The following is a 72,089-nucleotide window of genomic DNA, read 5'->3' as shown; positions in this document are numbered from 1 at the left end:
AATGGTCTGTTATGACTAAAATTACAATGGATCTGCGATAGCTTTGAGTATCTTCCTTTCCTTTTTATGTTTATGACGTCAGAAAGCCCTGTTGTTCACCATCGTCTCCTGGGCATGGTTGAATGACGGTACCCTTCCTAACCTTCATATATTGTTGATTGGTTGATAATTAGTTTAATTCTGTTGTTTACTTTGTCTCCTGGGTGTGGTTTGGTGATGAAATCTATTCTAATTCATATACCTTTCATCTCTTGAAAATTATACCAAAGGAAGTTCAGTATTGATTTCCATGATTACACTCTTCAACTGGATGAAGATGGGACTCTAAGTCCAGTTGAGTTCTTGAAGCAGGCATATGATCTCCCTGATCTCTACAAGTGGATCCTCTGAATCCCTAGTTTCCTTTCCCTGAATTCTTTAAGTTTTAGAAAATTATTTCATCATTATTCCTCAAATTACAGTCGATTTAGATTTCATCTTAGTGTAGTTCTAGTTCTACTTAGTTTCAGATAACGTACAGGTATCAGTCCCTTGAGATTCGACCTCGGTCTCACCGAGTTTATTACTACATCACAACCCTATACTTGGGGAGTGAACAATAGCAGCAACGGTTTTACAGGTATTTTATCGAACACCTTCTAGGCAACATAAAAATCAAAGAAAAAAAAGGGTGTTGGTTTCATATACATACCTTCCTTGCCACCAGCCACACTTCTTTGAGTCATTTCATCAAACACTTGGTGAGCAACATCAATATCAAAGTAACCGAATCACCGAACTGGTTCGATTCGAGCTGGGTTCTATCCAAGTCGAGTCAAGTTGGGGCTAGCTCGAACTTGGCTCGAACTCATTTTCGAGCTCAAAAAAATCAGCTTGACTCGGCTTGAACTCAGCTTCGAACTGAGTCGAATCGAGCTTTTTCGAGTCATGTCAAGCGAGCTAACTGAGCTAGCTTGGTTCGTGTACACCCCTAACAGTATGTCCTCTTTCTTTTCTTTCTTTTTTTTCCCCCACGCACACAGACCCACACCACCCTAGTGGGATTTCACCACCTATGGGTACTAGAACCCTTGACCGGGTGTTGAACCCTTGATCGGGTGTTGAAACTCTTGCGAGTCTACCACTGGGGCAAGAGTAATTACCCTATACAATATGTCCTCACTATAACACTTTCTCTCAAGTGGGAGTATAAATACCAGTAACGCCCATCCTAAAATTATGTAAATAAAGTTGTGCATATGATAAAGTCTTAGTGGGGATATCTACAACTTGTAATTTAGAATGGATATAAGTTGTGGTAATCTCCTTGTAAGTGGGTCTCTACTCATGGGTCAAGGTAGACTCACAAGAGTTTTAACACAGATGTCATGAGTTTGAGTACCCATTGTGGTGTGTGTGGGTGTGAGTGTAAAAAAAAAAAAAAAAAAAAAACCACAACTTGGAAGCAATCTTTTCATGAATAAAATGACAATCAACTTCTATGTACTAAGTTTTCTCATGCAAGACTGGATGATTTGCAATGTGAGTAATTGCTTGATTATTGTCATAAAGAATTATAAGATCACCTATAAATAAATGAAGCTTTCGTAATGAGAACTTTAGCTATAACAGTTTGCAAACGGCATAGCTCATGGCTTTGTATTCGGCATCTACATTAGAACATATAATTACATTTGCCTCTTACTTTTCCAGATCAGTAAGTTTTCTTAACAAAAGTACAATATTATGAAGTAGACAGCCCATTTGTAATGGAACTTACCCATTAAACATCAACAAATGCATCTACTTGACAATTACTATTTACCTGATATAAGATCCTTTGGCTAGATGCTTTATTGAGACATATGAATATGGGAACTACCTCTCAATGTGGAATTCTTAGCTAGTGTATGGATATACTCACAATGCGGACAACAAGTGCAATATATGACTGAGTGACTATAAAATTTATCATTTTTTCAACCATCCTCCTGTATCTACCTTGGTTATCAAACAACTCTTCCCATCATTCATAACTTCCCTCTAGCCTCATAAACATATGAGTTAGTCTACACCCAAGCATTTTAGTCTCATATAGTAAGTCAAGAACATATTTCCTCTAAGAAATATTAATCTCAGACTTTGATTTAGTGACATCGATCCCCAAAAGGGAGTGAAGCAGCTCCATCCTTAATTTGAAAATGCTTATGGAGATACTTCTGGAGCTCTAAGATGTCAAATATATCATTCCTTATAATGATAATACCATAAACATATACAACCAATGCTATCATACTCTTTTCACTATTTCATAAAGATTAAGTGATCAACCTTAAATCCATATAAGCTATATGTAAGCAATACTTTATTGAATTTGTCAAACCATGCCCTTAGAGACTACTTAAGGTCGCAAATAATTTTTTGATGTCTACATACTCTCATAGTCTCTTCCTGAGCAAACATTTGGGAGGTTACTACATATATATTAACTTTCTCAACTAAATCCATATAAAGAATAACATTCTTAACACCTAGTTGAAAAATTAGCCAATCCTTAGTAAAAATAAACACTCGAACAAGTTTTAGTTTGACCATAAGAGAAAAAAGTATCCTCATAATCAAGTCCCTAATTTGGGTGTACCCCTTAGCTAACAATTGGGCTTTCGGTCACTCAATGGAACAATGTAGGCAGATTTAATTGTGTAAATTAACCTACCGACACTCTATTGCCATTTTTCTGGTAGGCAGATCAACTAACTCTCACGTATAGTTTGGTACATAATAGCCGCCTCATCTTCTATGGCTTTACGCCAATTAGAATATGTAAGTGCATCATGGTAAGTTGTGGGAATAGATACATGTGACAAAGACATAGTATAGGCATATAAATTAGGACTCAATTGATGATAAAAATAAAATAAAATAAAATAAAATAAAGTGAAATATAGGATGTAAGGTGCAAGGTTGAATACATTTTTTAATGCAATTGGTAATTCCAAATCAATAGGTTTTGATGGTGGACCTACAAGCGAATGAGAAGGTGGAGGGATGCTTGAATCAGGAGAACCAACCTCGTCCCCAACAGGCACCAGTGGTGGTATGTCCAAAGTAATAGGTCAGTACTTCAAAAATTATCAACTACTATATGAGGAACCACAAGTAAAACGACCATGGAATATAATTTTCCTCACTAAAGTAGGGGGTGAAGTAAGAAGCATCCTCAAAAGAACATAACATCGGTAGTCTCATATAAACGATGAATAATGTGGTCATAACATTTGTACTCTTTTTAGGTATGAGAATATCCAAGAAGCACACTCGATTACTTAAGCATTTAGTTTGTTACTTTTAGTTTTAAATTTTGGGGGGTCGCGGACAGTTTCATGGCCAAGATGGATCAGAAAAGGCCCGGTCGACAACAAAAGTGATCCGGACGGTCGGACCTTAGATCGGGCGTATCTCGCAAACCGGAATGAGTTATTTGAAGTAAAATATATGATTTTGAAGTAGAACGAGCTACTTTAGCCAACCAACCCTGCTAAGCCGGGTTGCGCAGCCTGGAATTATGAAAAACCCCTGGAACGACGGTCGTTTCCCTATTTTAATTTTGTTTTTACAATAAATAGTAAATTTTAGTTTGATTATAACTCTTCATCCGTCGGGCTTTAGGAGTTGCGCCCAACGTGAAAAGAGCTTAGAATAATTAGGAGAACGGTTTGGTGAAGCTAAATAGGACACTAACTATTTTTGGCCGAAAACCTTACGCACTAGTAGACATCACGACCGTCTATAAATAGTAAGTTTACTATTTATAGTAAGTCGCGAATTCTAGGAGTTTTAGTTGTAGTTTGATTCTGATTTCTTTCCCATTGCTTGGTACCCCTATTTAAAGGGTTATGAACTCATTTTTATTCATCAATTAATCAATTTTGAATTTATTAGAATTTATTTTTATTTTCTGCTTTCTTTCCTCGTGGATTCGAGAAGTCTCTGTGAGGAGTCCAAAGAAGCTCCGTGGATTCGGAGTAGTTATCCTCATCACGTTCATCCCTGCGTCAATTGGTATCAAAACGAGGATTGCCATCGGGCCGATGGCAAATAATGAAGGTATGAATCAAAATCCTGTGGACGGTGATCCAGGGATTCATTATCTTTCGGAAAGAATGGAAGCTTTCCATCAGGAGAGTCAGTTGACCATGCAAGGGGCTGCAGGAAACTCTCGACCATCTTGCGGATGCGCTACTTCCACCCCGAACCCTAGGTGGTGCTCCACCACCCATGGTTATTGTACGACGCAATCCCGATTTTCGTAGAGCACTACCAGTGGCAAACCGTAGGTGTCACGCCCCAAACCCAGAAATCGGATTCGCAGGAATCCCGATCACCGAATCCGGTGCCGACAGCCTCCGTAGTACCCCATTCTCGGGTCCTAGCGTCCATACGCCAGATTCCGATCCTGGGATCCTACAAGGAGGATTATTTTTTTTTTAAAATTTTTTTTTTCTTTGTACATTTAACTCATAATAAGCATAACCACAAGATTACCCAATTGACAAAGGTAACATCATCATCACATATCCACTAATATAATCATTTGAGTACAATGCTGAAAGGGAAAATACATATATCGAAATCAAAGCTCCAGAATACAACTGCACGCTTCAAGCTCAACGCTGCTGCAACCTAATAACACCTGCACGCATCTATCGTGCATAAGCTTATAGAAAGCTTAGGGGGTGGTGTAAGTGTGTGCACAAGGTAAGTGCCAAGTGTTCAATACAATGCCATTATCATACAAACTGAAAGTATTGGTAATCCATAAATCGTACAATATCGGAATAAGTAAAGATACTAGCAAGATCATGAATTATCTGAGTAAGCAGAAATACTGACAAGAGCAGGAATTATCAGAGTAAACAGAAATACTCACAAGATCATAGATCATACGATAACAGAGTAAGCGGAAATACGAGCAAGTCCATGAGCCAATCAATATCAGAATACGCAATATATAACAGCTACGCAAACGAGGAGTCATAAAGAACCAAATATCAAATGCCGAGAATGCAATGGGGTATATAATTCCTTATGTGTTCACAAATATGTCAGCCATATCTAGACCATATAAATGCAGAAGCACAGTAACCCAAGATGTCGTATGCCGCGGATGTAATGCAATATGCGGTGCGAATGGAATGACCATGCTGGAGTGTGAAGTCGGGATGGTAGTATGTAGTATCGCAGGCTATGGGGTCCATCACAAGGGACTTCTATCCAAACCAGTCCCATACCTAAATTTGGATAGTCAGACTCAATGTGGTAAACTCCTGATCTCAGGTTAGTCGCGCGCCCCAACCGAAATCTTGGCCATTGCGAAGGCACACGTAAGAACTAGTTGCATACCACCAACCCGAGTAGATAGTGAATGAATGAATGCATGAATGAGTATGCAACTCCTGCTCACTAAATCCACATATCAGTACGGTTCATCTCTGGGATCATCACCGGGGTTTAGTACACTCCAAATGGCACTGCCGCTCTCTCAGCCGCAACCCAAGTGAGCATAAGAAACCTCACTATCCGCCGTGCCTAGAGTCTGTCAATACCTATCCGGCACTTCTTTAGCGGACGCATTAACGAGATGTTCATACTCAGCCTAGTATTGCCCGCTACACTCGGGCGGGTAAGGCCACACCCCCTACCAACCGACCACGACACAGTGGGAGACGCGGCCTCCTGGTATTCGTCACTCGGGCGCTCATGTATCCACTCGGTCTCGACGTTGGGGCGTCTCCTTTCCTCGGAGGTTTAAGGATTTTCACCCAGGGCTATCTATGGTAGCCCGATGCTAATAACAGATTTTTAGGTATCCCTTCTGGCCATCCATGATATGAATGTGGAGGCTACGGCCCTGATGTTGTTAGGACGTACAATAATCATAATGCGAGATGCATGAGTCATACAATCCAGTCATGCATCAGTCCTGCACATACCGCGTGCTCATGTGAGATAACCTCCACCTATCAGGGAGTCTCATGACAACATGCTCAATGACATATGCAATGATCAACCACCTCTCATAACAAACATGCAGATGATGCGTATGGGCATGTATCATGATGCTATGCTGTCACTTACTCATAACTGGTATCCACAACCAGCATCGATAATCGACCCCGACCATGTGGACATTTAACCAACATTGCCCCCAAGGAATGGCCTACATAGAGTCAAACATATAATGGGCCCACGGCCTCACACAAGGGCCTAATATACAACACAATGGGTCTTACTCAAGGCCACATATACACAACAGGTGGACCCTGCTCATGGGCCTAATACATATCACAATGAGCCTCAACTACGGGTCACATATACATCATATAGGTCTCGACAATCGGCCTTGGCAATCGAATTCGATACTCAGAATCGGCCTCGACAAATCGACACCGATAATCTACATCGATAATTGGCACCGACAATCAGCATCGATAATCAATACCGACGACCGGTCACATAGACACGACTGGGTTCATAGATGAACATCTGATCAACCATAGTATAAAGATCAGCCCTCGGCCGTGATTATATCAAATCTGGTAGCATTGATCCATCCGTCCATGGTAAATGGGGTCCATTTATTTAGGTTAACCCACTAAGAGAATGATGAGAATGGGCCTAATAAGGCCTAAGGAAGGGTCACAATGTGGACATCTAACCATCACTGCCCAGCAATGTGGACATTTAACCAACATTGCTCCCAAGGAGTGGTCCATATAGAGTCAACCATAAGGTGGGCCCAAATATCCAACAAGTGGGCCTCAAACAGTCATCACAGGTGGGCCTTACACACACAGCATGAGGGCCTACACATCACGGTGGGTCGATACATAGGGCCTTACCATTGGGCCTAATATACACATCACGGTGGGTCGCATCATTGGGCCGCACCAATGGGCCTCATGCAATTCAAGTCGGGCCTCAATAAATGGGTCGGAAACATATCACAATAGGCCACGACATACGGGCCAGAAATACATCGCAATGGGCCTCACTAATACATCAATGTGGGCCTCTTTATATGCGCCGCACCAAAAATCATTTCAATAGTTGTAGGTTTAACATGTGTATCACTACACCCATGACCCACGTATGATGATCAGCACTGGTACAAACATATCCATGTAAATTGGCACCAACCGAACATTGTCCAGCACAATCCCAACATTATGGACGGGGTGGATACCAAATACGAACATCTAGGCGGGCCGCACAAGTGGACGGTGTGGGTGAAGTACACACAGCATGGTGGACAGTGAAGGCAGGCCTAGCACATGCAGCAAGCGGCCCTGCGCCATCAAGACGGGTAGATGGTGCAGATATACAATACATTTATCATGGCGGAATCACACATTGAAAAGGGCCTTATATACATCATATTGGGCCTCGACCCATGAGCCCCAAATACATCTAATGGGCCGCATCACAGGGACCTCATATATAACAAGGTGGGCCTTAAATATGGTAAGTGGGCCACACCACATAGCCACGTGTATATCAAATGAGCCACACTCAAATATAGATGGTGATAATGATTTCCACTACTAAAATTTCCAAGGCCCGCCATAACATTTATTTCTCATCCAATTTAATCATAAGATCTCAAAGATTACAAAGATAGCCGTTCAATCCTCACCATGCACTATGGTCTACTTGATAAATACATCTGTCTTATTTTCGTCCCAAACCTAAAAATCATTTTCCAAAAATGGTTGGACGGTTGGATGAAACACGTGCATTATGGTGGGTCCCATAGGGATGGAAGGTATAGATAGGTCACATATTCCGTGATGGAGGTCCACAATTGTGGACACAACACATACATAAATGGGTCTTAGGTAAGACCCACCAAAATGTTTACTTTCCACCAACCTAGGGCCCAACATACTGTCCATCCAAACTAGGGCCAACATGATGTTTATTTTTTTTATTTTTTATTTTTATCCAAACTGGTCATAGGGTCACATGGGCCTAGGGCCCACTGCAATATTTATTTGCATCCAACCTGTTGATAAGGTCATATATACCTGGGGCCCACCATAATGTTTATTTCCATTCAAACCTGTTGATAAGGTCATACAGACATGGGGCCCACTACAGCATTTATTTTTCTCCCAACCTGATGATAGGGTCACACGATCATGGGACCCACTGAAATGTTTACTTGCATCCAATCTATTGATAAAGTCGTATGGGCCAGGGGCCCACTGCAATATTTATTTACCATATAACGAGTTTATAAGGTCACGTGGGCCTTTGGCCCACTGTAATATTTATTTGTCCACCAAACTTTTGGTATGGTTATGTGGTCCTGGGGTCCACCGTGATGTAGTTCACAAATCCAACCCATTCATTGTGTGTGTCCCACCAATTTAAGGGTCCAAACCGAGTTTCAGGTGGATCCAAGCTGCATGTGGACCCCAGCAGTTGACTCCAGGTGGATTGGCACACCACTGCATGAAAGGTGATGGTGTGGGCCATCCTAAAACTTTTTATGACTGATTTTTTTGGAACCAACGCATCAAAAAAGGAGACCTATTAAATGAACGGCATAGATGTAGATTATACATCATAGTAGTGTCCACAATTGAGGCCAAGGGGGCCCTCCCCATTTCACGTTGGATGTCCGAACTCCTCTGGACGTCAATGCATATACATGCATACTTATTGTCATTTTTTTATTTTATTTTATTTTTTTATTTTTATTTTTTTTTTTTTTTTTTAAAAAAACCAAATTCCCGTGGTTTTTCACAGGTGGGGCCCACATTAGGTGGATCCACTCCACCCATTAGATTTCATAGCTCAACACAAGTCAAAAGAGTCCAATATCCAATATATTTATGCATGTAGAAAAATTAAAGTGAATTTAAACGGTGAAAATTACTGTTTCCACTGGTATGGCCCGTCTGATAAGCGGATTATCTTCATTTTTCGGCTCAACGCCTAAAATGAGATAGGGAAAGGAATGGATGGCTTGGATTAAAATCATACACCAAGGTGGGGCCTGTAAGAGTGGCACATCCCAAACCTTAATATATATATATATATATATATATATATATGAAAATTACCGCTAGCACGCCACTGTCTTCACGGTGAAACAACGTCCAGCGTCCCTGGACGCTGGACGGACGGCCTGGGTATATGTATCATCAAGGTGGGTCCCACGAGTGGGGACCATGGCTGGTGGGTCCTATGTGGACGTGGTCCACTTGATTTGAATCAATCTAATAAATACGTTTTCCCATCATCCAGGGGGGTAGGGCCCACATGGCTTGGATGGTTTGAATAAAATATTCATCAAGATGGGGTTCATTCGAGTGGGCCACACAGCCACATCATCACACCAAAATATCGAAAGAGAAAGGGGAGAGAGAGAAGGAAGCACCCATTATGATCCAAAGGTCAAGATCTACACAAAAGAAAAACCCACCTCAAGATTTCTTCTTCCTTCTTCCATCAACGCGTTCTATAGCTCCAAAGAACGTTATCCATCGGTTGAGATGACGCTTTGATGGTAGAGATGAGAGGTATGAAGGTGGGCCACACATGGCATTCTCTCATGGAGGTGGACGTGAGTTGCTTGGGAGGAAAATGAGAGAGAGAGAATGGAAGAGAGAGAGAGAGAGAGTGATGGGATGAGTGATGGGGGTGTGTAAGAGATGAGATGGGAAAGTTGACTTTGGGGATGGTGTTGTGTACTTGGGGATGGGATGGGTACTTGATTTGATGAGTTGTGTACTTTGATTGATTGATGGGATTGATTTGACATTTGGTAGAGATTCTCTCGAAGTTCGCAACGCGCGGTGTTTTTTCTCGAATTGAACGCAGGCCGACATTTTTTAGCCTGGGTATCGGGTCGGTGCATGAGTCGCGGCGTCGAAACCGTGGCGACGGCGCGGTCACACTGGTACAAGTCTCGGGTCGAGCCGACTCTGGAATAGAAAATACGAATCGGGGTTGCGCGCAACTGCCGATAAAAGATCGCGGGTCGCCGTTATTCGACCGGAAAGACCGCGGAAGCCTACGGAACGGTACGAGCTAGGACACGGGTCTTACAGTAGGGCTACACCAAATGATTCAAGTGCTAGCGATGAGGACCTTAATGAGGGTTTTGCCCGACGACCAATCCATGGAGGTGATCATCTAGATCGTGTTGAAAGAGACTATCAAGGTAATGCTGAACTTCCTAATTTTAACGGTTTATTACGTATAGAAGATTTTCTCGATTAGCTAGCCGAAGTAGAGAGATATTTTGATTATATGGACGTGTGCCAGATCATAAAAGGGTAAAATTGGTAGCGTTTAAATTAAAATCTGGTGCTTCTATATGGTGGGAACAATTATAACTCCCATAAGCCCACTAGAACAAGGCGCCCATCTCATCATGGCCACGGATGAAACGTCTTCTTCGATCACGATTTCTCGCCAATGATTATGAGTAGATATTATTCTAGTAATATCAAAATTGCAGATAAGGAAATCGAAACCGTCACAGATTACACTGAAGAATTTCAACGGTTGGTTACACGAAACTATCTGTCAGAATCTGAGTCACAGAAGGTGGCACGATTTATAGGGGGTTGTGACCGATAATTCAGGACCGAGTTCAAATGTACCCAGTCGGAACCATGGATAAAGCAGTTCAATTGGTGGGTAGGGACAAAAACACAAATTGCAAGAGCTTTTGCTCATCCATATCCTTCAACTCGACCTTCCATGAAGGGTCCCATGCAGGATCCAGTGCTGGCACAAAGAAAAGACCCAGTACCTCAACTTTCTATAACCGCAAACCGTGATACGGGGAGCGGCTCATCCAAACATTAACGTGTAGCACCCACAACAGTGGGTCTGAGTAGGATTCTAAATTCTTATGCTCGGCCAAGATCGAACAATTGTTACCGATGTGGCTAACCAGGCTACTTATCAACACTTGTCCTCAACGTCCAGCAGCACACTTGACTACAAACGAAGGGGGCACTGAAGATGAGGCCGCAGAAGAAGACCATGGCTTTAATGAATATGAACAAACCATTAAAGAAATAGCAGGTGACGATGAAGTGACAGGCGAGGATCGTGGCGAATTTCTAATTGTGAGGCGATTACTATATACCCCACGAAATGAATTACATCTATAGAGACACAATATATTTCGTACTCGGTGCACTGCCAACGGAAAGGTCTGTGATGTGATCATAGACAGTGGCAATAGCAAGAACATCGTCTCAAGAGTGATGGTGGACAAGTTGCAGCTACCAACGACTAAGCATCATTCCCCGTACTCAATTGGCTGGATTAAAAAAGTGAATGAGACCAAGGTAACTAAACAATGCACTATCTTATTTTCAATTGGTAAAAATTATAAGGATCAAATACTTTGTGATGTGGTCGACATGGAAGCTTATCATATGCTACTCGGTCAACCCTGGCAGGCGGACCGTGATGCGACCCATCGGGGATAAGATAATGTCTACATATTCGTCAAGGATAGTTGAAAAATAATCCTTGCCTCTATGGCACCAGAGAACCACCCTGAAACTTCTAAAGTGGAGGGAAGTTCTCTCTTGACCATTCGGCATTGCATGGAGGAATCTAAGAAAACCGGCGAGGTATACGACGTAGTGGTGAAGAGCGAGGAAGGGGAACCCTTAAACATCCCTCCAAGTTTAAGATTATTGCTAAACGAATTCAAAGAAGTCTGGCCTGAGGATCTATCTGATGAATTGCCCCCCATGAGGGATATCCAACATCATATAGATCTCGTCCCTGGGGCTAGCCTGCCCAACCGCCCTCATTATCGGATGAGTCCAAAGGAGTGTGAGATACTTCAGGGGCAAGTAGAGAAATTGATCCGTAAGGGTCTCTTGAGAGAGAGCATAAGCCCATGTGTCATACCAGCATTATTAACGCCAAAAAAGATGGAAGCTGGCGCATGTGTGTCGACAGCCCGACAATCAACAAAATTACCATTAAGTATCGGTTCCCAATACCACATTTGGACGACATGCTCGATATGCTAGAAGGGGCCAAGGTGTTCTCTAAACTAGATATAAGGAGCGGGTACCATCATATTCGTATCTGACCCTGTGATGAGTGGAAAACAGTATTCAAGACTAAGGAAGGGTTGTATGAGTGGCTCGTCATGCCCTTCGGCCTATCGAACGCACCAAGTACTTTTATGCGTTTAATGAATCAAGTTCTAAAACCGTTCACTGGCCGATTTGTGGTAGTATATTTTAATGACATATTGATATATAGCCAGGATGAGAAGGAGCACAGGAAACATCTCAGGCAGGTGTTGTAGGTCCTACAAATTAATAAGTTGTACCTCAACTTAAAGAAGTATAGTTTTTTAACTGACAGCCTGTTGTTTATAGGATTTGTTGTAACATCCATAGGCATTCGTGTGGACGATGAAAAGGTACGAGCTATTAGGAAATGGCCGATCCCGACAAACATTCGCGAGGTGAGGAGTTTTCACGGGTTAGTGACTTTCTATCGTCAATTTGTGAGAGATTTTAGTACCATAGTCGCGCCTATAACAGATTGCATGAAAAAAGGACTGTTCCAGTAAACCAATAAAGCTGACGAGAGTTTTCATGAGATCAAGCATTATTTGTCTACAACACCGGTCTTGGTGCTTCATAATTTCGACAAATTATTTGAGGTTGAGTGTGACGCTTCATACGTCAGAATTGGAGAAATGTTATCACAAAAAGGTAGGCCGGTAGCCTTCTACAGTGAGAAGCTCAGTGAAGCCCAAAAGAAGTGGTCAACTTATGAACTTGAGTTGTACGCAGTTGTTCAGGCGCTGCGACATTGGCGACATTATCTGATTCAAAGAGAGTTTGTTTTGTACACTGACCATCAAGCATTAAAGTTTATTAATAGTCAGACTAACGTGAATCGTGTGCATGCTAGATGGGTTGCATTTTTACAGGAATCCACGTTCGTTCTAAAGCACAAGTCAGGGCAACGGAACAAGGTGGTTGATGCACTTAGCCATTGTGCATCACTACTTGTTATGATGAGCAACGAGGTGGTCGACTTCGACTGTCTCAAGGAGCTGTATGTCGTAGATAAGGATTTTAAATATTCTTGGATGAAATGCCAAGAAGGTCACCCCAGTGAGCTTCATATACAGGATGATTTTCTCTTCAAAGGGAATCGATTGTGCATCCCCCAAAGTTCTCTGAGGAAGCAGATTATTCAGGAGCTACATAGAAGTCGCCTCGGTGGACACCTATGGCGAGACAAGACGCGAGGTCTTGTGGAAGAGCGGTATTACTGGCCGCAATTAGTACGTGATGTGGGAAAAGCGGTACAATGTTGTCATGTTTGTCAGACCTCTAAGGGACAATCTCAGAATACGGGCCTTTACACCCCGTTAACTGTGCCTATCAGTCCTTTGAAGGATTTATTAATGGACTTCGTGCTTGGTCTCCCACGAACACAACGTGGCATGAATTCGATGTTCGTGGTGGTAGATCGTTTCTCCAAGATGGCACACTTTATCCCATGCAAGACGACCCTCGATGCAACACGCGTTGAGAATCTATTTTTCAAGGAGGTCGTACGGCTACACGGGGTCCTCAAGACCATTACTTCCGATCATGACACGAAGTTCATTAGCTACTTTTGGCGGACTTTATGGAATCGATTCGATACACAACTTCAATTCAGCAGTGCTTACCACCCACAGACTGATGGGCAGACCGAAGTTGTGAATCGCACGTTAGGAAACCTCCTTCGCTGTATTTCAAGAGAAAAACTGAAGCACTGGGATTTGGCCTTATCTCAAGTAGAGTTTACATTCAACAACATGGTGAACCGCTCGACAGGGAGATCACCATTCCAGATTATCTATGGACGAGTGTCTCGCCACACACTTGACTTGGTCCCTCTACCCAAGCACCCAAGCACGAGCATTGCAGCAGAGCATATGGCAGACAAGATCATGGGCATCCATGCAAAAATGCAGACCAAGCTACATGCCTCGAACGAGAATACAAGGAACAAGCAGACAAGCATCGGCGACAAAAAGTGTTCGAGGTGGGTGACAGCGTTATGGTCCATCTGCGCAAAGAGAGATTTCCGACCGGGACATACAACAAGTTAAAAAATAAGAAGATTGGACCCATCCCAATCATTCGAAAGATTAATGACAATGCTTATGTTGTTGATCTTCTAGATGACATGGCGATCTCAAGGACTTTCAACGTCACGGACCTGACCGAGTATCATGAACTAGAGCAGGATGAGAACTCGAGAACGAGTTCTTTTGAAGTGGAGGGGACTGATGTAGAGCGGGTCATGGATAGTTTCATGGCCAAGATGGATCAGAAAAGGCCCGGTCGATGACAGAAGTAATCCGGACCGTCGGACCTTAGATCGGGCATATCTCGCAATCCGGAATGAGTTATCTGATGTAAAATATATGATTTTGGGGTAAAACGAGCTACTTTAGCCAACCAACCCTGCTATGCCGGGTTGCGTAGCCTGGAATTGTAAAAAACCCCTGGATCGACGGTCGTTTCCTTGTTTTAATTTCATTTTTACTATAAATAGTAAGTTTTAGTTTGATTATAACTCTTTATCCGTCGGGCTTTAGGAGTTGCACCTAACATGAAAAGAGCTTAGAATAATTAGGAGAACGATTTGGTGAAGCCAACTAGGACACTTACTATGTTTGCCCGAAAACCTTGTGCATAGTAGACATCACGACTGTCTATAAATAGTAAGTTTACTATTTATAGTAAGTCGCGAATTCTAGGAGTTTTAGTTGTAGTTTGATTCTAATTTCTTTCCCATTGCTTGGTACCCCTATTTAAAGGGTTGTAAACTCGTTTTTATTCATCAATTAATCAATTTCAAATTTATTAGAATTTATTTCTATTTTCTATTTTCTTTCCTCGTGGATTCGAGAAGTCTCTGTGAGGAGTCCAGAGAAGCTCCGTGGATTCGGAGTGGTCATCCTCATCACGTTCATCCCTGCGTCAAATTTATAGATTCATAATGTCATCCAAACATACGAGTAAGTAACCAAAAAAAAAAAAAAAAAGGTGTCAACGTCACATCGTAAAATCCAGGTACCCAAGTAGGGCTATTCAAGACCCGAATCTTAATATCATGATTTTTTTTCACATTTATGACATCATAGACATTCATTAAATATTCAAATATCATTACAATAATCCAAAGTCTAATTTATTATTTCATAATTTTTTTTACAATAAATTCAATATGAAAAAGAAAAATAAATCTAAACCAATGGCTAGAACTTTGCTCCACTTCATTCCCTGACTTGACTATGTATTCTAAAATATTTCCCAAAACAAGGTGAACTTACACACTCAGTGGAATCATATACAACCTAGTTTTGAAAATTTTAAATTATATCAAAATTTCATAAACCAAAAAATAATAATTGAATTTAAATACATATAATAAATTAAAGTAATGCCATGAATACAATATTTTTCGTAAATTCTTATAATAATAAATTAAATATCCATCATCTTTTATAATACTATAATCAAGTGAATGAAGGGATAGCTCATGATAAGGGATCCATTCATACGTTAGTTAGTTAGTTAGAATACTTCTTTAGTTGTACTTCTGATGTACATTCATGCACGCACTTGTACTCAAACGACATATAAAAAGGAGATTCCAAAAGATCTAATGAGTTCTAGGATCTTTCACTAATGAGGACGATCGTTCTACTTAATTATACTTTTTGTTTCATTTCTTTTTACCATAATTTAAAAATATTTAAAGATGCATGGATGTCATGAAGATTCAATAATATTTAAGATAAGTAAATTAGCAGTGAAATCATTCATAAATGAATTCTTAGATTTTATAAAATAATAATATAAAAATTCGGTGCTGTCAGAATTTAATCCCTAAACTTTTTCTAAGAGTGAGTTGTTTTCTGTAGTTGTTAAAAAATTTACACAATTCCTTGGACATTGCTGAAATTTTTGTTTATATTCAAAAAACAGATTTTCAAATTAATATAATTATATCTTGATTGAGAATGATTGATTAACAATAATTTTAATTTCTATTTATTAATTATAGAAAATGTGTATATACTTATTTTTAAATTTTTTTTCTGGACAATGTAATTGAATTATTAAATTTAAAAATTCAATCTAACTAAAGAATTGAATATGATAAAAATTATTGAGTTTTAAACTTAATAATGTATTTAATTAAATTCTACTCTAATTAATTTAAGTTACCTTTTAAATGAATTTTATTTTGATCAATAAATTCCAATTTTATTTATTGACAACTTAAAACTCGTGAAAAAACATATATTAATATTGATCAAATTTAGGTAAATTGTCACTTAATTTTAATAATATTAAATTAAATCAATATTTTTTAAAAATTCAAAAATTAACCTATAACTAAATCGAATTGATTTATATTAACTTTTTCTTAAAATTTTGAATTTAATTTGGATTACAGCCTAACTTAACAAATTACCATTTAATTCCATAAATCCAAAATTTTGTTAGTTTAATTAAAGGGATTTTTAGCGAAAAATTCCTCATAGATATTAATTTTACCGTAAATTTCCTTTGAAGTTTAAATTTATCAAATCATGCTTCTTATTTTATATATGAGGTAAAAGGATGTTTTTACCATCTACTCTTATCCACCCTCTCATGTGGAGACTAGTTGCAAATGTGCCGAGTATGTAATCAGCCCTAAAAAAAAATCCTAAAATCATGTATCCTGTTAATCTCTCGTCTCTCTTAAAAAGGGTAGCATTGCATGGGATGGGACCAATCTAATCACTAGTTACAAGACTTTATTTTAGGTGTAGGGGTTAAAAAACCAGCCCATCTACGATTCAAGTAGATTGTACAATTGGAAAAAGCGTAAACTATGATTCCCACCCTCTAAATTGTTTCCCTCCGTGTAACCACCTTAGTCATGGATTGTTCTAATTTTTGAGCTCTAGACCTAATTGCTTTTGTGAAATCTAATGGTTGGAGTTAATTTCTTATAACCCTTGCGATGCGCCCCATAACAAATCAACATATTGGACATCTCTCTCAACCGTTTCCTTTGGTGTGGCCCATCTAAATCATAGGTGCCCCATTTTTTGGCCTTAGGCCTAATGTTGGAATAGGCAACTTATGGTCAGAGTGGATTCCTCATACACATTTTGTTGGGAATTATGGTGGGCTTCATTGTGGCTCCCATTACTTTTCTTCGTTTTTTAAAATACAGAAGCAAAGTCTCTTCAACAAGGAAAGGGAAAGCGGATTGCGTGGTGGTGTGCGAAACACCACCGACCTTGGTGGTTTGTTAATGCCACCAAGTTCTATGGCCCCACCATGGTGTATGTATTATATCTATATGGTCCATATATTTTCGAGATCATTTTAGGGCATGGGCCTAAAAATAAGGTAGATCCAAAGCTCAGGTGGACCACACCACAGAAAGCAATGGGGACAGTGACACCCACCTCACTGTTGAAACCTTCCTAAGCCCACTATGATGTGTATGTGAAATCTACTCTAATCATTAATTGTGTAATTTGACATTAGGCCATGGCATAAAAAAAAATAATAATAAAATAAAAAAATCCTCAAGCTAACTCGTGATTCAGACAGGCCACATCAAAGGAAATAATTAGGAGAGATGTCTAACGTTGATTTTTTACGAGGCCCATGTGAGGATTATAAGAAATCCACTCCAACCATTAGATTCAAAAAAAAAAATTGCCTAGGACCTAAGGATTGAGACAATCCATGATTCAGGTGGGTCACACGAAGGGAAACAGTTTGGAAGGTGGCATCACCATCTACATTATTTCCATTTCCATGGTCCTCCTAAATCACGGATGAGGATCATGTTTTATATCTATTCCTAAAATTAGGTCATATAACTAGTGATAGGATTGGATTTTCAAGAACACAATAAGTTTAGGCCAACATAGCTTTTGGTTTTTCAAAGGGTAAATTCCTTCTACGCCAGGGAAGGGTGGGCTTCCAGTTCTAGATAAATTTCTATGCTGCAGTAATTTTGACTATTGATCCTTCATCTATTTGGGTTGAAAGTCAGGTGGGTTGAGTCGGGTTGGTGCTCAACCCTAGCCTAACCTAAGGTTCTTGTACCTCAACCCTAACCCAACCTAACCTCGGATTAGGAATTCTCAACCCAAGCCCAACCTAAGCAAGCTCGGTTGGGTTGATGGGGTTGGTCGGGTTGATACATACTAATATTTTCGTCATTACATTAGTCAATTATATTTTCAATACACATCTTATTTTTTATACCTATGATTTTATTAATTATATATGTAGTTATTTATTATGAAGAACATCATTTTTTTCTAAACAAACAAGTTAAAATATAGGACAACTACTCTTTTAAAAGTCGTATTGTGTAGCACGCAATCTATTTGGGAGAGAAATCTGGCGTATCTTGTTAGCTTGAGTCATTGGAAATAATATAGACCAATGACACCCGATAAGACTGGAATTTCTTGTACCTTCAACACAGACTATCCACACTTAATTATAATTTATAAGTGACTTATATATAGATCGGGTTCGGGTTGGGTCGGGCAACCCAATACCTCAACTCGAGCCTGACCTAAGTTCTATCGAGTTGGTATTTGTATAGCCCAAGCTCGAGACCAAACCCGATACTTCATGCCCAAGCCCAACCCAATGTCGGGTCAGTCACGGGTCGGTTGGGTTGAACCCATTTGAATTTCAGCCGTACCATCCATACAATCAAAGGATTGTTTTGATAAATATGGAGAATTAAAATTGTGTTATGAGATTTGTTATTAATTATATGTATGTTAGTCCACTTCATAAAGTAATACTCAGGTTCTCGAAAATGAGCGATCATCCTCGAGTTATAAGAACCAGGGTGTTACAGTAAATTTTAGGTTAGAGGTGAGATTAGATAGATCTAATCAATATTTTTCTAGGTTTTGAGCAAATTGTTTTAAAATTTTTGAATTTTCTGTTTCAAAACTCCTTTAGAAAGCAAAATTTTGTGTTATTTGAATACCTGCTAGTTAATTAGTAACTTTTGATTAAGTTTTCTTAATTAGTTGATTAATAGAAAATTTTAAAACATCAATTGAGTCTAGCTCACACTTTACATCTAATTTATATCCTATGAAATTGTTTACTTTTTAAGTGATAACATGCGAATTACTTAAAAGTTATTATGAACCAAATTTGGAGATTATTATCTACCTAAAAGGGATTAAAAGAATAAAAACAAACCAGCTAGAAAACAGTAAGATCATGGCCACCTACGGGATGTGTTTTAAATGAAAAAATCATAAAAAGAATGAAAAAAATGTGAAAGCCATTGATATAAAATCAAAAGCTATAAAATAAGTGAAATACGAGATATCATCGAAATCAATATTTGTGTTGAACTGTCCACTTTAAGGTAATGAACATGGCTAACATTATAAAAGGTATAACAAATTCATGAAATTTTAAGTTAAAACTCACTAAATACACTAAAAACTTGATGTTTGAACTTTTTCTATTTGTTAAGTGATGAACGAAGACTTACTTCATTTTATTACTAAGGACATTAGGATCTAGATTTCTCATGTTTTATTTTCATGCCTTTGAATATCACTCACATGTATAGGCCTGTGCAGAAAATTGTTATCTAAGGGAGGGTCGGAATTTGAAATTTTTGAGAAGTTATGTTTGCATTTTTTCTCGAGACTAGCAAAATGCTGGTTGAGGAGTGTGTTGAGTGTAAAATATTACATATTTCTCATATTTATACCTTGATTTTATAAACATGATAATGTTTAATTGATCTAATTATAGATATTTGTGCGAGTTGATTTCGAGAGCTTAAGGTGAAATTAATACTAAAAGGGAAATTTAGAGCTCAAAGAATAAAATAAAGAATTGAAGATTTGAAAGTCATTAATGAAGAATTCGCATGCCAAAGATCCAAGGAAACTAAATGAGGAATGAAGAGAATTGAAGATTTGAAGTGAAGAAAATGAATCCTGAAAATTGGCCAGAAAAATGATATTCTAAAACTTCAGGTTTAAAAAGAGAAAGTTTGAAAATAATTTCTAAAATACAATTCGATGACATCGACAATTTCAGGAATTTCGAGCTACACTCGTTGGACAGTTCTGGACAATTTTCGATGACATCGAATGTGTCATTAAAGGTGTCATCGAATGTGTCATTGAAACCACACAGAGTGTGTAAATTTGAGGCGGTTTACAAACTTTTCCAAGGCGATGCGAAAGTTTGAGTTGTAAAATTATTTAAAGGAGTCCATGGGCTATTCCAAATCATCTTCTAGGGTTTGGAAAGACAGAAAAATCCTAGGTGAAGTGTCGACAACATTCTTCCACTTCGATTTCTTTATGAATTCTATTATATCTTTTAGTTTTTTCTTTTGTTTTTGAGTTAGCAATAACTAGCTAATCTCTTAGCTAGGACTAAGAGGTAAAGTTGTAGTTTATTTTGATGCTTCATTTGCTTTAATTCAAGTATATGTTAAATTCTTATTGATTTATAGTTTAATTACAGGAATATTTTCAATTTTCTATGATTTATTATGACTCAAATTACAATAAATGTTGTGATAACTTTGAATATCTTTTTAATTTGTTTTGAAAAGTGTGTGATCTATAAAATTCATGTTTCATCATAGTATATGGCATGATGGATGGTTGGGTTCCTTAAGATTATCACATGAATGCTTCATGAGAGAACTATGTTGATGGAAAATTCAGATTTTTGAGTTTTTACTGCTCTATCATCTAACTGAATAGGATAGGACTAATTCCAATTGTAGCTCTTTAAATTGAGTAAGGTAACATCTTAATAGCTACATGTGGATCCTTGGCGCTCTAGTTTCCCTTTTATTATTGATTGTTAAATCATTGATCTCTCAATTCTTCAGATTATTACTTAAATCTAGTTCTAGTTTATTTCATAAAGACACACATACAAGTCCCTGTGGATTCGACCTCGATCTCACCAAGTTATTACTACATCGTGACCCTATACTTGGGGTTGTGAACACAAGTAACATCCACCTAAGTCAAAATGGACAGTGATGGTGGTGAATCCATTGTATACTGACCGATGATTTCTAATGATCGTTGTCATCGGTTGAGCAGAAGTTGGGAATGATGGGAGATTAGGTTTAAATGGTGTAGGATATTTGTCATCGAAAAGAAGATTTTGGTTATTCAATCCCTCCCTATCTTATCACCATCTAGTCCAGCATTGATTATAATGAGTGTCTTTATGACATTTGAAGCCTTCCCCAATTTTCGTGGCATAACCTTCAATGGAGGGCCCTGGCCGGTACTTATTTTTGAAATATTTTTCAAAAGAAGATGCAACATCGGTCAAAGAACTACCTAATTTTGGAAACGTCACTCGCCAGCGTGTTACGGTTGATGTTGGATGACTCGTTGATGTCGGACTTGTGGTTAGGTTAGCGCGAACAATGACTAGAGTATGAGGTCTGGGAGCCGGACCTAAAGGAGATTTCAAGTTAGTAATTCTTGTGGGAGCAGATGGAGAAGATTGGGATGGAGTTTTTTCGAAAAATGAGTCCCTTCATCATGACTTTTTGGCATTTAGGAGTAGTCTCGGCCACTTGAGCTACTGTTGTGGTTGTAGTGTCAACCAATACATTCTTCAACCTAGTTGTCCTTCAGCTCGAAATCGCGATCGATTAGGATGCAACTTTCTTCGTTCCTCATAAATCTATCAACGAGTAGAGTAAGTAGTGATGAGCTCAACGAGTTTAGCGATTAGTAGTTTGTAATAGTCCCCCCACCATTCAGAAAAGGTTTCCATCAATTGGGGGCAACATCTAGAATTATTGGACTCATGGGGGCGACGTCCACGATATAATCATGATCCCATATGGTACGATGCTTATACACGCGTCGCCACGAGAATAACTCTCTATTCAAAAAAGAAAAAAATTTACTGCCATTCCGAATTTTCTCGATCAGGCGTGGTAAAGAAGCGTCGCCACATGGCCTAGAGGATGGCCGTATTTATGAGGGGTCACGCATCACTTTCACCTTTTACCTAAAGGCGAAGTGGTGTGGGGGGCAATGTTCTACCTTATTTCTACCCATTCCTATGAGAGCCAATAAAAAAGGAGCACGTGTAATCTTACGAGAGTCGCTTGGTGTATGTGAGATTTGCGGAGATACCCGAAGAGAATTTTACGGTAATATAACTAGTGTTTATCGAGCGGTGCCACGTTATCCACAAAGCAAGAGTGGCCGAGCAAAACATGGTCGAGTTAATGAGGAAGCCTGGAGCGGTTACAAGATAGGTGACAAGCTTAGAAAGAAGCTTCAAAAGATTAGTAGTACTGAGTAGTTATAATAATCGTCAAAATGTGGGAAGCCTCCAGATGATAAATTTAAAGTTATAAATATCAAGGGAATTCAGTAGAAGAAGCGTATCATACGAACCAAATCAAATCAAATATATTTTTCAATTACTTTATGATTCATAGCGTTATCAGTCGTTCACATTCTTTAGTGTAATCGGTGGCAGTAATTAAGTAATTGTGCTTTAGTTGAAATACGGGTTTATGCTCAGATGTTGTATTCAGTTTGAATATCAACCCATTTCTCTATTTAGAAAGGTGCTTTGTAATTGTTCTTTATGGCCTATTATAATAATTTTCTTTTTGTAAAAGATTTTTTCTTGTTTTATCTTTATTAAAAAAGTTCTTTCATACTAAAGATAAATGTACAACTCATCTTTAGAAGATAGAATCTATAGATGAACCCCAAACTCTGATAATCGTCCAATAATCTTAAACATTATTGTTCAAGTGATTGAATAGGTAACGAATATTATTCCATGGGATTTTGACCGTACTGACCTCGACGTTTGGGAAATTTACCTAGAAAGCTACGACGTTCCATATATCCCAAGGTGGCCTTCTGCAAACTTTTGGATATTGTTTCGGACGAAAATGCCCCTATCCTTGGTTAAGAAGTAGTACGGTCCTAGAGTGAATAAGAAGTTACCTTCTTTTTCAAAACCCGAGAAAGTGACGAATTGGCTACTCCCCCTACCACCTGCCAATGGGGGGTGCTCGGTGGTATGTGGGCCCCACCACCATGTATGTGTTTCATCTATGTTGCCCATCCTTCTTGCCATGTCATTTTAGGGCTAGGGCCCAAGTATCAGCCTAATTCAGTGCGCATGTGGGCCACATAATAGAATATAATGGTGAGTGTTGAAACTTTTCAGGCTCACTGTGATGTTTTTTTTGAAATGGCACTGCCCAAGTCAGGACTTTTTGGGCCCACGACGAGCTGGCCGACAAGGTGGATGGAACAGATCACCCCATCGTGGGCCTTAAGTTATGGTACCAATGGTTTGGTAGAAGAGGAAGTGAACACGTGAATACCACGATTCATGCAACATGACAACCACGACCCATATAACATGACAACTATGACCCATGCAAACAACGACTCATATGGGCCCACATTGATGTATGTGTATAATCCAGAGCTCGTGTGCTAACTTTTTGGGCCCATGACGAGCTGGCCAACAAGGTGGACAGAACAGATCACCCCATTATGGGCTTTAGGCTATTATAACAATGGCTATCATTTACCACATTACAACCACGGCCCATTTAACATGAGAACCACGACCCATATAACATAAGAACCATGACCCATTTAACACGACAACCACGACCCATATAATATGAGAACCACGACGTGGTTGTCAATGATGATCCAATATGGATGACAATCACGATCATGTTAAAAGGGTCGTGATTGTCAGATGTCATAGGCCGTGGTTGTCATTTTATATGGGTCATGGTTCACAGTTGTACTGGATCGCGATTGTCATCCATATTGGATCGCCATTGACAACCACGACCCTATGTGAAACCATGACCCATATAACATGACAACCACAACCCATATAGCCTGCATTTCCTGCTCTTGCAATCTATAAATAGTCATCTCTACGTTATGGTCCATTTAAGATTTATATTTGAATGAAATTTAATATCCACGGTGTAAATAGATCGTTTCATCTAATGGATGGTAAAGAACTTATGTATGTTTATCCCATGTAGTCTCCAAGTTAATGTAAGTCACACCATAGTCGTGCAAACGATATCTGTATAGTGGCATAGGTCGCATCATTTTAGATGGGTCGTAGTCTTCATTTTATAGGCCTTGGCCCTAAAATGAGAACCACAACCTATATAACATGACAACCTTTACCATGAGGTAAGGGTCGTGGTTGTCATGTTATATGGGTCATGATTGTCATGTAATATGAGTCTTCATTTTATAGGCCTTGGCCCTAACATGACAACCACGACCCATATAACATGACAACCGCGACCCATATAACATTACAACTACGATCTATGACAACTACAACCCATATAACATGAAAACCATGACCTTTGCCTCATGACAACCACGACCCATATATCCTGCATTTCCTGCTCCTGTAGTCTATTAATAGTCATCTCATATTCAAAAAATGTCAGGCTAGCTTTGGTAAGGGTCGTGGTTGTAAGATCATTACTGTCCATTCCATTTTCCCCCGATCCACGATCCAACGATAGATGACAACCACGATGGATCGTGGTTTTAATCCACGTTAGATCGTGGTTGTCATCCAATGTTGAAGAGAACCCTTTTTTGCGTGTGGGCAAAGACCAAACTCATGGGTCGTGGTTGTCATAGGTCGTAGTCATCATATTATATAAGTCGTGGTGAACATGCAACAACCGCGACCCATATAACATGACAACCATGACCCATGCAAGAGATTTTGATGGTTTTTTAGTACTATCACATAACTCTGCAAGTTTCTTCCGCTTAAGTTTGCAAATGGGGATATTATTATCATCATCCTCCTCACTCTCTTTAACGGATACCTAGTGAGCTGAAAAACTCTGTTGAGAAGATCCATATAACATGGGTCGTGGTTCTCATGTTATATGGGTCGTAGTTCTCATGTTGCACCGGTCATGGTTGTCAATCTGTTTTCCCCCAATCCACGATCCAACGTGGATAAAAACCACGATCCAATATGCATATTAACTACGATCACACGACCCATTGTTCGTCATATCCACAACTTTTCCCTTCGGAATCAGCGCAACATTCTTTTTCAGAAAATTGCATTAATGTCACTACTTTCCCATAATTCCTTCGGAATCAGCGTAACCCTTTGGAATCAACGCCTTAACCATTGGTTAACCAGCCTATAAAAGTGGTACTTGGTTTCAAATTACTTTCACAAGTTAATCCAAACCAGAATCCTTCCCTTTCCTCAGGGATGTTGACGATCTTTCTGAAGATCAACGGCCTCCACGGAGAATTTTGAAGACAATTTTCAAACTCCGCCCTCCACAAGAAATTCTGAAGACAATTTTCGACCCATGTTATATGGACCTTCTCAATAGAGTTTTTTAGCTCGTTGGGTGCCCGTTGAAGAGAACTGTTCTTCATATTGTATTGGGTCATGGTTGTTAGTCCTAAAATGATCTGTAAAATACAGATGAACGGTATTCTAACCAGAGAAGTGAAAATGCAGCTTTAGCTTCTCTTCTGGCTAAAACATGCAACAACCACGACCCATATAATATGATAACTACGGCCATAATTACAATACAATATGAAGAACAGTTCTCTTCAACAGACACCCAACGAACTGAAAAACTCTGTTGAGAATGTCTTGTTAAAGCCTGACCTTCTCAACAGAGTTTTTAGTCAAGCTAAAACAAGACATTCTCAACAGAGTTTTTCAGCTCTCTAGGTGCCCGTTGAAGAGAACTGTTCTTCATATTATATTATAATTACGGTCGTAGTTGTCGTGTTATATGGGTCGTGGTTGTTACGTTATATGTGTTGTGGTTTTCTATAGAGTCGTGGTTGTTATGTTATATGGGTCGTAGTTTTCATGGGTCGTGGTTGTCATGGATCGTAGTTATTAACATGGGTCATGGTTCTCATGTGAAATGGGTCATGGTTGTCATGTTATATGGGTCGTAGTTGTTACGTTATATGTGTCATGGTTTTCCATGGAGTTATAGTTATTATGTTATGTAGGTCGTAGCTTTCATAGGTCGTAGTTGTCATGTTATATGGGTCGTAGCGCAAAAAAAAGATTCCATAGACATCACTTTTTTGGCATTAAATACGACATAAATTCTTATTCCTTAAAAAACCGTACAACTATTAGAATAAGGACAAGGGCATTTTGGTTCAAGTAATTTTCAAAAGCTTGTCAAAATGTCAATCTTAGGATATATGGAACCTAGTAGCTTTCTAGGTAATTTGCCCAAACGTTGAGGTCAGTACGATCAAAATCCCTTTTTCCATTTGGGTCACGTAATCTCTGTCGGGACATATCTGCCTGTATTGACTATTCCGTTCTTAGTTGCGTGGTTTGAATTGAGCGGCACGTTCAAATCCGTGGCGCCTGCACAAACTACGTGGCCAAATTTGAAAGCGAGGGGAAACACTCTTACGGAGGAAATTTTTGGGGCGAGGTTTATCCGAGGTCCCATCCAATCAACGGTTCGGATTACTCACGATGTACCCTGCTCGTCCCGGCATGGTGCATATCCTCCACGAGAAAATAAGGAAAAGCCACATGCACGTACAGGATCTCGGCCAATCAACGGGAGCAGCCGAACATAGTTATAAATTTCGTCCTACCTAATTTCTCGGCCAGGAAATTTCTCCTGAGTTTTTCAGATTTTGAGTTTTCTCTGGATATAATTCCAAAAATCTCACTAAAAATTATATATGTGTGTGTGTGTTACAAAAATTAATAAATAATTGATATTTAATATATTCATATAGGGAATTTTTATAAGGTTTTACGCATTTTTGGGTAAAATCGAAATATTTAAATCATGCCAATATTTTGAAAATCACGCGAGTTATAGCGAAAATATAGCTTCCGATATTTTAGCATAAGTTTCTCGATATTTTCAAAATCTCGGCAATATCTGTCCCACTGCACCTGCACCGATTCCACACGTATGTTGTGGCACACCTGATGAACAGGCAACCCTAAACGGTACATGGCATGCTCGGGATTGGTGGGCCCCACTCGATGAATGGCCGGGAACTCCTAACAAGCTTTCCTTAGCCGTCGAAAGGCCACCAACTTAAACGGCTCCGATGCGGACGCGGTTTGGCTAGTGAGGCCAACACTAGCCAGGTAGCTAATGTCAAAGCTCTGTGGGCCCCACCACGATGTATGTGTTTTATCCACACCGTCCATCCATTTTTACCGATCAATTTGGTGCATGGGCTGAGGCATATCCCGAACTCAGCTGGACCGCACTACAGGAAACAGTGGAGATTGGACGCTTACCGTTGGAAACTTTTTGGGGCCGGTTGAGAAGTTTTTGATCAAAGCTGATACATGTGTTTTACCATCGTCCATGTCTGTGTCACCTCGTTAACAGGTTAGATGGCAAATAAATATCATAGACAGCTTAGGAAGTTTTTAATGGTGGACGTTCAATCAATACTGTTTTCTTTTGGTGTGGTCCAAATGAGATTTTGATCTGTCTTAATTTTGGGTTCAGGACCTAAAATGATCTGGAAAAATGGATGGATGGCGTGGATCAAACAGAAACATCATGGTGGATCCCAAGGAGCTTTGACACTAGCTACCTAAGGTTACTAGACAAACCACGTCCCTCCCTCGGGGAAACGGATTGGCTACTCCCCCTGACACCAGCCAATGGCTGGTGGTCAGGTGCTCTGTGGGCGCCATCATGATGTATATGTTTCATCCATGCTGTCCATCTATGTTTACAGAACATTTTACAATATGAGACCAAAAATGAGGTATATTCCAATATCAAGTGGGCCACATTACACGAAAGAGTTGAATAAGTGTCTACCATTAAAAACATTTTGGCGGCCATAAAAGCTTTGGATCAAGCTGATTTTTGTTTTTTCCCTTCATCTGGGCCTATATGACCTAATCAACAAATTGGATATCAAATAAATAGTACAATGGGCCTTAGGAGGATTTTAATGGTGGATATCCAATCACTATTGTTTTCGTGTGGTGTGGACTACCTGAGATTTATATACCTCTAATTTTTGGGATAAAGAATTAAAATGATCTTTAAAAATGGATGAACGGAATGGATGAAACACATACATCATGGTAGGGCCCACAGAGCATCGACCACCAGCCACGGGGCTAGTGTAGGGGGAAGCAAATTGCGTACTGAGTAAACTCTGTGGACCCGACTATCATTCATGCATTGTATCGACTCCGTCCATCTCTTTTAACACATAATTTTATTGATTTATCTCAAAATTGGAGTATACACAAACCTCAACTGGACCACACCACCGGAAACAGTGTGAATTGAACATATACCGTTGAAGAATTCTTGGGGGCAACCAAAATTTTAGATCAAGCTGATATTTGTTTTTTCCATTCATCCATGTTTGTCTGATCTTATAAATAGGTTAGATGACAAATAAACATCACCGAAGGCCCTAGAAAGTTTTCAACGGTGGTAATCAATAGTTCCACTTTTTCCTGTGGTATGGTCTAATTGAGCTTTGTATATGCATCAATTTTGAGTTGAACCACTAAAAGGATGTGGAAAAATGAGTGGAAGTTGTGGATAAGCCACATGCATTCATGGTGGGCCCAACAGAGTTTGCTCAGTACGCAATCCAATTTCACGTCAGGAAGCAGATTGCATACTGAGTAAACTCTGTAGACCACACTTTCATTCATGCATTGTATCCACTTTTTTGTGTGGTATGGTCCAATTGAGCTTTGTATATGCATCAATTTTGGGTTGAACGCGTAAAAGGATATGGAAAAATGAACGGAAGTTGTGAATAAGCCATATGCATTCACGGTGGGCCCAACAGCGTTTACTCGTTACAATAAGAGCATACTAAGTTACTCAATACGCAATCCAATTTCGTGTCAGGAAACGGATTAGCTACTCCCCCTGACACCCGCCAATGGCTGGCACCACCATGATTTATATGTTTCATCCATGCTGTCTATATATGTTTACAGAACATTTTACAATAAGAGACCGAAAAATGAGGTATCTTCCAATCTCAAGAGGACCACGTACATCATGGTAAGGCCCACAGAGCACCTACCACCAGCCACGGGGCTGGTGTCAGGGAGTAGCCAGTCCGTTTCCCTCCCTGGGATGCAGTGGTAGGTGTAACCTTTTGTCATGTCATCATCAGTGGAAGACTCAGCTTTTCACATGTCCATAAAATTACTGTGGGTCCCACTCCCACTGGCCATCATTAATAACATGAGTATAACGAAACATAAATGAGGGAGAGCTCTGCAACTTCTACGGCCACGGACTAGACACGTCTGTAAACGTAAACAGTCTCTCTTCTTCAAAGGGTAGGAGGAAAACATCTCGAATCCGGATCCTCTGCTCGCTGCAAGCGCGAAAATCTCCCCCCTCTGCTTCGGAAAATCTCCCGCTTGCGCAGGTGAACGCCTTGCGCTCGGCCCGTTTTACACCTGGGATTTTCTGCCATTGCTGTTCCTCGACGCTCGCTAACTTGCGCCTAGGTAAATTACCCCTTTTTATTTTTCTTATTTACTTATTTATTTATAGGCGTTGGATGCGATCTGAAGGGCTGTGGGTTTTTTTCCGATTTACGCCGATGCGTTGAACGGTACACCTCAGGCGCACGTTAGACATTTTTTTTTTTAAATTTTATGATGTATGATGAGGAATTTTACTTGAATTGAGGAACGATCAGCGGCACGCTAGACGGATCCACTCATCAGGTGGGTCGCACCTGAACATTGAAGATGGGCCGTTGGTTGAATCCTACTAACGGTCCACTTCTTCCTACGGCGTTTGGCCCAGCTGAGTGAGGTGCAGTTCTCGTTGGGTCCACCTGATGAACAGCTGGGATCTTGCGCGCATCTTGGCGTACGCATACGAAGTTTGCTAAGCCTACACACGAGTGTCTTGTCCGTCCACTTGCAATAGCACGTGCCAATATGAGATACGTGTGAAGGATCGGAGCTTTCCCTTAATTGGGCCACACTATTCGGATCTTATCTGCCTCGAATCGAGGGGTTTTACTCAGCGTACAGAAACAAACAACCTGAAAAGCCATTTTGTCTATCCATCCAGGCATTTTGTAAGCTGTGGCCCACCTGAGGAGTGAAACGGTCTGATTGCTGGGCCAGTCCCAAAACGTGTGCGCTTGGAAAGCTCGAATCCCACGTGTGCGGAGCACGTGTGCTTCGAGTACTTGTAAGGGATCTCCATGCGTGTGCTAGCGTCGACATGTCTGTGTTTCTTGTAGTTTTTACGGATACGCGTGCCAGTGCTTTATTATCCAGTCTTGGTCTTGGTCTCCACACGAGTGATGAGGTTTCTTTGCAGAACCAATCGTGTAGAATCAGTACTCCCACGGTGTGGATTGTGTGCACCGATTGAAATTGGGACGCCTATTGCGCCAGACGGTGCTCCGTGGGACCCACCATGATGTGTGCGTTTAATCTACACCGTCTACCCACTTTTCAGCTCATTTAAGATAAAAACGAGGTAGATCAAAATCTCAGGTGGATCACATCATAGGAAACAGTGATGATTGAAGACGTACGGTTAAAAACTTCTTACTGGCTACGAAAGTGCTGGTACAAGCTGATATCTGTGTTTTCCCTTCATCCAGGTCTAAGGACGTAATCAAACAGGTTAGATGCCAAATAAATATTATGGTTGGCCCTGAGAAGTTTTTAATGATGGGTGGTGTTCAATTACTAGTGTTTTCCTATGGTGGTCCACCTGAGATTTGGATCTATCGCAATTTTTTGGTCTCATGGCTTCAAATAATGATCCAAAACGGATGGACTGCGTGGATGAAACACATACACCGTCGCGAAGCCCAAAGAGCACCGTCCAGTAGCGAGGTTACTACTGGCAGCCAGTACGCAGGCGTCCTTGAACTTTGTGCTTCCACAACAGAGCAGCATGTATCGATGATCATATCCGTTGAAGAGACAGGACCTTCAATGGATGGCCAAACGTCACGATAACCATACACGTAAGAATCATAATCATAACCGTCTGATCACAATCCTTAAAATGGATATGAAAAATCAAAATAGCTGGCATAAAAATCTAGAAAGAAAAAAGCCATTTCTATCGCATGTGAAAAGGGAAGCTTAATAGTTCTATACGAGGGTGAATAGGATTATACGAAATAAAAACTTAAAGTACTGAAATAATAAATAAATAAAAATAAATCAGAAATTTCAATAATATCAGTATTGAAAATTTGATTCAAACTTAATTCGCAAGACAACCTCACATCAAAAATAAAGTTTCAGGTAAGACAATCTGATTTCACGAACGTTTGTAAGGATTAAGATCTCAAACCAAGGAAAAGACAAAAGAGCTATCTATTATAAACATTCACCACATTTGTATAAATAAATTACAATCATTCACCACATATGTAAAAACTAAACATCCACCACAAACACCAAGAGTTATAGTGGTTTAACGTGTACACTAACTGTTCTTAAACAGCCACACTTACTCTACTCCCAATAATCACAACTTACATGATATTGGCGTTCACTAAAAATAAGATTTTCACAGGTTCACCTTAAAACCTAATACAGTTGTGATTTTAGAAGGGCTATCACAAACAAAAACCCCACATTGAGATTTTCTGGATATCTCAGTTAAAATCAACACATGAGATTTTCTGACTATTTCAAAGAAACCAAAATTATAGAATATAGAAATGTACTTATCTTTTTCTTGAAGACAAATCTCTTGAAGTAGCTTGTAGAACCATTTTGCTTAAAGTAGAACGTTTAATGTCCAATAACACAAACAAGGGTTTTAGGTTCTATATTGATTTTAAATTAATTCAAACGAAAAGCTACTTGTTTGAATTCTTTAATATCTCAAAGAAGAGTGATTACTCTCTTTTAAAAAATAAGATTCACGAAAAGAGATGAATGAATCAAAACAAAAACTATATAAACAAAATATTAAAATACCATGCAATGGCATGAAGATAGTTGGGACTTCTTTCTTTCTTGGTGAAAGCTTTTCTTAGCTTGAATGATTAATTTCGGATTGAGAGAAGACCTCCATTAACAGGCCGAAAAGTTGTTGCTTCGACTTATCTAAGATCTAACTAAATTTCAAATTTTGGGCGCGATTGGATAAAACCGTTTTTTGACTAGTCGAAGGCCCCGCTTCACTGGTCGAGCATGAGCTTTGACTGGTTGAGGGTACCAAATTTTAGTTGTTGGACTTCGAGTCGAGTAACCCTCAACTAGTCGAAGGTCCCTCGTCGATTGGTCGAGCAGTCTGCTCGACTAGTCGAGAAACCATTAGAAATATCCATTTTTGAATTTCAAACTTGGACTGGTCGAATATTATCTTAGACTAGTCGAGCCACAGCTTAGACTGATCGAACTAAAGCCTAACCAAAGTATAAAAACTCATATAAGTTTATATTTTCAAAGCACTTAAATCTGAGGTCTTTCTAGAGTCAATTATACCTGAGAAGACTCAACGTTGAAGTTTAACGATTGTTCTTCTTCTTAAATTTTTTATAGAGCATAGTAGATATTCAGCTTGAAGTGTATTGAACGTGGAGCTTGATCTTCTACTATAAGTGTAGTAGAACTTGAACTCATTTCAGCTTAAACTTTCCATCTTCATGACTTGTACTTAAGCTTGCACTTTCCAACTTCATAACTTGTACTTTCCAATTTCATGACTTGTACTTAAGCTTGGATTCATAGTAGATGTTGAACTTGAATAATTTGAGACTTGAACTTTCCATCTTGATCCACATTAGACGGATTATAACTCAAGCCGTTTTGTATAAACGAAATTTGACAAACAACGATGTGTTTTATACAATATAGCACTTATAATATGATTTGTGTTTCTAAATCTGACCGTTAATATTCGAGCCCACTCGACCACGAAAACCATCGGAGGACAATTGATTGGGCGTTGCGCTTCTAATCTCTCATGCTAATGCATGATGTCGGGAAATCGTTACACCCGCGGTGCACCCATCATTTTCATGGACGCGAATTAGCTACTGACAAGCTAAGTAGCAGCCTCACTACTGAAGTGATGTCACCAAGTTATGTGGGCCCCACCATGATGTGTGTTTTGTATCCACGTTCATCCATTTGGAGAGATCATTTTAGAACAAGAGAAAAAGAACGAGCCATATCCAAAGCTACAGTGGACCCCACCATAGAAAATAGTGGGGAGAGTGATGCCCACCATTAAAAACTTCTACAGGCCACAAAAGTTTTTGATCAATCTAATATTTGTGTTTTCCTTTATTTCATCTCTGTGTTAACTTGTGAATATGTTAGATTTCAAATAAACATCATGGTGGGCCTTAAGAAGGTTTCAACAGTGGACATCACTCTCTCCACTATTTTCTATGATGGGATCCACAAAAGCTTTAGATATGCCTCTCTTTGGCTCATGCCCTAAAATGATATCTCCCAGTGAATAGACGGTGTGGATACAACATATACATCATAGTGAGCCTCACAAAACTTGGTGACATTACTTCAATAGTGAGTATATGTAGCTAATCAGCCTCCCATTTTCATGGAAGCAGGTTGGCTGGTGGGGATACGTGTCGTGCAAAGACGAGCGCCCGACACTCCTGGAGCTCCGCGAACGGTTCAAAGGAGATCAAAGTTACATGGCCCCACAATGATGTATTTATTATATCAACACCGTTAATCCATTTTTCGAGATCATTTTAGAGTATTAGACAAAAAATGAATCATATCCAAAGCTCAAATGGACCACACCAAAAATAACAACGATGATAATGATTTTCACCGTTAAAAAATTTGTAAGCCCACCATAACGTTTATTTTCCATCCAATCTACTAATAAGTTCACAAATATATAGATGAAGAGGAAAACCAAATTTCGTATTGATCTGAAACTTTTAACTTTTGTGACCACCAAAAGGGTTTCAATGGTAGATGTTCAATCCCCAACTGCTTTTTGCAATGTGGTCCACTTGATCTTTAGATCCATCTTATTTTACGACTCAAGCCTTAAGACAAGCTTGCCAAATGGATGAACGGTGTGGATATAACACATACCTTATGATGGGACCCACAAAACTTGCTGTTATTAATACATCAGCTATACAGGTGGTGTTTTGTGGTATACTGGCAAATCTGCTTTCCATTTTCATGTTCGTAGTTACAATGACTTTGGAAGTGGATTTGCTAGTATACCACAGAGCATGGCATGGCTGGTGTGTTTACGTCACCAAATTTTGTGGGTCCCATCATTAGGTTTGTATTAGATATTTGTGGGTCCCATCATTAGGTTTGTATTATATCTAAACTGTCCGTTCATTTGAAGAGTGAGTCTTAAGTCTTAAGTCTAAAAATAAGACATATCAAAAGATTAAGTAGACGACACTGCAAAAAGAAGTGGGAATTGAACGTCTACCATTAAAACACTTTTAGGGCTCGTTTGGATGGGGGGATTGAATGGTATTGGATCGTATCCGGTGGACTGCACAAAAACCAACTTCATCAATGCCAAGTCAGTGGATTGTCTCCAATCCCACTGTTTGCCGCAATCCAGTGTCTGATAGTGTTGTTCGGTTGGATGGGCAGGCGTATCCAGGGATACCATTGAGGTGTCCTGTTTGGTCGGGCATGGGATTGCATGCAATCCCATGTATACCAACGGCTGTGGTGTTTGGGAAGCATGGGTGTTGCTGGAAACAGATTGGTCCCTCCCCCTGCCATGTCTTTGCATATAAAATGGTGGTCGGTGATTTGTGGGCTGCACAATGATGTATGTGTTTCATCCATTCCGTTCATTTTTTTTACAGATCATTTTAGGACTTCATACCAAAAATACATATTGAAATTTGAATCTCAGGTGGACCACACCATGGGAGAACAATAGAGATATGATATCCACCATTAAAATCCTCCAAAGGCATTGTGTGTTATTTATTTGACATCTAAGGAAGTGTTTAGGTCATACAGATGCAGATGAAGGAAAAAACACATATCAACTTCATCCTAAACCTTTTTATAGCCCCTAAAAACGTTCTAATGGTTGACGCTCATTTAACACCTTTTCTTGTAATGTGGTCCACTTGAGATTTTTTCCTATCTCATTTTTTTTTCTTCAAATATCTCAGTAAAATACCTCTTCAAATATCCATTATCAAAATCAGACATGAATAGAAAATCCAATGAATCATATACGAATAACAATCAAAGGAAGTTCTGAGAAAATCCTAGGTATTATGACATTCTAAGAACCAATAAAGTAAGATAGATTATAGAGACCATACTAGAGATCTTTATCAAATCCAAGGTCGGAGATCAATGACCTTCAATTTAGTGAAGCCATGTTACGAGTAACCAACAGATTTCGACAAAAAACTTATAGCATTAAGTATAATAAGTCACTATAGTTGAAGTATTTTGAAAGAATCCAACTGCACGTATGTAGTTGGAATCCAAAAGGTACTTCAAACCAACAAAAATAGATAAAAATAACCATACCAGAGATCCATAGAGGTCAAAAGACTAACAATTTCTATAGTGTATGGTCTGATTCATTAACAATTTAACAATGGGCCCTACTACAACCCAAGACGGTATAGGTTGAAGTCACATTGAATCTAGAAAGTATGACGTTTGGCTTCAATCCAAGGAAATACACAGAAAACTCATATATATCTCCAAAAAACTATTCAGCTTTCCCAAAACCTCCATTTTCATGGTACCACAACCCAAGACGGTATAGGTTGAAGTTATATTGAACCCAGAAAGTAGGGGTTAGGTTTCCATCCAAGGCAATACATAAAAAACTGAAATATATCTCCAAAACATTATTCAGATAACTCAAAACTCCCATTTTCATGGTACTTCATGGATTGAGAAATCACCTAGTCCAAAACCCCTAAATAACCGAAACCCTGAGCAGTGAAATATCGAAAAACCCAAACGAACCAATGACCACAGCAAGATTAAAGCAGATTTACAGTAAATATACCAGTGTATTTAAAAGTGTGATACTGAAATCGAACATGCACACATATTACACAATAACCGGAAGCCATGGCAGAAACCAGACAACACATGCATCTCGAAGGGCCATTGGCCTGTGATAACATGGGGGTTTGACAGTATGCAATCAAAACCCTATTCGGGCACTCAGATACCACCAAAACTATATGAAAAACTAACATGCATGAAGGATCTACAGTAGAGCATGACATATCATATTGGGAGGGAGGGAGAAGACTTACTTTTGCCCTCAGCCCAACCTTCAGATCGTGATGGCAACGGTGATGGATGATTATGGCTATCATGATCTTCCGGAGAGTTATAAGCCTTGTTCACATGAAAACTCACCTCCCACCCTAACTCTCACCATGTCTTTTGCTCTCAAATCTCATCTGCAATCCGTACCATGTAATATGGACAGGTCTAAAATGGGCTTGAGATGGAATCCAGCCCACGAGAGAAAGATTCGGGTAGATTTGGGAATCCATCCTTCAGTCCAAACGAAAATCCTCTCGTTCTTATCCAGTCGCTGCCCAGACGTGACATCACAGGGAATGTGGGATTCGACGGACAAATCCCTCTTACGTCCGAGTCCAAACTCAATCCCTCGTCCAAACAGGCCCTTAGGGCCACGGAAGTTTTGGATCAAAACTATATATATTTTTTCCTCCTCATCATCCAGGTCTGCGTGACCTTGTGAATGAATTTGATAAAATAACGCTACGGTGGCCCTACGAATGTTTTAATGCTGATAATCATCGTCCCCTCTGCTTCTCTGGTGTGGTACACTTGAGCTATGGTTATAACTCATTTTCGGCATCATACTCTAAAATGCTTTTGAAAAATGGATTAACGGTGTGGATATAATAAATACATAATTGTGTGGTCCATGTAACTTTGATATCCTTCGAACCGTTCGTACAACTCGGAGCTCGAGGAGCGTACACGACACGTATACACACCGGCCAGGTCGGTGGTGTGCGGTGCACCAGCCAATCCGCTTCCTAATGCCTGTCCTAATATCTTCCGAAAACGACAAAAACACCTCGATTTGACTTGTACGAGCCCGGGGTATTTTCGTCAAATAATTCGGCTCCACGCTTTCAGAAACGCAGTTCGCATTTCGTCCAGATAAAAGGGGTCGCTGCTTTCTCTACTCTCTATTATTTCAGACAGCCTTTACTTTTGGCTTTTCAGGATCCGACCTCGATATTTTGAAACGAAACGAGAAAATGGAGGGCGATTTAAACGCGAAGCTTCTGGAAACCAACTCAGAAGAAGAGGAGAGTTTGGGGAGAAAGATATGGACGGAGACGAAGAAGCTTTGGATCGTAGCGGGTCCCGGTATTTTCACGAGATTTTCGACGTTCGGCGTCACCGTTATCAGCCAGGCGTTCATCGGCCACATCGGCTCAACGGAGCTCGCGGCCTTCGCTCTCGTCTCCACCGTTCTTGTCAGGTTCGCTAACGGAATCCTGGTAAGCTCCGTTACCGCTATCTCTTCTGTTTCCTGTTTGGGTACTCTGAAAGCGTGTTACTCCATACACATGCGCATATATTTTTTGGCGCACGGCATACACGCCCATCAAAGCTTAGCCGTCTAATTAGTGGGCCCCACTGTAGATAGGTTTAAACGGTTGATTTGTGGATAACTATGGAACGCGTCAGAAGAATCCAAGGGTGCGGATTCCGTCATGAGATGATCATCTGCCCAATATGGCCCACGTCCAGATTTTGAGAATGGCGGGAAATGATCAATGCGTTCGTATGTATGATAATCACCATCCATTTGAGCTGTGTAGGGCCCACCCGTGATGCGTGTATAGAATCTACACCTTTCATCTGGTTAAGAATCAACCTGATCGAAAACACTGGTGGGATACACCAGAAGCGGATTGGCTGGTGTACCACACACCAGCTATATAGCTGGTGTAGATACGTGTCGTACGAAGACGAGCGCCGACGCTCCTCGAGCTCCTAGTTGTTGTACGAACGGTTCAAATGAGATCAAAGTTACATGGCCCCACAGTGATGTATTTATTATATCCATACCGTTCATCCATTTTTCGAGATCATTTTTATAACATTAGACAAAAACGAATCATATCCAAAGTTCAAATGGACCACAGCAAAAATAGCCAGCCAGGATAATGATTTTCACCGTTAAACAATATATAGGTCCCATCATAACGTTTATTTTCCATCAAATCTGTTAATAAGGTAAAAAATACATGGATGAAGAGGAAAACAAATTTCATATTGATCCGAAACTTCTGTGACCCCAAAAGGGTTTCAGTGGTTGATGTTCAATCCCTCACCGTTGTTGGAGTGTGGTCCACTTGATCTTTAGATCTGTCGTATTTTTTGGCTCAAGCCTTAAGACGAGTTCGTAAAATGGATGGACGGTTTGGATATAACGCATACCTCATAATGGGACCCACATAACTTACTGACGTCGAAGCACCAGCAATATAGCTGGTGTGTGGTACACCAGCCAATCCGCTTCCGGACACACTACCACGAGCAATGTACAATCACGCCGAACACGTGGCTAATCAAGTGGTGTGGCCCACCTGACGTCTGCACGAAAAACCTGTTGGTGGCAAGCAGAGGATCCGGATCCCTGGTTTGATGGCATGTACACAACACGGTGGGACCCACACTCCATCTGAAAGTTTCTGTGGTGCGCTTTCTATCCTCCCCAATGGTCCCCATTTTCCTTTCGATTTTGGAATCTCGGCCTAACATGTGGGGGACTATCTAAGCTCGATGATTACCACACAGCCGGTGGGCTCCACCTCAACTCCATTATTATCACACATCCGGACATTGGATCCTTTCTCCGACACGCGTCCCACACGTTTTCCATGGTCGACGTTCGGCGCACCTTTTTCCTTCTTATCCCACGTTTTCAGCTTTGCCGACTATTCCCTGGACAGAAATGGGCACATGGTTTAATCATGACGGTCGCCCCTTCTAGTCTCGGAGGCGGATTGCGTACTACCCTCGCCCGTCCCTAGCTCCGAACGGGCAGGTCTGTGGGTGGGCTCACCGTGATGTATTTGTACATCCAAGCCGTCTATACCTTTTGTTAGATTATTTTAAGGCATAAAAACAAAAATGAGGCAGATCCAATGATCAAATGGACCACACCACAGGTGACTCTTGCATTTAATGCAACTAACATTTAATAAGTGGTGCATTTTAATGCAACCAACCTTATTATTTGGTGTGGTCCATTTGAACGTTGGATCTGCCTCATTTTTGTTTTGCCAAGGAAATTGGTTATCTATTTAGCCACTTGCAGAATATTTATAATGATTAATTGATAATTAGAAGGTGGAGTGCGATAATTAAAAGGTTCGTGATAATTAGAAGGTGGAGTTCTTTCTCTAAAGATAAGTTGTACTTTGCCTTTCACAAAAAAAAAAAAAAAAACTTTTTGATATAACAGTATAATCAAACAAAAGGAAAAACTTATCGTCGATCACTTAAAACAACTACTAGAATACTTATTCTAAAAGAACTACCTGTAATATTGGATAAAGATCAAGTGTCACGTATGAGCATAAACTTATATTACAACTAAAAAATTACCATTACTTAATTATCACTATTCATCATATAGACTGAGTTAGGATAAGTTGATTGATTTGATTTATTTATTAGATTTAGTTGTTGTGTGTTTCTTTTTACTAATTTTTCTATTATTTATAAATTTCTTTTTATATCTAACTTTTGAAGATATTTTTTTTTACCTTATTGAACTGTCATGGCAATCATGGCATCTTTATCTAGGTCATTCTCTTATTACATTTTTCATTCTAATTGTTTATCTTCTCTTGGCCAAGTTTTATTTCCCTTGGTCGTAAATTGCTCTGTCCCCTTTCTACTCTTATATGTATCGACCGCACAATATTAAATATATGTTGGTTATAATACTATTCTGAAAAATAATAATAATAAATAAATAAATAACACTTTAAATATGGGAGGAAATATTTTTATGTACCGATCCCACTTGTAATGCCACATGTCAACTGTCTGTTAACTTTTCTCAATGTCAGACGGTAACGTACAACATTTGATACAGGTAAGTACCGGTGATAGGAAACAATGATAATTGAACACCGGTGATGTGCAATATTAAATATATGTCGGTTATAATTCTATTCTAAAAAATAATAATAAATAAATAAATAAATAACACTTTAAATATGGCAGGAAATATTTTCATGTACCGATCTCACTTGTAATGCCACGTGTCAACTGTCTGTTAACTTTTCTCAATGTCAGACGATAAGGGTAAGTACGATAAGGGTAAGTAGCATGTGATAGGAAACAGTGGTAATTGAACACCTTTGTTTGGTAAGTACCATAGGAAACAGTGATAACTGAACACCTTTGTTGTTAACAACGTCTCAGGGGAAACCTTAATGTTCTAATAGTGTTTATTTCCTGCCTAATACGTTGATAAGGTCACGTAAGCCTGGATCCTTCCTCTTGCTCGGGTGGGAGACTCCCGGGAGTTACAACACTCGTTCAAGGGTTCAAGTATCCATAGGCGGTGAAAGCCCACTACGGCGTGAGTGTGTGGGGGTGTGTGTGCGTGTGTTTTTTTAAAAAAGGTCACGTAAGCCTGGATGAATGGAAAAAGCAAATATAAGCTTGATCCAAAACTTTTGTGGCCCGTTAAAGGTCGATCAACGCTGATTCCTATGGTGTGGTACACCTAATAATTGGATCTGCTTCATTTCTTTAGATAATGCCCTGTAATGTTATCAAAAAATGAATGAACGGTGTGGATACATACTACATTTACCAAACTGGGCCATAATTCATTTGTTTAGGAAATGACGTGGCAGAGTAGGCAGGCCGTAGGAGTGACCAAAACACCTCACACGTGTGAAGATACGTACTAACCACAGACGCGGTTTAGCTACTCAACCCGACAGTATCGAGTCTCCCTGTTACTGAAGTGACGTCACCACGTTTTTTGGGCCACCACGGTGTCTGTGTTGTATCCGCACCACCACTTGGAGAGATCGTTTTACAGCATGAGCCGAATAACGCGGCAGATCTAAAGTTCATGTGGACCCACCACAGAAAGCAGTGAGGACACTAACGTCACCGTTGAAACCTTCCCAAGGGCACCATGATGTTTATTCTAATCTGACCTTTTTGTAAGTTAACAGGGACATGGAATAAGAGAGAGCACATATATCAGCTTGATCGAAAACTTGGCCCAAAAAAGTTTTTAATGGTAGGCGTTTGATCTCCACTGTTTTCTGTGGTGGGGTCCACTTTTGCTTTGATCTACCTCATTCTTTGGCTAATGCCTTAAAATGATCTCTGTGAATGGATGGACGCTGCGGATACAACACGTACATCACGGTTGAGCCAACGGAACGTGGTGACGTCACTTCAGTAGCCAGACTAGCTACTGTCGAGTTCAGTAGATATTCCGCGTCCAATCAACACCGTACACGTGGCACATATTTAAGTGAATTGAAACGGTGGGTCCACATTTATGGGCAGCTTGTCAGATGTAATTGATTGTTTTAATCCCCGTGTGGACCGAAGGTAATAAATTAGAAGTTATTCCCTGAGTGGACCCCCAGATGTCACTATCAATAATAAGTTACAAGTTTTTCACGGGATGGATCCTAAGCGGTGGTACAGCGGGATAGAGCTGCCGTATCTCTTTTCAGAAACGGATGCTACTCCCCCTGTCACCAGCCCTTTGGCTGATGGTCCGTGGTCTGTGGGACCCACCATGATGTATGTGTTATTTTATGGCTTTATCCCTAAAAGGAGAAGGATATAAATCTCAGGTGGAACACACCACAGGAAAACAATAGTGACTGGATACCCACCATTAAAATCCTCTAAGGCCCACTGTACTGTTTATTTGACATTCAATTTGTTGATTAGGTCATACATGCCCAGGGAAAAAACAAATATTATCTTGATCCAAAACTTTTATATCCCCAAAAGGTTTTTAATGGTCGGCCCTCTTTCAACACTTTTTCCTGTAATGTGGTCCACTTGAGATTGATATATATCTCATTTTTTGTCTCATACCATTGAATAACCTGTAAAAATGGATGGACAACATGGATGAAACATGTACATCATGGTGGGGCCGACAGAGCACCGTGGAGTAGCCCATCCGTTTCCCTTTTTTAAATGCAGTTAGTAATAATTACTTCCCCTACATTTACAACTTAACTGATTAGACTACTTACTTTTTGACATGAGAACCAAAAATATTACAAAATCTCGGTGGATCCCACTGTGATGCATTTTGCTTATCCACACCGTTCATCCATCATTCTCCATTATTCCAGTTGAATTTATAGCATGAGTAAAAAATTAAGGCATATCTAATACTCAATTGGATCACGTCATAAAAAAAAGGGAATCGTATACTTACTAATAGAAATTTTGTTGGGCCACTTGAGTGTTGGATCCGCTTCATTTTTTGTCTCATGCTCTAAAATATTGTAATAAAGCAGACTGACGAAATAGATATATCATTCGCATTATCTTACAGTTCAAAAATTAAAATTACATCTTTTGAACCAATTTCACAGGCACAAATTCCCATGAATTTTCAAACGCAGTGAAATTGTAATAATTACTGTTCCCATGTATTCCCATTTATTTGAAAAACAAACAGGGGCTTGTTGTATACGCTGTATTTGCTGTACTCAGCAAACTTCAAAAGCTGCCAAATATAAAGGCATTGGAATGTGGATCGTCTCTGAAGAGACGCGGGTTTCCTGCCAAAAGCCTCTGGTAGGAAGTGCGATGTTAGGTGGGGTCCACTACTGTGATGTTTGGGAGAAATTCACCGGGTCCATCCATTTCTCGATTGTGCCATGCGATAGGAAACGGTGGGGATTTATTAACTACCGCTGAAACATTCATGCCGGTGCAAAAGCTTCTTATCAAGCTAATGTTTTTGTAATTTTACTTCCTCTCAGTGGAAATAACCTCTTGGGAGATAAATTTCAAGCTAGATCCCAGAAAGATTTCAATGGTAGGAAACTGTTTCCCGATTTTCCCTTTGGCATGGCCTACATGAGTTTTAGATCTGACTCATTTTTTATTGCGTGTCCTAAAATGATATGGTAAGTCTGATAGACGGAGTGAATTTCTCCCCAACATCATGATGGGCCTCACCTAGCATCCCAGCACAACAACTCCCTTCAAAAGGCTTTGGCACGAAACGAAACCCATGTACAGTGAATTCCGTAGATTTTCCATCTCCTAAGAGATTGTGTACTACACAATGCAAGTTTGAACGTATGGAACTTCTCTGATTCTCACCATGATTTATGTGTTAGATCCGCACTGTCCATCAATATTTTCAGGTCATTCTAGAGGGTGAGCTCAAAAATGAGTGACATCCAAAGCTCAAGTGGACCACATCACATGAACCAGTTGGGATTGAACCGAGTACCGTTCAAACCATCCTATGGCCAATTGTGAGCTCATTTGCCATCAAAATTGTTCATAAGATCACATAGACCTGCATTAAGGGAAAATAATGTCCAATTCTTACCGTTTCCTTTGTTAGGGTCCATTTGAGCTTTGGATCTACTTTGTTTTTGGGCTCAGATCATAGAATGATCAGAAACAATGGATGGACTGTGTGGATCAAAGAAATACATCATGGTTGGCCTAATGTTTCATTTGTTGCCTCATATATAAAAATTCTATTTATTTTAATTAAAATTTTATATTTTAACATTATTTATATATAATATATGTAATCATGTATACTTTTTTACTCCTTTATCTTTAGCAACCGTTAATTGAAAACTTCTTATTTTTTCATGGTTTTCGAATTTTGGTTTACTGCGGCTGAATTTTTAACCACGTTTTAATTAACAAGAACACACTTTCCGAACGGACTGTTTTTTCTTGTGCCCTTTTGATAACTATGCATACACTATCCTTCCCCCCATGTGGGCCCTACTTTAAGATGTGGTTGGGATCCAATGTGGGACCCACTAGGTAATCGCACAGGCTAGGCGGAGTGGGTAGACCGAATGAGTGACCAAAATACTTCACACGTGCGAGATTACGAGTGTGTGAAGATATGTATTCACCACCCTATCAAATGAAAAGATGGGTACAGATGCAATTGATTGCATTCAAAAAACGAGTGGTTGTCATTATTCAAAAAACGAGTGGTTATCATTAGTCCCTCGTGGTCCCATATATGGCCAGGCAGGAAATTTCAAGGTCTGACTATTCGTGGAAGCGGATTAGCTGGTGTACCACACACCACTAATATGGCTGGTGTGGGTACGTGTCGTGCGAGACGCTCCCCGAGCTCCGAGTTGCACGAACGGTTCAAAGGAGATCAAAGTTACATGGGCCACATAACGATGTATTTATTATATCCACTCCGCTGGTCATGAGAGAAAAATAAGTCATATGCAAAGTTCAAGTGGACCGCACCACAAATAGCAGTAAGGTCACACACATAGGGCACATCGAGTCGAACCTAGTCGAGTTGGCCTCAGCTCCAATCGGCTCGGCCACTAGCTGACCTCAGCTCAAACTCTATTTGGCTCGGTCCTTAAGCCTAACTGGCCAGCTCAGCTCGTTCAGTTAGCAGCTCGAGCCAGTTTGAGCCGAGTTCAAGTCAAGATCGAGCCAAGTTCGCCGTTGCAGCATTTCCACAAACACCTAACTGCACCTTCAAAATCTCATTGTATTTGAGACAACAACAATGGTCTTATAGATATTTTATCAAATACCTTCTAAGCAACATAAAAATCATGAAAAAAGGGTGTTAGTTTCACATACATACCTTCCTTGCCACCGGCCACATTTCTTCGAGTCATTTCATAGAACACTTGGTGAGCAACATCAGTATCAAAGTAATCGAGTCACCGAACTAGTTTGATCCAAGTTGGAATCGAGTTGGGTTCGATCCGAGTCGAGTCGAGTTGGGGCCAACTTGAACTCGGCTCGAACTCATTTTCAAGCTCAAAACATTAGCTCAACTCGCTCAAACTCAGCTTCGAATCGAGTCGAATCAAGCTTTTTTGAGTCGAGTCGAGCGAGCTAACCGAGCTAGGTCGGTTTGTGTACACCTCTAAGCCAATCCGCTTCCAAGTAGCACTATGTTTTGCAGAGATATTTCTGTGCTCAGGTTCACAAATCTAATCCTTCAAATACTGCAGATCCGAAGATCAGGTGGACCACACCAACAAAACATTGGGAATAATAATGTACACGGTAGAAATCTTTCTGGAGCTGACCATGACGTTTATATGCCATCTAAACTGTTCATAGAATTATTACCGCTAAGATAAATTGTAGAAATGAATATCATCCTGATCAAATTTCTGTCATTGCCAAGCATTCAATCCCTGTGTGGTACTCACCGAAGTTCTGGATCTAGGATCTACCTGATTTTTGTAATCCTGTCCTATTATGGTCTTGGAAAACCAATGGACGGAGTGGATATATCATGAACATCTCTATGGGCCCCACACAGCTCTTGATATCTGTCCCGGGTCACGTGCAATCTACTCCTTGCGCATGGGTGCAGCTTAGGATACTTGTGTGCCTTATATATAGGGCTGAAAGTCAGTCAGGTTGGGTCAGGTTGGTGCTCAACCCTAACCCAACCCAAGGTTCCTATACCTCAATCCCAACCCAACCCAACCCAACCTCGAGTTGGGAATTCTCAACCCAAGCGGGCTCGATCGGGTTGGCCGGGTAGATATATGCTAATATTTTTGTTATTATATTAATCTATTATATTTTCAATACACGTATTATTTTTTGTACCTATAATTTTATTAATTATATATGTAGTTATTTATTGTAAAGAAATTCATTTTTTCTAAACAAACAAGCTAAAATACAGGACAACTACTCCTTTAAAGTCATATTGTGTATCACGCAATCTATTTGGGAGAGAGTAATCTGGCATATCTTATTAGCTTGAATCATCGGAAATGGCATGGACCAATGAAATCCAACGGCATTGGAATTTCCCTTGGCTTCAACACAAATGATCCACACTCAATTATAATTAATTTATAAGGAACTTATATATTGATTGGGTTTGGGTTGGGTCAGGCAACCCGAGACCAACCCAAGTTTTACCGGGTTGGTGTTTGTATGGCCCAAGCCTGAGACTAAACCTAATATATCCTGCCCAAACCCAACCCAATGTCGGGTCGATCACGGGTCGGTCGAGTTGAACCCACCCAACTTTCAACCCTACTTATATAGGCGTCATCCCTCCGTTTCTACAGATTGCATGATCTAGAAAACAAAGCAGCTCCAAATCTGGACCACAACAAGAAATAGTAGTGATTGAATATCCACCATTGAAAACTTCTCCGGGGCCACCATGATATATGATGGTGCGTTTACATGACATAGTCATGTGACCACACCATGATGTATGTGTTGTATCTATATCATCCATCCATTTTGTCGAGATAATAAAGTGAGACAAAGAATAATAATAATAATAATAATAATAATAATAATAAATAAAAATTGAGGCAGATCCAAAGTGAAAATGAACCACACCACAAAAAGTAGTGACAATTGAACGCCTGCCCTTGGAAACTTCTTAGGATCCATAAAAGTGTCTAATCAAGCTGATATTTGCAGTGACATTTGAACCTAGAGCTGGGCATCGGACCGAGTCGACTCGGATTTGGCCTAACCCGACCAGGTCCGGATTTTACATGTCCTAACCCGAACTCGAACAGAACCGGGACCGAGTCTGAGTCAGCTGACTCGGTCAGACCTGAACATGTGCTGGTCTGAACCGATCCGAGTCCGACTCGGAGTCGGATTGGATTGCGCAAGGTTCGGATCTGATTGCTGAACAATAAACATTCAGTGGCCCAGTTTGGTCGCGTGCACGCATGGTTAACGTTAGATTCGACATAAGGAAATCGGCTAACGTGCGCTCACCTGCGATGCCGCGGTTCCCACCAAGGACGGCGCGAGGCTTCCGTACAACCGCCCCCATCCTTCCTGCTTCACGACCTGCTTCTAATCCAAAACCCTCAAAATGAATAAAAATAACAATAAATACCAAAAAATCCATTTTTAATTAGAAAAAAAAAGAAAACCCCTGACACATCTGTTCGATCGTTCCATGCCTTTTTCTTCTTGCCTTCTTTGGATCTCGCTCCGTTTGTTGCCATGTGTTGACCTAAACCTGCATAAAAAATTTAAGAAAAAAATCAGAAATTCAAAAAAAAGGAAAATCAAGGGAAAATGACCCCAGATCTTGAGAAAATTATGGTTTGCAGAGGGTAGGTGATCAGCTGAGCGATGATGCCACCTCCAGCCCCAGCTAAACCGTTGATCAAAGCGTCGGACATCTTTTCTTCTCAAAAGAAAAGAAAAGAAACGGATCAGAAATGTCAGAAATTGGGTTTTTATTTTCACGTTGGTGGATTTTGAAGGGAAATGAAATTAGGAGGGAGGGAGAGAGAGAGAAGAATATGGGAGAAATGTAAGAAATGCCCACTTGGTTTTCCTTCTCTGCATTTGGTCGCCACTCTCTCTCTCTCTCTCTCTCTCTCTCTCTCTCTCTCTCTCGCTCTCTCTCTCTCGGGCGAGAGAGTTTGGGGGAAAAAATCTCTCTCTCTCTCTCTCTCTCTCTCTCTCAGGCGGGAGATTTTTGGGGAAAAAATCTCTCTCTCTAATTGGGCGGGAGAGTTTTGGGGAAAAAACGGGTAGGGTGTGAAAAAAGGGGTATTTATAGGTATACCCCTCCGGGTCGGGTCTATTCGGGTCGATTCGGACCCATTCGGTCCGGGTAATCTGACCGGATCTGTTCGGGTACAGTGCTATCCGAACCTAATTCGAAATTAAATCGGATTTGGCCGATTAGAATCGATCAGACCCGATCAAACCGTCGGTTCTGTTCGGAACGGTACCTAGTCGGGTCTGGTCGGGTCGGATCCACCGGATCGGACCCAAGTTGCCCACCTCTATTTGAACCCTTGCCCTTGTAAACTTCTCATGGGTAGTTTGGCACCATGGATTTGGGGGGATTTGAAATCCCCTGGTTGTTTCGTAGCACAAAGTAATTGGGGGTTTCAAATCCAAATTCCTCAAAGAGTGTTTGAATTCCAGAGCTTAGATTACAACTAAAATCCTTTGCATGTGTAATATGTGCGTCACCATATTATTATTCTATTATGTACATGGCCCACTAATGATATCCAAAAGCAATTAGATTATCAATTGCATCACTATAATTACTTTAATATGATGATCAACACAATTCAAACATTGTCCATATAAATCAACGGCTAAAAATCGTTGGTTAGTCACTCGAACATGATCTTGTGCTTGTGGCCATCTAAGACTTAGAATTTCATCATTTTTAGGCAAAGCACGTATTTCAACATGTTTATTACAAATGTTGTGTCAAACAATACATCCGTCACTAATTAGAGATATTAAAGTTGATTTAGTAATTAAATTCAAACCCTTGTAAGTATATTATGCATTGCTACTTTTGGATTAAAGTTGATTCCCAATTAGGGCTGTACACGAGTCAAGCTAGCTCGAAAAGCTCGCTCAACTTAGCTAGACTCAACTCGGATTAACTCAGCTTGAAAGGCCGATTCAAGGCGAGTCAAGCTTGTTTACTAAAGGTCGAGTTGAGTTCAAGCTAAGTTCGACCATAGTGTATTTCAACTCAAAGTTGACTCGACTCGGCTCGAGTAATATATTTTAATAATATATATTATATTAATATTATATATAAGTTTTTTTTTTTTTTTTAAAGAAGTTAAAATTTAAAAGTTTTTACTAAAAAACCCTACCCGTCCCCATTCCCTCTTTTTCTTTCCCTTACCCTACCGACTCGACTCGAACTCGAGTTGAAAGCTTTGGCAAACAAGCCAAGCTTCAATGTTGAGCTCGAGCTTGAACTCAAGTATAGCATGGACGAGTCAAGCTGAGCTTGGCCCACCTCGACTTGACTCAGCTCGATGTACAGCCATATTCCCAATTTAAGGTGCCTAATACAATAGGAGGATTTCAAATCCAAGTGGGTTCCAAATCCATGGGCCCTTGGGATCCACAAAAGTGTCAGTTCGGGCTGATATTTGCATTTTTTTTTTCCTTTAAAAAGCAAATAAACATCGGTTACTTTCTGTGATGTGGCCTAATTGAGCTTTGGATCTGTCTCTTCTTCTTCTTTTTTTTTGTCATACCATAATGTGGCCTAATTGAGCTTTGGACGTCTCATCTTTTTTTGTCATACCATAAAATGAAATTGCAAAATAAATGGACATTACAGTATAACACATATAAAAGAATTTATATTCATATCAAAGAATTTATATAACCACGGCAAGTACTTTGCATATTCATGATCGGAAGCGGAGGGAGAGTGATATTGCGTACGTACGGCTTCCAACTACACTGGCAATAATAATTGGGCACGGGATCCACCGAGGTGGGCGGGATCCCTGACTGTGGAGCTTACAGTGATGTGTGTGTCTTAAATCCACACCGTCCAACCATTTTGAAAGTGCATTTCAATGTATGATCTCAAAAATGAATTTGACCCAAATCCTAGATAGACCACACCACAAGAAATAGTCGTGATTGAATCCCTACCATTAAAAACTTCATAGATTCCAACGGAATGTTTATTTTCTATACGAAGAAACCACACAAATATTATCTTGATCCAAAGCTTTTGTGGCTCACAAGAAGTTTTTAACGGTCAATTAGCATTGTTTCTTGTCCTATGGTCCATCTGAGATTTGGATTTGTTTCATTTTATATATTTTTTTTATCATGCCCTAATACGACCTTTCAATATGGATGGATGGCATGAATGTAGTCACATACATCACGGCGGCCCCCACGGTCAGGGTTCCACCAACCTCGCTCTAATAATCATTACTCATTTACAGCACATCACGGTCTCGTGGCAGTGGCTCTGTAGGGCCCACTGTGATGTGTGTATTTTTATCCAAGCCGTACATTGGTTCTGCCTCATTTTCCCAAAATGGATGGGCATGGATAAAACACGTACGAGCGGGCCGCAGCCGTTACTTGCTAATGAGAGAAACGTCAAGCTGGTCTGGCCATCAGATGGGCCACGTAGGATTCACATTTTTATCTTGCGAGCGTCGATTCACGTACGCTTCAGTAGTTTGCTACAGTAAGTAGTCTGGGTCCCACATAAGTAAATAGGCGAAAATACCCTGATCATATCTTTATAACCACAAGGGTACTATAGACAATGCCACACACGTGCTGACATGCTACATACGTGAGATCCAAACCGTTCATATGTGGAGCCTACCATAAAGTTCCTACGCATGAAGAACGTGGACCATAGGTCACTTTTTTTCCCAACCGTCCATTCATCTCATGCAAGCGTATCAGACCTAACAAGTAAACCAGCCTGATTTTTGTGTCAAGACCTGATGAGTGCTTCGGATCTTGCACAAACATGCCATGTCAGCACGTGTGCATCATGGGCCAATTCCACGTGGGCCCTTTAAGGCCCATTTCGATTTCATCTCTGATATCAGATTCCTTGTTCGATAACAGCTGGGCATGGCCAGCGCGCTCGAAACACTCTGTGGTCAGTCATTTGGTGCCAAGCAGTACCACATGCTCGGGGTCTACCTTCAACGGTCGTGGATCGTCGAGCTCGTGTGCACCTTCGTCCTCCTCCCGATCTTTATATTCACTGCCCCGCTCCTCCGTCTGCTGGGCCAGGAAGCAGAGATTGCATCAGTGGCGGGGACCATCTCCCTGTGGTTTATACCAATCATATTCTCCTATATCTTCTCCTTCACATTGCAAATGTACCTCCAGGCCCAGAGCAAGAACATTATCATTGCCTATCTGGCAGCCCTCACACTGTCACTCCACATCTTTCTCTCATGGCTCATGGCCGTAAAGCTGGAGTGGGGCATCCCGGGCGTGATGTTGTCCATGATCTTGGCGTCTTGGATCCCGATCATTGGCCAGATGGGATTCGTGATCTGGGGCGGGTGCCCGGACACCTGGACGGGGTTCTCAATGCTGGCTTTTAAGGATCTGTGCCCGGTGATCAAGCTCTCCCTCTCATCTGGTGTAATGCTTTGGTGAGCTTTTTCCTACTCTCTTTGATCTGGCCCATTGTATTTTGATTTAGGCTGAATTTCAGGCCAAGCCCGTCGATGGCTGGGCTTGGGTTTTAATGTTTAGACTCATCGCTCGGCTCACGCCTGATTTCCACGAGAAGAAATATGTTCTAGAAATTCAAACTATTTTTAATTTGAGGCCCAGCTTAGTCATGAATCTGTGCCCATTTCCATCTGTCATCGATGGGCTTGCCCCTGGAGTCTGGGCCCACTACTATATTTGACGTCTACCATTATCAATTAGCCCGCTATGTAGGTGATGGTTCTTGATTAAGATTAAGGTCCATGGGCTGGGCCTTTCTTAAATGTCCATTGAAATTAGTTCTGAGCTTGGGCTGTTTTAGTGCAACCCTTTGGGCTTTTTAATCTGGCTCTTCACAGCAATGGGTTTGTGCATGGTCTAGACTCTTGTGTTAGTTTTGCATCATTTTTTAAATTATGGTGATTCATCCTCTTCACATGTGGCACTGATGCAATGTCCAGACCATCTAAATTGTGGGTCCCAATTTAGATGGAGCATATGTCTAAAATGAAATGGATAAACAAATCCTAATCATTTGGTTGATTGCTATTGAATGGCTGGTTCAAATCAAAACAAGGAGTGATCAGAATTCAAAAGGAGAAACCAGATTGATAGTATTATATCTTTTCATTGCAATATTTCAGTTATGCTCCATCCACAGTTATATTAGCAGTTTGGATGGTGCGGATTGCCAACAATTACACCATCTGTACAGATGAAGAGTCGCAGTTGATTTTAAATGGTACAAACTAACATATTGCAGTGGTATATTTCTAAGAACTAATGTAGGGCCGTCAATGGGCCTGGCCGGACCACGAAAAATCAAAATTTTGAATAGGGCCGGTCCACAAGACCCAGCTTAAACAGTTCAAAATCCGAGTCGATGCCAACCGCAGGTCAGGCCCATTGGCGCATGGGTGGATGCAAATCCAGACCGTCTCTCGCACTCATCTTTATTTAATAGAAAAATCAGAAGAGTAAAAAGGCCCATAAAAAGCCCAATAGAAACTAGCCCAAGCCCATTATGATAAAACAGATTTTGGTCCTTGACCAAAACAACATTTCTAACCGTGTGATCTGTTTTGTCTGCAACAGTCTGGAGCTGTGGTACAACACTGTGTTGGTTCTGCTAACAGGCCACATGAAATATGCTGAAGTTGCAATAGATGCTCTCTCCATCTGGTACTTGAAATCATCACATCTTTCCTTTCATTTAGTTTTGCTGGGCCCACGGGTAGGATTCATGCATTGCTGATTGCCTGCCTCTAGCTGCAGAGGTTCGTAAGTAATATCCTATGAATACAGGGTCGATCCTACAGGGAAATGAATTGTAAGAAGGAAAAAATCAAATGCAAAACTAAGTAATAAAAACTAAACTGATGATTTGATTTTAGGATTTTTAAATGGATGCAATTCAACTGAATTAAAATAACACAAAAACTTCAAAGTTCTACACATAAGTTAATGTTCCAAAACCATGATGACTTGGATAACACAATTAGGATTTGAGCCCTATGGTCAGCCTAAACGGAAAATAAAATAGTTTAAATATTTTAGTAAACGATATAAAAGATTAGAAAATCATGAATTTGCACCATTGATATATATTCTCAAGTGTCAGTGATTTTAAGAATTAAATATCAATGAGATAATGAAAATCAAAGAAATATAACAGGTTGAGAACCTCATACACAAGGGTCTTATACATCAAGTGAGCCGCATCACATGGGCCTTTTACAACACACCGGGCCTCATCATATGGCCTCATATATAATACATCGGGCCTCATACACGTCACAATGGGCCGCAAATACATCACAATGGGCCTTATCAACTGGGCCTCAAATACATCACAACGGGTCACATACCTGGGCCTCAAATACATCACAACGGGCCACATACCTAAGCCTCAAATACATCACAACGGGTCGCATGACATGGGCCTAATACACATCACAATGGGCCGCATAACATGGGTCTATACACATCACAATGGGACGCATGACATGGGCCTATACACATCACAATGGGCCGCACAACTATCATATTGGGCCACATATATGGGGCAGAAATACATCACAATGAGCCTTACTAAATGGGTCGGAAATACATTAAGTCGGTCGCATCAATGGGCTGCACCAATAGGCCATCATATGCATCAAGTGGGCCACATCAATGGGCCATCATATGCATCAAGTGGGCTGCATCATTGGGCCTCAAGTGAGAGCTTGGATTATACCAATAATCATTTCAATAGTTGCAGGTGTAACATGTATATCACTGTACACTATCATTCTATGGGGCACATGGCTCACTAATGATTATCAGCATTGTCCAAACTGTCCAGCACCATCCAGCACATCTGGATGGTGTGGATGAAATAATACATCACGGTGTGGTCCCACGTCCCTCGCTGGACAGAGTTGATATAAAACATATACCTCACAATAGTCCCACGTGGGTGTGGGCCACACATGTCATCAAGGTGGCCTCACGTGCATAGCACGAAGGGCATGGATATAAAACATATACATCAAAAGGGGACCCACAGAGGTTGCTGAAGTCAATACATAGCTACTGCTGTGTAGCCCCAGCAATGGATGGACGGTATTAGATATAATACATACATCTGGTGGGTCCACACCAATGGGACCCACCAGCAATGGATGTATAGTATGGTATAACACACAGCTCATGATCGGACGCACAGAACTTGTGGGCGTTAACACAACAGCATAGCTGCTGGGACCCACGTCCCTACCAATGGACCTTGTGGATGTAAGGTGGGTCCACACCTAGACGGTGAAGCACATACAGCACATGTGAGCCCCACAGATAGACGACATGTATACAATACATGCATTAGGGGTAGGGCCCACGTCTACAGGTGGATGGTCGTGGATAAAACACGAACATCAAGGTGGTTTCCACTGTCCAGATCACTGGACGGTGTGGAAATAAAACACATACATCATGTGTGGGCCCCACGTCCACGTGTGGATAAGGTGGCTGAAGCACGCACATCACGTGTGGGGCTCCACAGATGGACGGTGTGCATCTAGCACACATCACGGTAGGTACCCACCGTCCAGCAGCTGCTGGACGACTGGGATATAGAATAAATACATTAAGGTGAGGTCCACACACCACGTCCAGGGACTGAACGTCCTGGATTGGCTGATCAGGTGGGCCACATCAACACCATCCAAAAAGAAAGAAAGAGATAGATAGATAGAGAGAGAGAGAGAGAGAGAGAGAGAGAGAGAGAAACGTGAAGGGGAGGAACCCCGCCACTAATGGGCCCTCCCTTATTCAATGCATACATCAAGATGGGTCCCACCATATGTGGGCCCTCAAATCATCAAATCCAAACAGAATCATCCACCATTCTCGTTTCTTCTTAATTCGACAAAATCCCTAGTTCCTCGGCTTTGACTTTAACGGAGGATGATGGAGATTGGACGGTTGGATGGTGGATATGGGAGGTAGGAAGGTAGGCCACACTAGTTCCTCTTTGGTAGCTTGGACGTTTCTCTAGGGAGCTTGAAAATGGAGAAATGAGAGTGAGAGAGAGAGAGAGAGAGGAGAGGATGTGATGTAAAGAGAGAGAGAGGAGAGGATGTGATGTAAAGAGAGAGAGAGAGAGAGAGGGGGGATGGGATTTAAAGAGAGAGAGGGATGGGTGTGAGTGATGGAGTGATGGGGAGTGGGTGATGGGTGTACTTGATAGGTAAGGGTTGTAAGAGAGAGAGTTGACTTTAGGGTATTTGTGTAAGAGAGAGGTAATGGTTGCTTGTACTTGAGGATGGGATATGGTACTTGACATTTGATGTGATGTGTACTTGATTGATAGGATTGATTTGATTAGAGATTCTCTTGGGTTTTGCAACATGCGGTGTTTTCCTCGAACTGAACGCGAGCCCACATCCTTTGGCCTGGGTATCGCTTCAGCGCTCGAAAACGGCATTGGAATCGCGGTAATGGCGCGGTCGCAAGGATACAAGTCTTGGGTCGAGCCGACTCTGGAATATGGGATACGACTATAGAAATGGGCCCATAAAATCAATACCCTAACAATCAAATATCTCCAATGGTAAAATTGGGAATAAAGGCATCATGTTGCGCCGCCTGGACACTCTCCCAACTTTTGACATCTATCACAAGCAACACAGAAAGCGTGGGTGTCTTTAAACATGGTGGGCCAGTAAAAACCACATTGCAAGATTTTTGCAATGGTTTTCTTAGCAGAAAAATGGCCACCACATGCTTCCATGTTGCAAAAGGAAATAACACTCCAAACTTCATCCTCTGGAACACAACGTCTAAAAATTTGATCAGTCCCATATTTATATAAATACAGGTCATTCCAGAAGAAGTTTCTAACCTTGGTTTCAAAACGCTTCCTATCTTGTGACTTCTAATGATATGGCATTTTTCCCGTTATAAGATAGTTCACTATATCCGCATACCAAGGCAATTTGGAGATTGCAAATAATTATTCATTAAGGAAAGTGTCCTGGATATGCATTTTCTCAGTGGAATCATCTAACACTAATCTCGAAAGGTCATCGGCCACTACATTTTCTACTCATTTCTTATCTTTTATCTCTATGTTAAATTCTCGGAGTAGAAGGATTCATCTCAAAAATCTCGGCTTTGCATCCTTCTTAGATAGTAAATATTTCAAAGCCGAGTGGTCTGTGAAAATGACCACTTTAGATCCCAACAAGTAGGACTTAAACTTATCCAAAGCAAAAACTGTTGCAAGTAACTCTTTTTCAGTTGTTAAGTAGTTCACTTAGGCCTCGCATAGTGAATAATGTAGGGCCGTTTATCTTTCCTTTGACCCAAAACAGCCCCTATGGCATAATTACTTACATCGCACATTAGTTTAAAAGGAAGTGTCCAATCTGGTGGGCGCATGATAGGTGCAGTGGTAAAGGATGATTTAATTTTATTAAAGGCACTTGCACACTCATCTGTCCACTTAAATGAAATATCCTTTTGAAGAATATTAGTTAAGGGTCTAGTAATGGAACTAAAGTCCTTGATGAATCTTCTATAAAAACCAATATGCCATAGAAGTGATCTAATATCTCTAACAGTTCGAGAGATAGGTAAATTAGTTATAATGTCCAGTTTTGAACGATCTACCTCGATTCCATTTTTTGGAGATAACATATCCTAAAACGATTTCTTTTTGAACCATGAAATGACATTTCTCCCTTTTAAGACAAGGTGTTTCTCTTCACACCTAAATAAGACAAGATAAATTGTTGAGGCATTCCTCAAAACTACTCCCAAAAACAAAGAAGTCGTCCATGAAAACCTTAAGAAACTTCCCAACCATATTTGAAAAAATACTTAACATACACAGTTGGAAAGTTGTTGGGGCGTTACACAATCCAAATGGCATCCGTTTGAAAGCAAACGTGCCAAATAAACAAGTGAACGTGGTTTTTTCTTGGTCTTCTAGGGCTATCTCTATTTGATTATATCCGGAATATCCATCAAGAAAACTATATAAGGAGTGACTTGCTACCCTCTCTAAAACTTAATCAATGAATGGTATAGGGAAATGGTCTTTCTTTATGACTTGGTTCAATTTTCTATAATCAATGCAAACACGTCAACCAGTGGTGACACGTATTGGTATCAGTTCATTATTAGAATTTTGCACAATAGTTATTCTAGATTTCTTTGGGACTACTTGAGTAGGACTCACCCAAATACTATCGGATATTGAATAGATGATTCCCACATCCAACAATTTGATCACTTCATTTTTTACAACTTTCAACTTTCATCATGTTTGGATTGAGACGCCTTTAAGGTTGTCTAATTGGTTTAGCATCCTCATCGAGGTGGATTCGATGGGTGCATATGGAAAGGCTTATACCCTTGATGTCAGAAATGGTCCAGCCCAAGGCTCCTTTGTGGTCCCTTAAAACATTCAACAATTTAATCTCTTGATCATTGTCTAAAAATGAAGAGATCACCACAAGATAAGTTTTATTTTCACCTAAGTATACATACTTAAGCTCATTTGGTAGTGGTTTTAAATCAAGCTTTGGAACATTGGTTGGTGATGGCAAAGGTCGCAAGTCCTCGATAGATAGGATTTGAGTGCGCGGTCTCCATTGGTACATACCTGTCAGACCCGTATCCTAGCCTGTACCATTTCATAGGTTTCTACGGTCCTCCTGGTCTAATTCCAGCAACCTGCGATCTGTAATCAGCGTTTGCTCGTGATCCTGAGTCGTTTCCCGTATTTCAGAGTTGGCTCGACCTGAGACTTGTATCATTGCGACAGCGCCATTGCTGCAGTTCCGACGCCACATCTCGCGCGTTGAGGCGATACCTGGGCCAGGGATATGGGTTTGCGTTCAGTTCAAGGAAAACGTCGCGCGTTGCAAAACCCAAGAGAATCTCTAATCAAATCAATCCCATCAATCAAGTATACATCACATCAAATGTCAAGTACCACATCCCATCCTCAAGTACAAGCAACCCTTACCTATCTCTAACACAAGTATCTTAAAGTCAACTCTCTCTTACAACCCTTACATATCAAGTACATCCATCACTCACTCCCCATCACTCCATCACTCACTCCCCATCACTCCATCACTCACACTCATCCATCTCTCTCTCTCTCTCTCTCTCTCTCTCTCTCTCTCTCTCTCTTTCTCTCTCTCTCATTTCTCCATTTTTAAGCTTCCTAGAGAAATGTCCAAGCTACCAAAGAGGAGCTAGTGTGGCCCACCTTCCTACCTCCCATCTCCACCATCTAACCATCCAATCTTCATCATCCTCCGTTAAAGTCGAAGCCGAGGAGATAGGGATTTCGTCGGATCAAGAAGAAACGAGAATGGTGGGTGATTTTATTTGGATTTGATGATTTGAGGGCCCACATATGGTGGGACCCATCTTGATGTATGCATTGAATAAGGGAGGGCCCATTAGTGGCAGGGTCCCTCCCCTTCACGTTTCTGTCTCTCTCTCTATCTCTTTCTTTCTTTTTGAATAGTGTTGATGTGGCCCACCTGATCAGCAAATTCAGGACATCCAGTCCCTGGACATGGTGTGTGGACCCCACCTTAATGTACTTATTCTATATCCCAGCCGTCCAGCAGCTGCTGGACGGTGGGTACCTACCGTAATGTGTGTCAGATGCACACCGTCCATCTGTGGAGCCCCACACGTGATGTGCGTACTTCAACCACCCCATCCACACGTGGACGTGGGGCCCACACATGATGTATGTGTTTTATTTCCACACCGTCCAGTGATCTGGACGGTGGAAACCACCTTAATGTATGTGTTTTATCCACGACATCCACCTGTAGACGTGGGCCCTACCCCTGATACATGTGTTGTATACATGTCGTCCATCTATGGGGCCCACACGTGTTGTATGTGCTTCACCGTCCACATGTGGACCCACCTTACATCCACAACGTCCATTGGTAGGGATGTGGGTCCCAACAGCTATGCTGCTTTGTTGACACCCACAAGTTCTGTGCATTCAATCATGAGGTGTGTGTTATACCATACTGTACATCCATTGCTGGTGGGTCCCACGCATGTGGACCCACCAGATGTATGTATTATATCTAATACCGTCCATCCATTGCTGGGGCTGCACAACAGTAGCTGTGTATTGACGTTAGCAACCTCCATGGGTCCCCTTTTGATGTATATGTTTTATATCCATGTCATTCGTGCTATGCATGTGAGGCCACCTTGATGACACATGTGGCCCACACCCACGTGGAACCACCGTGAGGTATGTGTTTTATATCCACTCCGTCCAGCAAGGGATGTGGGACCACACCGTCCAGATGTGTTGGACGGTGCTGGACTGTTTGGACAGTGCTAATTTACATGCCCAATGTTTGGACAGTGCTGATAATCATTAGTGAGCCATGTGCCCTATAGAACGATAGTGTACAGTGATACACATGTTACACCTGCAACTATTGAAATGATTATTGGTATAATCCAAGCTCTCACTTGAGGCCCATTGATGCGGCCCACTTAATGCATATGATGGCCCATTGATGTGGCCCACTTGATGCATATGATGGCCCATTGGTGCATCCCATTGATGCGGCCAACTTAATGTATTTCCGGCTCATTTGGTAAGGCCCATTGTGATGTATTTCTGGCCCATATATGTGGCCCAATATGATATTTGTGCAGCCCATTGTGATATGTATAGGCCCATGTCATGCGGCCCATTGTGATGTGTATAGATCCATGTCATGCGGCCCATTGTGATGTGTATTAGGCCCATGTCATGTGGCCCATCGTGATGTGTATTAGGCCCATTGCATGCGGCCTGTTGTGATGTATTTGAGGCCCAGGTATGTGGCTCGTTGTAATGTATTTGAGGCCCAGTTGATAAGGCCCATTGTGATGTATTTGTGGCTCATTGTGACATGTATGAGGCCCGATGTGTTGTATATGAGGCCCATATGATGAGGCCCAATGTGCTGTATGAGGCCCACTGGATGTATGTTTGGGTTTGGCACAGGTTGAGAAGGAATGGTGCATTTTTCCCTAGCATTTAGTTGAGTCTCAATCCTAGTCACGGCTGTCTTTAATTCCTGATTTGATTGGATTAGAGACTGATTCGTTTGAGCTTGAGAGTTCATGAACACGGTTAATGCATCCTCCACAGATGATCGCTTTGGCGAGGGCACATATGGTGCATTGTTAGGTACCCCAAAGAAGTTGTTTTATGGAGGCTTTTAAGGTGCATTGGGCGTATTAATTTGTGGTACATTCCTCCAACTAAGATTAGGATGGTTACGCCAATTCGGATTATACATGTTTCCCATTGGTTGCATAACTGACCTTTAGTAGTTATTTATAGCATTTGCTTGCTCATGCTCATGCGTGATATTTTGTACAACTGAGATTATTGGACAATCCTTTGTGTCATGGTCTGTACCACCACAAATCCTACAAAAATTACCTAAGGAAGTGTTTGCTTTAACCATATCAACCTTCCTAATTTCCAAGGCTTCGACCTTTCTAGCCAATGCAGCGACTTTTGCATTAAGGTCGTCTTCTTCTCTTAGGACATACATCCTCGCTTTCTCTCTAGGAATGGGTCTAATTTGGTCTGGTTTAGCAGAGACATCCCATGTCTACGTGTTCTCTGCTAACATATCTAGAAAATCTCAAGCCTCATTATGATCCTTGTCAAGAAAGGTTCCACCACACATCATCTCTATAAACTGGCGGGTATCCATGGTGAACTCCTTTCGGAACGCATCAATCACATGCCATGGTTCATAACCATGATGTGGACAAGTAATTAGAAGGTCTTTGAAGCGCTCCCAAGCTTTAAAAAACAGTTCATTCCCCTTTTGGGAGAATGACATGATTTCTTGTTTTAGTGCATTTGTTTTGTGCTCGGGAAAGAACTTTTTCAAAAACTCTCTACTTAAGGCTTACCATGAAGTGATGGTATTAGGTCTTAAAGAGTTGAGCCATGCTTTGGCCCGATCCTTTAGAGAAAATGAGAATAACCTAAGCTTAAGTACATTCCTATTGCTATTGTTTACTTGTAATGTTGCAATTACTTCCTCAAAGTCCTTGAGGTGCAAGTAGGGGCTTTCAGAATCCAAGCCATGAAATTTAGGAATCAATTGAATCACACTTGGTTTAAAATCAATGTTCTCTGTGTGAGCAGGAAACACTATGTAAGATAGTAAAGTTGATCTCTTAGGGTGTAAATGTTCACGTAAAGTCCGTGGTTAGTTTAACACATTCTTATGAACTTCATTTTCATCCTGAAGAGGAAAATTAGGTTGATTTTCTCTATTTTGATTTATAGTTGGATTTGGCAGATTTGGATTTGGATTATCAACTAGGTCTGCCATGGAATCCAAGTGATGTTGAGTATCTCTTCTAAGTGAATGATCAAGGCTTGGAACTAGTCCGCCTTCGGAGGAGAGTCGATTATTTTGATCCCTACTCTAACAGGACATAAACCATGCACATCATACAACAAATACCACTAATTTAAATAACAAGTATGATACTTAAAATAAAAAGAAAAACTTAATCAACAACCCAGGCGGCAGGGCCAACCATAAGGGTTCAGTCCACAAAACAAAAATAAATCAACAACCCAGGCGGCAGGGCCGATCATGAGGGTTCAGTCCACAAACCAAAAATAAATCAACAACCCAGGCGGCAGGGCCAACCATGAGGGTTCAGTCCACAAACCAAGAATAAATCAACAACCCATGCAGCAAGACCAACCATGAGAGTTCAAACCATAAAGCAAAAAAAAAAAAATCAACAACCTAACTAGCAGGGCCGACCATGAGAGTTCAAACCACAAAAAAAAAAAAAAAAAAAAAAAACAAAACAAAAGTAAAACTAATGTAGAAATTAAATTATACTAATCTGGAAAATAGATTCAGCGGATGATCTTTGTGATCAAACAGAACTGTAGGACAACCATAGCACTTGGGTGATAAAATTCTAAGCATGGCAACCTTATATCATAGTTAGTGCTTGAAAGACCTAACTGAATTTACTTTCAAAGAAAAAAAAAAAATCTACAGAAAATTTGGAGGGTTTAGAAGAGCACTTACCTTAAAAAAGAATTTATCTTAGCTATCTTGCACAGATCTGATTTATCTCAGTATCTCCCCAACAACGGCGCCAAAAACTTGATTGCTTGCCTCCAAGTGCAGAGGTTCGTAAATAATATCCTGTGAATATAGGGTCGATCCCACAGGGAGATGAATTGCGAGAAGGAGAAATCAAATGCAAAACCAACTAAGTAATAAAAACTAAACTGATGATTTGATTTTGGAATTTTTGAATGGATGTAATTCAATTGAATTAAAATAATACCCAAGCTTCAAAGTTCTACACATAGGTTAATGTTCCAAAATCATAATGACTTGGATAACACAACTAGGATCTGAGCACTATGGTCAGCCTAATCGAAAAATAAAACAGTTTAAATATTTTAATAAATGATAAAAGATTAGAAAATTATGGATTTACACCATTGATATATATTCTCAAGCGTCAGTTATTTTAAGAATTCAATATCAATGAGATAATGAAAATAAAATAAATATAACAGGTTGAGAACCTCTCCTATATAGGAAATCTGATTGATATAGGGTAAGCCTATCCATCAATGTGGATCTCATATGATGGAAACATATGGACCTCACAAGAGGATAAAAAACAAAATTAACCTAAACAATAGATAACATGCGCACACCATTCTTCTCATCATTAAAACAATCAATCATTAGAACTTAAAGAATTATTAAACCCATGTGCTTCCCTTCTAGCTTGTGCTAGAGGGAACTTAGAAAAACATAATTAAATTGCAGAAATAAAAAGCAAAAAGAAAGAAAAAAATGCAAATAGAAAATATCTTTAAAAAAAAAAAAAAAAACAACTTATAAAACTTTAATAAAATTAGAAACTCTTTAAAAACTCTAAATTTTGCTTTGAATGCTTTGAATAATGCTTAGGAATGCCCTAGGAAGCCCTATTTATTAGTGGGGAACTCCAATTCTCGTATAGAGTTGGAAAACTCTAGAAACCGCCTCAAATTTATGCAGTTTATCAAAATAGACTTCTTGCTGCACAGTTTGTTTAAAATAATCTTTACACTGCGCAGTTTTTCAAAATAGACTTTAGAGCTTCAGAATACACTTTTCAGGACAATTTCAGGATTCTTCACTTTAAATCTTCGATTCTTTTCATTCCTTACTTGGTTTTCGTGGATCTTTGGCATATAAACTCTTCAATCTTGGTCTCTTAAGATTCCTCCCTTACCTTGATGATTCTTAAGCATTAAATGCATGCTTTTTAGCACCCTTTTCAATCCAAACTCTTAAATTCACCTTACAACACATACATGAGTAAAATAGAACATTAAGCTGATTCATGTTTATAAAACCAAGATATAAATGGGGAAAATTATGCATTATATGAGTCTCAATGTTGCGCATGATCAAAGCCATCCATTAGGTGGGCCCCACCATGTGGATGCACTGGATTAAAGATCAGTGTGATCCCACCATCAGGTGGTCCACACACCTATATGTTGATTATGTGGCTGGTGGCAACTTCTTACCCATCCATTAGGCAGGCCCCACCGGGGTAAAAGTTTGGTTTGATGCCATCAGCCCTAGGCCTTGCCTATATGATTGAAGTGGGAGACTGATCCACTTATGCTGACTGTCTGGCCCATCTGATGATTGGAGTGTCTTGATTTTTTGGGCCCACCTAATGGAAGGCTTGATTATTGTACACACTTACCACAATGGCACGCATGTGGGGTCAGTAAAGCTCGTATTACCCCATCGGTTCCTTTCATCTTCCATACAAGTTCTTGTTTTATATTCACTGGATGCGTTCGCTCATGGACAGCCTCAACATCAACGGCTGGGAGATGATGATATCAGTAGGCTTCTTGGCTGCAGCAAGGTACATATCTCTCTCTCTCTCTCTCTCTCTCTCTCTCCCGTCAAATAAGTGTCCACCAATTCAATTGTAATCAACCAAGTGTAACTTATGGTTTTATCATACTTCTAAATTGGGAATAATAAATTGGACGGTTTAACTTGATTTGCATGCCGTCATTGCAATTTCAAAAGTAATTTTTAAACACTAGTGGATATTTCCATCCTATCACATGTGTGCAGAATCCAACCTGTACAAAAGGTTGGCCCCTACCACCAAGACCATGATGCAAAACGGCCTGATCCACCCATGAGCTGGCTACACCTCTATTTTAAAAAAAAAAAATTGAATCAATGGTTATGAATTGTTTTCTGTAATGTGGTCCACATGATGAGTAGATCGGGCTGATTTTCGCTCTAGGTTATCATAGTGGGACCACCTGTTGGACAGGTTTTGATCACTAACGCACATTGTTAGAACTTATGTGACGTTAACTTATGTGATGTTAGCCTTTCTCATTGAAAATGTTTAGTTATTACTAACTTAAATATTATTAAGTATTAAAGACTTAGTCTAGCCTTCGAGTCGGCCCAACCAGGCTAGACATCAGGTCGAGCCGAGGTCTTGGTATCGATCCCTAGCAGGGGGTGGCTAACATGGAGTGTGTGTACTGACATGGGTGTGTACTAACAAGCTAACCCAAAAAAAAAAAAATGTCGAGTCTAGGTTTTAGGCCTTAAGACTATGATACAAGTAACAACTTGAAAACTCAACTCTTTTGTGTGGCTCCATCGAGTTAAGTAACTCAAACTAGGTTTATGAATTTATCCAGTTTAAATACAAAACACACACACATATATGAGTAATGCTCACACACAATTAGTTGGACAATTTAAATGGGTCTAACTAGTTGTGCATTAAATAGTAAAAATACATTTTTTATCCACATGTAATGCTTACTCATCATAGTTTATGTGACATCCAGTCTTGTATCCATGTGATGGGAATACATGTCATAGATCTAGTTGGTTTATCAAATTCGGCTTACTAATTTAATTTTATTTATTAAAAATTAGTAAATGATCTTTATTACTAGATATACATATGCAAGCTGAATCTAGATTGTGGGAATAGATTTCTAACAGCCCACTTTTCTTGTAAAAGAATAGTTAGATATTAATTACAGAAAAATAATATTTTATATCCTTCACATACCTAATTAAGTGACCGAATTTGTTACATATGCGGTGTATCTCATGAATATATCACACACGTACAACTTCTCCAATTATACCATTTTCTTTTGAAGCAATCCTCCTTTTTCTACTTTCTCAAATCTTTTAATGTACTCTCTTTTATTACCACGCTCCCTCTTCCTCTACCCTGTGTGATTGGAAACCAATGGCGGAATGTCTACAAAAGCTTAAGAACATCAATAGACTACTAACCCCGCTCATCCTTAGCTAGGAATGTGCTGGGTCTCAGAGGGGCCATCGTGGTGTATGAGTTTCATCCACACTGTCTATTTATCTTTTCATATTATTTTAGGGTTCAAGCCCAAAAATTAGGAAAATACAACGCTCAAGTGGACCACATCACAGGAAGTAGAGATGATAATGACACATGCTAGTAAAACTCTTATAGGACGACTTTCAGATTTTTATCTACTTGATTTTTGGATTCATGCCTCAAAGTATCTGTTAAAATGGATGGACGGCATGGATATACAATACATGCATCTAGGTGGTCCCCACTGTCAAGGACTCACCATGTAATCTGCTCTCAAAATAATTCATAAAGTGTCTCTCGCGTTGATAAGTCGGTAATGCATTGACGTTGCAAAAATTTTGCAAGCCCCACAATGATATCATATACGCACCGTCCATCCACTTTTTCATATCATTAGTTTTTAGATCATTTTTAAGTATGAGCCCAAAATTGAGGCAAATCGAACGTTGGAGTTAGGGCTGTACACGAGCCAAGCTAGCTCAAAAAGCTCGCTCGGCTTGGCTCGATTTAGCTCAACTTGACTCGACTCAAACTCGGCTTGGCTCGAAGCTTGAGCTCGGCTCGACTCGAATATATTATTATTATTATTATTATTATATATTAATGTATATTATATTATATTTAAAATTTTAAAAATAAAAATAAAACATAAACTCTATCATACCCGTCCGTCTCTCTTAACCATTTCCCTTTCTTACCTAACCTGCCGCGCGCTCGAGCTCCTCTCTCTCTCTCTCTCTCTCTCTCTCTCTCTCTCTCTCTCCACTCGGTCACTCACCTAAGCTTGACTCAATGTCTACCCGGCTTGTCTCAACCGTACGGCCTACACTCACATGAGCTCTCCTCTCTCTCAGTATCAACAAAAAAAGTACCATCTCTGATTTTATCTAATATTATATAATGTGTGTGTGTATTATTAATTAAATATTTGATTTGGGGGCTGGGTCGGGTTGTTGGGTTAAGTCAGGTGCGGGTTGGGTCAGGTTGGGAGCAAGCTCGACTCGACTCGAGGTAAACTCGCCTCGACTCAATCCATTAGCTGGAGTAGACAGTGGGAATTGAATGCTTACCATTGAAAACTTCCCGAGGACTTAGAAGTTTTGGATCAAGCTGATATTTGTGTTTTCCCTTCATCCATCCAAGTCCATGTGACATTATGAAGGATTGGATGGTAAATAAACATCATGGTGTGCCCTAGGAATGTTTTAATGGTGGGCATTCATCGTTCACTGTTTTTTGTGGTCCACTTGAGATTTAGATCTGCCTCATTTTTAGGATCTTGCACTAAAATGATCTTTAAAAACTGATGGACGGCATAGATATGTGACACATGCATCACGGTGCGCCCAGGTTTATGGAAACACTTGCCCGTAGGTGTTTCTCGGATAATACCTAATCCACTTTCAGCTAATCTGGGAAACATAAGATTTTTCTCGGAACCAACAATAGTTTGAGATACGCCCACCTTTCAAATTTTTAAGGTCCCACAGTGACATTTTTTAGAAATCCACCTCGATCATTAGGTATATAATCCCATGTTAGGATAGGACCAAAAAAATCAGGCCAATCAATGATTTAAGTGGGCCATACCAATTGAAATAATTGAGAGAGACTTCCACCCTTGATTTTTATAGGCCCTGTCATGATGAGAATCAAAAATCCACTCCAACCATTAGCTCCCACACTAAAAATTAGGCCTCGAACCTAAAAAATTGGCATATAAGTGATTCAATTGAATCAAATCAAGGGAAAGAGTTTGGAGGATGAGCTTTCTATATACACATTTTTCAATTATGTGGTTCATGTGAGCAGGGAATGGGGCTGATTGTTTTGCACTAGGTCTAACTTGAGGTGGCTCACCTAATGGTCGGGTGGATTCCACATAATACTACAGTGGGGCCACTTAAGTAAGCATCTCTTTTTCATCTATTGAAATAACTTTTATATAAAAAATTTTACTAGCATTAACTGTTCATTAAATGCCCAGCTAGTTGGACGAAAATGAAGTGTCCAACTAGTTGTGTGTGAGCATATCTCTCTCTCTCTCTCTCTCTCTCTCTCTCTCTCTCTCTCTCTCTCTCTCTCTCTCTATATATATATATATAGCCAAGACGTGGGAGTTGGGTTTTGTTTGTTAGGATTGGTGGAGCTTGATCATTGAAAATGCACTGTTGACGCAGTGTTTTATTTAAACCCTAGTTCAATTTATGATAATATATATTCTGTTGTGAGAACGAGAGGTTTCATTGTATTGAGAGTTGTTTATATGTTTTTTTTATTTGCCATTGAGCATAGTCTATTGGTGTGAATTTGTGGATGGTACCAAAAAGGAACCATGTAAATTTATGTTGTGCTTTGCATCTTTCTTCTGTTTTCTTTTTTTTTTTTCCGATATTGGTGTGTGTATGGTTGACAGTGTTGTCAAAATCCTACAATTTAGGGTATACACTTTTAGTTTAATCTTAAATAAAACGATTTGAATCCTAACCTTGAATCCCTTTTTTTATGAATCCTACAATTCTATGATTTGAATCCTATGATTTAGGATTCAAAATATACTATTTCTCTTCCATTTTAATTTTCTCTTGGCTTTCATTTTATGTTTTTAAATTAGTGGATGCTTTAAGAATCGTTCAGAAAAGGTATAAATGACATATATTCTCTTCGATGTACAATTCTTATTTTTATTTGTTCTTTATAAGAGATTAAATGACATATTCTCTTTGATGTTAAATCATGTAGCTATTTTTTGTGATTTCTTACTTAATTGATTGAAACACTAAACTTATGTATGACTTATGAATGGTTATAATCACGCTGACTTATATATATTATGGAATGATATTTAGAAATCAAAATATCTTTTTTCGTCGGTCTACAGTATAAAATGTCATGTTTCCACCATGATTCTACATTCGAAAAAGGTAACAAGAACATAAATTATTAAAGGACCTTGTATGTTTTTTTAAGGAAAATTTCATGGAAGTCAAAAAATGAAGGAATAAGAATCCCTTAGCACTATCACGACATGGTATTACTTGGTGCACATTAATGACAAATGGAAGATAGATGTGTTCTAAAAAAAATCTGATTAATTTATATTTTTCATAATTAAAAAAAAAATTTAAGAAATTTGTGAAAAAATCTTGTGATTTACTATACGCGATTCAATATGATTCAACCCCAACTATGATTTGTGATTCGATAACGATTTTGACAACATTAGTGGTCGAGATGGGATTCTTCTCCCAACATTGTCAAGGTTTTGAGTCTCTCCATGATCTGTTGAGTTTTTCTTGAGTCTTGACTGAGTCATGATTGACTCGAGTTTTTTCTTAGGTCTTGACGAAATAAGATTGGACTGAGTTGAGTCAAGTTAGCTGTCGAGTAGAGTTTTTGGTTCTTAGACTATGATAGAAACGTTCATCTGGACTATGATAGAAACGTTCATCTGGTGACACATGAATGTATGGGAATGTATTGATTAGATTGTAACATCGTATGTATGTATGCATGCATCCATGTATATTTGTTTTTATTACTACAGCTTTCATCATTCTTATTGAAAATTCGATTTCCCAGGCAAGATTTGCATCTTCATTTTATTGAAATTTCGCAGTGTGCGGGTATCAAATGAGCTGGGGAGAGGGAGTGCCAAGGCTGCGAAATTCTCCGTCATTATCGTGACGGCAACGTCGTTAGCCATTGGGTTCGTGCTTTTTATAATGTTCTTGCTGTTCCGCGGCAAGATCTCCTATATTTTCACAGAGAGCGAAGAGGTTTCCTTGGCAGTGGCAGACCTTTCTCCTCTCCTTGCCATCTCCATCCTTCTCAACAGTGTCCAACCAGTCCTCTCTGGTCAGTTTTCCTTCCCTACTCTCCTCATTTTTGCAACATCCAATCCACTCATCAGATTGCCTCCACTGTCCAGTGGTCCAAATTCAACATGTACAAGGCCGTGTGGCCCACCTAATGATCGGAGATGACGAATCAAGTAGTGGCATCAGCTTGATTTTGAAAATTGGTGGGACCCATCTTACATTATAATGTTAATGACTGTTGATTGTGGTTTTTTTTTTTTTTTTTTTTAAATCATCAGGGGTTGCGGTTGGTGCCGGTTGGCAGAGCGTGGTCGCATACGTGAACCTGACATGTTATTACTTGATTGGGATACCGATCGGGGCCATTCTCGGATATGCGGTCGGGTTTGGAGTTAAAGTAAGAATTTTGTAGTGTTAGGAGCCCGAATTCAAACATGGAACTTGAATGAGCTGGACCGTGTTGTGGTGCGGTCCAAGCCCAATAAGCAAACAAGATTACCTGCCCAGGTTCATGCCCAAATCAGCCTATTAGCTAAGCATTAGACCCAAACATAGCCCGAACTGCTACCTAAGTATGGGCCATGGTTTTAAGACTTGGCAACTCAGAGAGGCTCGATTGGTCAGGAGCATGGTGTGCCGTAATGGCCATTAGCAGGTCATAACAACCATAACAGCTGTTGACCTGTAAAGCCATAACGGCCTCGTAACAGTCCATTATGGGTCAATACAGGTTTTTCTATTTTCTTTCAATTAAAAAGAAAAGAAGAGAGAGAGAGAGAGAGAGAGAGAGAGAGAGAGAGCATAACAGTTATAGCTGGTACTGTAAGGTAATGGTGCTATCCGTTACGGACACAACTATAGTTATGGAATACCTTGGTCATAAGTCGAGCCAGAACTTAACTGACTCAAGAAAACTGATTCATGGTGCTGAACGTGATCAGACTCAATGAGAGATGACCCAGATGAGTTGCATTCAACTCGTAGAGTCATCGATCTGTCGTGGGGGCTTGCTTCTGCTTCTGGGCCTTATGCAAAGACCCATGCCTATCCATGGGCCATTATCTTCAGCCAAAGTCTAGCATGGCCACTTTTGCTTCCTACTCTCATAATATATATATATATATATATATATTGAAAGCATTAAGAAGTTAGTTGATTTTTCTTTTTTTCTTTTTGTAGGGAATTTGGATAGGAATGCTGCTCGGCACAGCTATTCAGACTCTTGTGCTGATGTACATTACTTGGAGAACTGACTGGAATAAGCAGGTACGTTGGATCATTGGACCTGACCGCTTCGGTGGGCCCACATCTCCCATCGTCAAGATATGATTGGCCCATCGAATCTAGACGATGGGAGATGTGTATGCAAAGGAATCAAAAATACATTTCGATTTTGGATTTCTGCCTTTCATATCTATGCATGTGCATGGATTCGCAGTGCACGTAAGATGGAATTATTATATAATACTTCGCTCCTGTATCTTTGCACTGTACACTTGGGTTTTAGTTTCTGTTGAGTGAGGCCTATCTTTTGGTAATCTGGTCCGTTCACTTCTTACATCCCCTTGTGGATAGACAATGCTCCAAAAATCTCCGAGATCAATATGGATCTTCGTTGTATGTTGTCTCTCCTTCACCACCTATCATTAGGCCACGAAACGAAGGGTTAAGATTATCTTATGAAGGAGTATTTGGACGAATAGTTCATACAGGATGGTGGAGCACGGACTAATGGTATGGATTGCTGAAACATGAGCCCCACGTGTGGAAAAATGGACTCGTGCGTATTTTGGACGGTCCATATGGGTGTTGGTACCCGTTGGCTGTAGGACCCAAATCATCTTTTCTGCTCAGTTTGATGGCCAATCTGACCATTCAAAAGTGGGCCATCATGACTTTAAAGCCTGATCATGGTCCAGTCCGAGCCCGGGCCCACCGAAAATCTTAAGAAGAAATGGGGTCTAGTTTTTAACATCCTAAACATTTTTCATGGCCCATTTTTGCAGGTAGCCAATGCTCTTGCACGTGTGAACAAGTGGAGCGTGCCGGCATCCAACGATAGGAATGGTAGTCAGCCAACTGTTTAAATCCAATCCCCAAAGAGCCTGAGATTGTGAAGATCTGACGGCTGTGGCTGCAAGTATAAAATGAAAGCCCCATGGATTTTAATACCCTTATATTGGGTGAGAATCCAGGCGCAGGAGCTGCACGACCCATGTTCGAAATTGGAGGGTATTTTTTCGTTTGATGGTTAGCCATGTGTATCCACGTCTTGGGATTCGGGACATTTTCTGGATTTCAAAAAGTTGTTTTTGGATTTGGAAACGGAAGGACGTGATTGGTATTTGTTCTTTACATGTGTGAAACATTTCTTAGTGTTTGAGTTTCTATCACGTCGGGCGGGAATCCGGAGACGGTTCCATTCCCAAAACACGATTCGGACGGACTACTGTCGTATAATCCTCGATTCTGGGAATGGACGGTATCCTCGAGCATTTGAATTTGTAGAAGTAGGGCCAATGGATGGCTGATCCAGACGGTGGATCAGGTGGTCACAATTGTTATAGGGAGATTCCCCAAGAATCCCGAAATCCGAAGAAGCTATTCCATCTTTTGCTCTTCTTTGAACGTGGGCGATTGATGTCTTTCCTACCAAATCATTGACCTGCAGGCCACTGTTTGAAGGGTTAGGATTTCACCAGAAAGTTTTAGGAAGCGATGATCCATGGTGTAGTCCATTGGATCAATGGTCTGGATCACCAGACCGTTGGTCCCACTTTTACACACTTTAGGAGTACTCAAGGATGGGTCCTTTCTCATGCCTCGGTTGTAGATTTACAAGAGTTTCAAGTTTCAACACGATGTAATTGGTACTCACGGATCATTGATTGCCCTTAAACAAGCCCTGTGGAAGAAAGATGAA

At 40.3% G+C, this 72,089-nt stretch overlaps 1 protein-coding gene and 1 non-coding gene across 2 annotated transcripts; both read left to right on the top strand.

The window, feature by feature from the left end:
* Positions 1-37,309: 37,309 nt before the first annotated feature.
* Positions 37,310-71,608, top strand: LOC131251123 (protein DETOXIFICATION 21-like). Its single transcript, XM_058251645.1, has 8 exons — positions 37,310-37,657; positions 50,772-51,313; positions 52,470-52,556; positions 63,804-63,860; positions 68,965-69,203; positions 69,445-69,563; positions 70,346-70,432; positions 71,173-71,608. The coding sequence occupies exons 1-8, from the start codon at positions 37,412-37,414 to the stop codon at positions 71,251-71,253; spliced, it is 1,458 nt and encodes a 485-aa protein (XP_058107628.1). The 5' UTR covers positions 37,310-37,411; the 3' UTR covers positions 71,254-71,608.
* Positions 60,681-60,787, top strand: LOC131252355 (small nucleolar RNA R71). Its single transcript, XR_009174380.1, has one exon. It is a non-coding gene; the product is annotated as a small nucleolar RNA R71 (small nucleolar RNA).
* Positions 71,609-72,089: the final 481 nt, after the last annotated feature.

Source organism: Magnolia sinica, chromosome 7 (genome assembly GCF_029962835.1).
Source record: "Magnolia sinica isolate HGM2019 chromosome 7, MsV1, whole genome shotgun sequence".
NCBI lineage: Eukaryota > Viridiplantae > Streptophyta > Magnoliopsida > Magnoliales > Magnoliaceae > Magnolia > Magnolia sinica.
This window is presented reverse-complemented; position numbering and strand designations above follow the sequence as displayed.

Excerpts from the sequence above, each read along its gene's own strand:
- LOC131251123 (XM_058251645.1), top strand. The coding sequence starts at position 37,412 with ATGGAGGGCGATTTAAACGCGAAGCTTCTGGAAACCAACTCAGAAGAA. Across the intron at positions 37,658-50,771 it reads GGTTCGCTAACGGAATCCTG|CTGGGCATGGCCAGCGCGCT; the intron begins GTAAGCTCCGTT and ends GTTCGATAACAG. Across the intron at positions 69,204-69,444 it reads TGTCCAACCAGTCCTCTCTG|GGGTTGCGGTTGGTGCCGGT; the intron begins GTCAGTTTTCCT and ends TTAAATCATCAG.